Source organism: Scyliorhinus torazame, chromosome 24, assembly GCF_047496885.1.
Source record: "Scyliorhinus torazame isolate Kashiwa2021f chromosome 24, sScyTor2.1, whole genome shotgun sequence".
Lineage (NCBI taxonomy): Eukaryota > Metazoa > Chordata > Chondrichthyes > Carcharhiniformes > Scyliorhinidae > Scyliorhinus > Scyliorhinus torazame.
The window spans coordinates 42,390,617-42,462,705 of record NC_092730.1 but is presented as its reverse complement, the minus strand read 5'-3'; the positions used below and the strand labels follow the sequence as shown (position 1 = coordinate 42,462,705).

The following is a 72,089-nucleotide window of genomic DNA, read 5'->3' as shown; positions in this document are numbered from 1 at the left end:
ATTGTACATCACAGAGAGACTGTGAGGTTAATACACACTCACTCACACTCTCTCTCTCACACACACACACATTCTCCCTCTCTCACACACACACACCAGTCACTGAGCAGTAATCAATTAAATATGCAATATATACCACAGAGATACAGTGAGGGTAAAACATGCACTCACTCTCTCACGCATACTCTCTCACTCATACTCTCTCACTCAGTCACACAGCAGTAACTGAGCAGTAAGCTGTAAAATATGTGAGTGTGTGTGCTTTACCCTCACTGTCTCTCTATGATGTATAACACATATTTTACAACTTACTGCTCAGTTACTGCTGTGTGACTGAGTGAGTGTGAGTGAGAGAGTGAGTGCATGTTTTACCCTCGCTGTATCTCTGTGGTATATATTGCATATTTAATTGATTACTGCTCAGTGACTGGAGTGTGTGTGTGTGAGAGGGAGAGAGTGTGTGTGTGCTGTCAGCAGTAAAATATTTGTTATAAATCAGAGAGAATCAGTGAGAGTCTTTTTTTTAATCATTGAATTTACAGTGCAGAAGGAGGCCATTCAGCCCATCGAGCCTGTACCAGCTCTTGGAAAGAGCATCCTACTTAATCCCACACCTCCACCCTATCCCCATAACCCAGTAACCCCACCCAACACTAAGGGAAATTTTGGACACTAAGGGCAATTTATCATGGCCAATCCACCTAAGCTGCACATCTTTGGATTTTGGGAGGAAACCTGAGCACCCGGAGAAAACCCACGCACATACGGGGAGGATGTGCAGACTCCGCACAGACAGTGATCCAAGCCGGAATCGAACCTGGGACTCTGGAGCTGTGAAGCAATTGTGCTATCCACAATGCTACCGTGCTGCCCTTTTTAAGAAACAGATAGATTTAGCACTCGGGACAAAGTGTATCAAAGGGGATGGGGTGGGGGGGGGGGGGTAAAACACTCTCTCTCATAGAAACCCTACAGTGCAGAAGGAGGCCATTCAACCCATCGAGTCTGCATTGACCTTTTGAATGAGCATGCTACCCGAAGACCAATCTCCCACCATCTCCTTGTAACCCTACCAAGGGACAGTTTAGCATATTGAATCCACCTAACCTGCACATCTTTGGACTGTGGGAGGAAACTGGAGCACCCGGAGGAAACCCAAACTCCGCACAGACAGGCGCCTGAGATCAGAATCAAACCCAGCCTCTGGTGCTGTGAGGCAGCAGTGCTAACCACTGTGCCACCCTGCTGCCCATCAGCAGCACATCCACTTTTCACCCTGTTGCTCTCACACACATTCACCATCCCTCACACATGCTCACAGACTCACCCTCTCACACACACTCTCTCACACCAGGAATTGAGCCATAAGCAGTAAAGTATGTGTAATACATCACAGAGAGGCAGTGAGGATAAAACTTACACTCAATCTCTCTCACACACACACTGGCACTCACACACACCATTAACTGAGCAGTACGCTGTAAAATATGTGTCTATTTCATAGAGAGACAGTGAGGATAAAAATCTCACCCACACTCCCTCCCTCTCACACACACTATCTCACTCATGCTCTCCCACACACACATTAATTGAGCAGTAAGCTGTAAAATATTTGTTATATATCACAGAAAAACACACACTCGCACACTGTCTCACACACACGCTATCTCTCACACACAGATGCTCCCTCTCTCATACACACGCACAGACTCTCTTTCACACACACTCAGTCACTCTCACTCACACACATACCAGTCAGGAAGCAGTTAAATATGTCTAACGCATTAACACAACAATGACTGAGCAGTAAGATATGTTTTATTTCATAGAAACACTGAGCATAAAACTCACACTTTCACTCACACACTCACTCACCAGCAACAGTGGTACAATAATCATTAAATATCAACTCTGTCTCTCTCTCCTCTCTCTCTCCTCTCTCTCTCTCTCACACACCCATTCACTCTCACACACCAGTAACTGAGCAGTAAGTATTAAAATATGTGATATATATCATGGAGAGACATTAAGGATAAAACTCGCACACACTCTCACTCACCAGTAACAGTGGTACAATAATCATTAAATATCAACTCTGTCTCTCTCTCCTCTCTCTCACTCTCTCTCACACACACCCATTCACTCTCACACACCAGTAACTGAGCAGTAAGTATTAAAATATGTGATATGTATCATGGAGAGACATTAAGGATAAAACTCGCACACACTCTCTCTCACACGCCGGTAACTGAACAGTAAGAATAAACACACACACAGTCACTAATATACTCACACACTCTCGCTCACACACCCACACACCAGTAACTGAACAGTAAGCAGTAAAATATTCATTATATATCGCAGAGAGACATTGAGGTTAATATGACTCTATCTTCTAATAATCTTTATTGTCACAAGTAGGCTTCCATTAACACGGCAATGAAGTTCCTGTGAAAATTCCCTAGTCACCACATTCTGGCACCTGTTTGGGTACAGGGGATTGGAGAGTGGCGAATGTCGTGCCCCTGTTCAAAAAAGGAACTAGGGATAACCCTGGGAATTACAGGCCAGTTAGTCTTACTTCGGTGGTAGGCAAAGTAATGGAAAGGGTACTGAAGGATAGGATTTCTGAGCATCTGGAAAGACACTGCTTGATTAGGGATAGTCAGCACGGATTTGTGGGGGGTAGGTCTTGCCTTACAAATCTTATTGAATTCTTTGAGGAGGTGACCAAGCATGTGGATGAAGGTAAAGCAGTGGATGTAGTGTACATGAATTTTAGTAAGGCATTTGATAAAGTTCCCCATGGTAGGCTTATGCAGAAAGTAAGGAGGCATGGGATAGTGGGAAATTTGGCCAGTTGGATAACGAACTGGCTAACTGATAGAAGTCAGAGAGTGGTGGTGGATGGCAAATATTCAGCCTGGATCCCAGTTACCAGTGGCGTACCGCAGGGATCAGTTCTGGGTCCTCTGCTGTTTGTGATTTTCATTAATGACTTGGATGAGGGAGTTGAAGGGTGGGTCAGTAAATTTGCAGACGATACGAAGATTGGTGGAGTTGTGGATAGTAAGGAGGGCTGTTGTCGGCTGCAAAGAGACATAGGATGCAGAGCTGGGCTGAGAAGTGGCAGATGGAGTTTAACCCTGAAAAGTGTGAGGTTGTCCATTTTGGAAGGACAAATATGAATGCGGAATATAGGGTTAACGGTAGAGTTCTTGGCAATGTGGAGGAGCAGAGAGATCTTGGGGTCTATGTTCATACATCTTTGAAAGTTGCCACTCAAGTGGATAGAGCTGTGAAGAAGGCCTATGGTGTGCTCGCGTTCATCAACAGAGGGATTGAATTTAAGAGCCGTGAGGTGATGATGCAGCTGTACAAAACTTTGGTAAGGCCACATTTGGAGTACTGTGTACAGTTCTGGTCGGCTCATTTTAGGAAGGATGTGGAAGCTCTGGAAAAGGTGCAAAGAAGATTTACCAGGATGTTGCCTGGAATGGAGAATAGGTCTTACGAGGAAAGGTTGAGGGTGCTAGGCCTTTTCTCATTAGAGCGGCGAAGGATGAGGGGCGACTTGATAGAGGTTTATAAGATGATCAGGGGAATAGATAGAGTAGACAGTCAGAGACTTTTTCCCCGGGTGGAACAAACCATTACAAGGGGACATAAATTTAAGGTGAAAGGTGGAAGATATAGGAGGGATATCAGAGGTAGGTTCTTTACCCAGAGAGTAGTGGGGGCATGGAATGCACTGCCTGTGGAAGTAGTTGAGTCGGAAACATTAGGGACCTTCAAGCAGCTATTGGATAGGTACATGGATGACGGTAAAATGATATAGTGTAGATTTATTTGTTCTTAAGGGCAGCACGGTAGCATTGTGGATAGCGCAATTGCTTCACAGCTCCATGGTCCCAGGTTCGATTCCGGCTTGGGTCATTGTCTGTGCGGAGTCTGCACGTCCTCCCCGTGTCTGCGTGGGTTTCCTCCGGGTGCTCCGGTTTCCTCCCACAGTCCAAAGATGTGCGGGTTAGGTGAATTGGCCAATGATAAATTGCCCTTAATGTCCAAATTGCCCTTGGTGTTGGGTGGAGGTGTTGAGTTTGGGTATGGTGCTCTTTCCAAGAGCCGGTGCAGACTCAAAGGGCCGGATGGCCTCCTTCTGTACTGTAAATTCAATGATAATCTATGATTAATCTAGGACAAAGGTTCGGCACAACATCGTGGGCCGAAGGGCCTGTTCTGTGCTGTATTTTCTATGTTCTATGTTCTATGTACACGGAGGGAGAATTCAGAATGTCCAAATTACCTAATAGCACGTCTTTTGGGACTATCTATCCATGAGTGTGTGTAGTAACCTCACTGTCTGTGATATATAATGAATATTCTTATGCTTCCTGCTCAGTTACAGGTCTGTGTGTGTGAGAGAGAGTGTGTGCGAGAGATAGTGAGTGTTGAGAGTGAGTGTGTCTTTACCCTCACTGTCTCTTTATGCTATATAACTCATATTTACTTCTCTCACACACATTCTCTCTCTCACACACTCGTACACTATCTCATTCACACACTCACACCAGTAACTGAGCGGAAAAATATGCATTATATATCACAGAGAGACAGTGAGGGTAAAACACACACTCTCACTCTATTTGTCTGGCAAACACTAACTCTCCCACACACTCACGCTCTCTCTCTCACTCTTGCTCCTTCTCTCACAGACTCTCTCTCACATACACACTAGTCACTGAGCAGTAAGCAGTTAAATATGCGTTTTATATCGCAGAGGGTCAGTGGGGGTAAAACACACATTCACACACCAGTAACTGAGCAGTAAAATATGTGTTTTTTATCACCGAGACAATGAAGGTAAAACACACACACTCACACAGACTATTTCTCCCACTCAGACACTCCCAAACACACACTGACACATTCTCTCACACACACTCTCATATTCACATACTCTCATATTCACACACTCTCACAACAGTAACTGAGCAGTGAGCAGTAAAATATGCATCACATATCACAGAGACAGTGATGGTCAAATACATTCTCGCTCTCTCTCTCACACACTCACCACACACCCCAGTAACTGAGCAGCAAAATATGTGTTATATATCAAAGAGAGACAATGAGGGTTAAATACACATAGACTCACAGGCTCGCACACCCACTCTCTCAAGCACACCCATTCTCTCTCAAGCACACCCGCTCTCTCTCACGCACAACCGCTCTCTCTCACGCACAACCGCTCTCTCTCACGCACACCCGCTCTCTCTCAAGCACACCCGCTCTCACACACACCCACTCTCCTCATGCACACCCGCTCTCTCTCTCGCACACCCGCTCTCTCTCACGCACACCCACTCTGAAACATATCAGTGACTGAGCAGCAGACACTAATATATGCATTATATATCACAGAGACAGTGAGGAGAAAACTGACACCCACACACACACTTCTGCTCACACTCTCTCTCTCACACACACACACACCGTTAACTGAATATTACAATGTGTTAGACATCACTGAGAGATCTCACACACTCTCTCACTCACACACACTCTCACACACGCCAGTAAGCATCATATATCACGGAGAAACAATGAGGGCAAATCACACCTTCACACTCTCATACAGGCACTATCTCTCACACACACTCATGCTCTCTCACACACACCAGACACTGAGCAGTAAGCAGTTAAATATGCATTGTATGTCTCAGGGGGACAGTGAGGGTAAAACACACTCTCGCCACTCTCACATACTCACACACTCCAGCAACTGAGCAGGGAGCAGCAAAATATGTTGTATATGATAGACCGACAGTGAGGATAAAACACACACTCGCACACTCTCCAACACCTGTTACTGAGCAGTAAAATGTGTTATATATCACAGAGATGATGTGGAGATGCCACCGTTGGACTAGGGTGAGCACAGTAAGAAGTCTTACAACACCAGGTTAAAGTCCAAAAGGTTTGTTTCGAAGCACCACCTGTGGGACTTGAACCTGGTGTTGTTAGAACATAGAACAGTACAGCACAGAACAGGCCCTTCGGCCCTCGATGTTGTGCCGGGCTTTGTCCGAAACCAAGAGCAAACTATCCCACTCCCTGTCATTCTGGTGTGCTCCATGTGCCTATCCAATAACCGCTTGAAAGTTCCTAAATGTCCGACTCCACTATCACAGCACGCAGTCCATTCCACACTCTAACCACTCTCTGAGTAAAGAAACTACCTCGGACATCCCTCCTATATCTCCCACCCCAAACCTTATAGTTATGCCCCCTTGTAACAGCTACATCCTCCCGAGGAAATAGTCTCAGAACGTCCGCTCTATCTATCCCCCTCATCATCTTATAAACCTCCATTAAGTCGCCTCTCATCCTCCTTCGCTCCTATGAGAAAAGCTCTAGATCCATCAACCTTTCCTCATAAACCTACCCTCCAATCCAGGCAGTATCCTGGGAAATCTCCTCTGCACCCTTTCCAATACTTCCACATCCTTCCAAAAATGAGGTGACCAGAACTGCACACAATATTTCAAATGTGGTCTCATCAGGGTCGTGTAAATTGCAGCATAACCCCACGGCTCTTAAACTCAAGACCCTGTTAATAAACACAAACACACTATAGGTCTTCTTCACGGCTCTGTCCACTTGAGTGGCAACCTTCAGAGATCTGTGGACATGAACCCCAAGATCTCTCTGTTCCTCCACATTCCTCTGAACCCTGCCGTTGACCCTGTAATCCGCATTCAAATTTGTCCGACCAAAATGAATCACCTCGCAACTCCATCTGCCATTTTTCGGCCCAGCTCTGCATCATATCAATGTCTCTTTGCAGCCTACAACAGCCTCCACCTCATCCACTCCTCCACCAATCTTGGTGTCATCAGCAAATTTACTGACCCACCCTTCAGCCCCCTCCTCCAAGTCATTGATAAAAATCACAAATAGCATAGCCCCTCTCTTCGGTGAATACTGAAGAAAAGTATTCATTCAACGCTTCTCCTATCTCTTCTGATGCCACACAGAAGTTCCCACTACTGTCCTTGACCGGCCCTAACCTGACCCTGGTCATTCTTTTATTTCTCACAGAAGAGTAAAAAGACTTTTGCTTTTCCTTGATCCGACCCGCCAAGGACTTCTCATGCCCCCTCCTAGCTCTCCTAAGTCCTTTTTTAAGCTCATTCCTTGCTACCTTCTAACCCTCAAGCGACCCTACTGAACCTTGTTTTCTCATCCTTACATACGCTTCCTTTTTCCTCTTGACAAGACATTCAACCTCTTTTGTGAACCATGGTCCCCTCTCATGGCCATTTGCTCCCTGCCAGACAGGGACATACCTATCAAGGACACGCAGTATTTGTTCCTTGACCAAGCTCCACTTTTCATTTGTACTTTTCCCTGACAGTTTCTGTTCCCATCTTATGCTTCCTAATTCTTGCCTAATCACATCATCATTAACCCTCCCACAATTATTTTATTTTACTTTTAAAAATTTTTATTAAAGGTTTTCATAAAATATCAACAACAAAATGAAAAAGAAACCCACCAGGGTTAAGTACAAAACACAGTCCAGAAAAACAACCCTCCATATCCCCCTCCCCCTGTACATAAATAATAAATTAACATTAACACCCCGACTTAATACAACAAGTATATACAACCCCTCAGACCCTCCAGTGTAAATAACAAAAACAAAAAAATAAAGTGCCCCCCGCGAGTTGCTGCTGCCATTGACCAATGTCTCCCGCTCTGCCAGCAAGTCTAAGAACGGTTGCCGCCACCTAAAGAACCCTTGTACCGACACTCTCAAGGCGAATTTCACCCTCTCCAACTTAATAAACCCCGCCATATCGTCGATCCAGGATTCCACGCTTGGCAGCCTCGCATCCTTCCACTGAAGAAGAATCCTCCGCCGGGCTACCAGGGACGCAAAGGCCAGAATTCCGGCCTCTTTCTCCTCCTGCATTCCCAGCTCCTCTGCCACCCCAAATATTGTGAGCCCCAGCCCGGCTTGACCCTGGATCCTACCACCCTCGACACCGTCCTTGCTACACCCTTCCAAAATTCCTCCAGCACTGGGCATGCCCAGAACATATGGGTGTGGTTTGCTGGGCTCCCTGAGCACCTAACACACCTGTCCTCACCCCAAAAAAACCGACTCATCCTTGTCCCGGTGTGTGTGCCCTGTGCAGCACCTTAAACTGTATGAGGCTGAGCCTCGCGCAAGATGAGGAACAGTTCACCCTCCCCAGGGCGTCTGCCCATGTCCCTTCCTCACTTTCCTCTCCAAACTCCTCCCACTTACCTTTTACCTCCACCACCGAGGCCTCCTCCTCCTCCTGCATCACCTGGTAAGTTTCCGAGATCTTCCCCACTCCCATCCACCCCCCCGAGAGCACCCTGTCCTGTATTGTGTGTGGCCGTAGCCGTGGGAATTCCGTCACCTGCCGTCTGGCAAACACCCTTACTTGTAAGTACCTGAAGGTGTTCCCCGGGGTGAGCCCGTACCTCTCCTCCTGCTCACCCAGGCTCGCGAACTTCCCGCCCACAAACAGGTACCCCAACGTTCGTATCCCTGCCCTGTGCCATCCCGCAAACCCTCCACCTGTTCTTCTTGGGGCAAACCGGTGGTTCCCCCGTAATGGGGTCCCCGCCGAGGCCCCCACTTCCCCCCTATGCCGCCTCCACTGCCCCCACATTTTGAGTGCAGCCACCACCACCGGGCTCTTGGTAGACCTCCTTGGAGGGAGCGGCAGCGGCGCCGTTGCCATCGCCCCCAGACTCGTACCCACACAAGATGCCGTCTCCAGCCTCTTCCATGCGGCCCCCTCCCCCTCCATCACCCACTTGCGCACCATCGTCGCATTGGCGGCCCAGTAGTATCCACAGAGGTTGGGCAGCGCCAGTCCTCCCCTATCTCTACTCCGCTCCAGGAACACCCTTCTCACCCTCGGAGTACGTCGCGCCCACACAAACCCCATTATACTCCTGTTAACCCGCCTGAAAAAAGCCTTCGGGATAAACATGGGAGGCACTGGAACAGGAACAAAAACCTTGGGAGCACCGTCATTTTGATTGACTGCACCCTACCCGCCAAGGACAGCGGCAACGCGTCCCACCTCTTGAACTCCTCCATTTGCTCCACCAGCCTTGTAAAGTTAAGCCTATGCAGGGCCCCCCAGCTCCTGGCCACCTGCACTCCCGGATACCTGAAGCTCCTCTCCGCCTTTTTTAGTGGGAGCTCGCCAATCCCCCTCTCCTGGTCCCCTGGATGAATTACGAACAGCTCGCTCTTCCCCATGTTGAGGTTGTACCCTGAAAAGTCCCTGAATTCCCTGAGAATCCTCATTATCTCCGGCATTCCTCCCATGGGGTGCGCCACATACAGCAGCAGGTCGTCCGCATAAAGTGACACCCTATGCTCCTCCCCACTACGCACCAACCCCCTCCAGTTCCTTGACTCCCTCAGTGCCAAAGCCAGGTGTTCAATCGCCAGTGCGAAGAGCAGGGGGGATAGGGGACACCCCGGTCTCGTCCCTCGGTGCAACCGAAAGTACTCGGACCTCTTCCTGTTTGTGGCCACACTCGCCATCGGGACCTCATACAACAGCCTAACCCACCTGACAAACCCCTCCCCAAACCCAAAGCTCTTCAGCACCTCCCACAGATACCCCCACTCTACCCTATCGAAGGCTTTCTCAAAGTCCATTGCTACCACTATCTCCGCCTCCCCCTCCCTCGCCAGCATCATGATAATGTTCAAAAGCCTCCGCACATTTGCGTTCAACTGCCTCCCCTTCACAAACCCTGTCTGGTCTTCATGGATGATCTGCGGCACACAATCCTCAATCCTCATGGCTAAGACCTTGGCCAGCACCTTGGCATCTACATTTAGCAAGGAAATTGGTCTGTAAGACACACACTGCAGGGGATCCTTGTACCGCTTCCGGATCAAGGAGATCAGTGCCCGGGAGAAAGCACCCCCCCCCCTTGCCTCATTGAAGGTCCTAACTAACAGCGGGCCAAACAGGTCCATATATTTTTTGCAGAATTCGACCGGCCCTGGTTCCTTCCCCGTCTGCATGCTTCCTATCCCTTTGATCAGCTCCTCCAGCCCAATCGGGGCCCCCAATCCCGCCACCAGTCCCTCTTCCACCGTTGGAAACCTCAATTGGTCCAGGAAGCGGCCCATCCCTCCCTCCTCCCGTGGGGGCTCGGATCTGTACAATTCCTCGTAGAAGACCCTGAAGACCCCATTGATGCCAGCTCCACTCCGCCCCCCCCCCCCCCCCCCCGGACCTTATCTCCCCCGATCTCCCTAGCTGCGTCCTGCTTCTGAAGCTGATGTGCCAGCATCCGGCTTGCCTTTTCCCCATACTCGTAAATCGCCCCCTGGGACTTCCTCCACTGCACCTCCGCCTTCCTGGTGGTCACCAGGTCGAATTCGGCCTGGAGGCTACGACTCTTCCTCAACAATCCTTCCTCGGGCTCCTCCGCATACCTCCTGTCTACCCTCACCATCTCCCCCACCAGCCTCTCCCCTCCGCTCCCTCCGCCCTTGTGGGCACTAATGGAGATCAGCTCTCCCCTCACCACCATCTTCAGTGCCTCCCATACCACCCCCACTCAGACCTCCCCGTTGGCGTTGGTCTCCAGGTACCTCTCTATACTTCCTCGGATCCACTCGCTCACCTCCTCGTCCGCCAACAGCCCCACCTCCAAGCACCACAGCGGGCGCTGGTCCCTCTCCTCCCCCATCTCCAAGTCCACCCAATGCGGGGCGTGGTCCGAAATGTCTATTGCCGAATACTCAGTATCCTCTACTCTCGCTATCAACGCCCTTCTCAAGATGAAAAAGTCGATTCGGGAATAAGCCTTATGGACATGTGAGAAGAATGAAAATTCCCTAGCCCACGGCCTTGCAAATCCCAAGGCTCCACCCCTCCCATCTGGTCCATAAACCCCCCTCAGCACTCTAGCCACCTCCGGCTTCCTACCCGTCCTAGACCTGGAGCGATCCAGTGCCGGGTCCAGCACCGTGTTAAAGTCTCCCCGCATTATCAGGCCCCCCACTTCCAAGTCTGGGATCCGACCCAACATACGCCGCATAAAACCCGCATTGTCCCAATTTGGGGCATACACATTGACCAGCACCACCCTCTCTCCCTGCAACTTACCACTTACCATTATGTACCTGCCGCCATTATCTGCCACAATGCTCGACGCCTCAAACAACACCTTCTTTCCCACCAAGATCGCACCCCTCAATTTTTGGCATCCAGCCCCAAGTGAATCACCTGACCTACCCACCCTTTCCTCAATCTTACTTGGTCTGCCACCTTCAGGTGTGTCTCCTGAAGCATAACCACATCCGCCTTGAGCCTCTTCAGGTGTGCGAACATGCGGGCCCGCTTAACCGGCCCATTCAGTCCCCTTACATTCCAGGTTTCAGCCGGATCAGGGGGCTACCCGCCCTCCTCCCCCGCTGACTAGCCATGGCCCCTCCTTGGCCAGCCACGTGCCCACACCCCACACCCGGCCCGTTCCCCACAGCGGCATACCCCCGTCCCCCCCCCCCCCCCCCACTCGCTCCAGCTGCTCCTTGACCATAGCAGCAGCAATTCGATTTCCCCCCCCCACCCAACACCCCACGCCACGGCTCCCCCAGCTAGGACCCAGCCTAGCTGATTTACTCCCCCCATACACTTCCGCAAGTCAGCTGTCTCCTGCTGACCCCGGCCACTCCCGCCTCTTCTTCGACTCCTCCCATTGTGTGGCACACCCTCCTCTCCCGTCCCCATCCATAGGCTCTCCCCCTCCCCCTCCTGTTCTAAGCGCGGGAAACAACCCTCGCTTCCCAGCCCCGGCCCCGCCCCCTCCAGTCTTCACTGCGGGAAAAAGACCGCGCTTTCCACTTACCAGGCCCCGCCACCTCTGACGCAGCTCCTTTTACAGGCCCTGTCCCCTCACCCCTGACTCGGGCCTCCCCCTCCCCCGCGGGGCCCCATCTCACTTTCAAGAGCCCCCCCCGAGCAACCCAAACAAAACAGTGCCCAACCCGCCCCAGCCACCTTCACCGACCCAAAAGAGAAAAAACACAAAGAAAAAGAAACCCGGAGCAATACAAAAGTCCCCCCCTCGAAACAAAAATAAACATAGCATATCAACCATAGTCCCCAATCGCCCATCCCGGCACTCAATCTGTGTCCAACTTCTCGGCCTGAACAAAGGCCCACACCTCCTCCGGAGACTCAAAATAGTGGTGCCGGTCCTTGCAGGTAACCCACAGTCGCTCCGGCTGTAACATGCCAAACTTCACCCCCTTCCTGTGCAGCACCGCCTTCGCTCGATTGTACCCGGCCCTCCTCTTCGCCACCTCCGCACTCCAGCCCTGATATATCTGAACCTCCGCGTTCTCCCACCTGCTGCTCCTCTCCTTCTTGGCCCACCTGAACACACACTCCCGATCGACGAACCGATGGAACCTCACCAGCACCGCCCGCGGAGGCTCGTTAGCCTTGGGCCTCCTCGCCAGCACTCGATGGGCCCCTTCCAGCTCCAGGGGCTCCTGGAAGGTCCCCGCTCCCATCAGCGGGTTCAACATGGTGACCACATAGGCCCCCACGTCCGGCCCCTCCAGCCCCTCCGAGAGGCCCAGAATCCGCAGATTCTTCCGTCTCGACCGATTCTCCATCTCCTCGAACCACTCCTGCCATTTCTTGTGGAGCGCCTCGTGCGCCTCCACCTTTCCCGCCAGGCCTAAGATCTCGTCCTCATTGTCAGAGATCTTTTGTCGAGCCTCGCGGATCGCCACTCCCTGGGCCATCTGTGTCTCCAGCAGCTTATCAATAGACGCCTTCATCGGCTCTAGCAGGTCCGTTTTAATCTCTCTGAAGAAGCGCTGGATACCCTCCTGCTGCTCTTCCGCCCACTGCATCCACGCTGCCTGGTCTCCGCCCGCCGCCATTTTGTCCTTCTTCCCTCACACCTTCTTCGGGTCCACCACCGCCTTTTTTGTCGCCCCACTCCTAGTTGAAGCCATATACTGATGGGGAGCTGTTGTAGACTCCTTCCCACACCGGGAAACGTCGAAAAAGTGCCGTTGGGGGCCCTGAAAAGAGCCAAAAAGTCCGTTTTTGCGGGAGCCGCCGAATGTGCGACTTAGCTCCGCATAGCCGCAACCGGAAGTTCCCCCCCTCCCCCAATTATAAACCTTGCCCTGCCGTATGGCCCTATCCCTCTCCAGCAAGACTGCTTGCTGATTTCACAGAGGGACAGTGAGGGTACAACACATGCTCACACGCGCTCTCCCTACACACACACTCTCTCTCACACACACACCAGTTACTGAGCAGTAAGCAGTGAAATATGTTATTTCTGATAGACAGACAGTGAGGATAAAACACTCCCACACCTGTTACTGAGCAGTAAAATATGTTATATATCACAGAGAGACAATGAAGGTAAAACACACACTCTCTCCCCCCACACACTCACACTCCTGCAGACTATTTCTCACACTCCCTCACACAGACTGACACACTCACTTGCACACGCTCCCTCGCACACTCGCACTCTTTCATATTCACACACTTTCTGATACTCACACTCTCTGACACAACAGTTACTGAGTAAAAAGCAGTAAAATATGCATCATCTATCATAGAGACAATGATGGTAAAACACACGCGCTCGCTCTCTCACACGCGCTCGCTCTCTCACACACGCGCTCGCTCTCACGCACGCGCTCTCTCCTACGCACGCACTCGCTCTCATGCCCTCTCTCTCACACACATGCTGTCACACACACTCTCCAGTACCTTCGCAGTAAGCAGTAAAATATGTGTTCTGTATCAAAGAGAGACAGTGTGGGTAATACACATTTCACACACATTAATACGGTCACTCACACACACGAACACACACTCACTCATCAATAACTGATCAGTAAGCAGTAAAATATGTGTTATATATCATAGAGTGATATTGAAAATGGATGGGAGGCAGGTTCGTGTGATGGACTGGGCTGTGTTCACGACTCTCTGAAGTGTCTTGCGGGTTTGGGCCGAGCGGTTGCCATACCAGGCCGTGATGCAGCAGCTAGGATGCTTTCTATGGTGCATCTGTAAAATTTGGTAAGAGTTAATGTGGACATGCCGAATTTCCTTAGTTTGCTGAGGAAGTAAAGGCCCTGTTGAGATTTCTTGGTGGTAGCATCGATGTGGGTGGACCAGGACAGATTTTTGGAGATGTGAACCATGAGGAATTTGAAACTGCTAACAATCTCCACCTCGGCCTCATAGATGCTGACAGTGGTGTGTCCAGTTCTTAGCTTTCTGAAGTCAATGACCGGCTCTTTAGATTTGCTGGCATTGAGGGAGAGGTTGTTGTCGCTACACCACTCCACTAGGTTCTCGATCTCCCTCCTGTATTCTGACTCATCATTTTTCGCGATCCAGCCCACTATGATCGTATCGTCAGCAAACCTGTAGATGGGGTAGGAACCAAATTTTGCCACGCAGTCATGTGTGTACAAGGAGGATAGTAAGGGGCTAAGTCGGCTGCCTTGCGGGGCCCAGATATTAGAACTATACTGAAGCCAAATGGGTAGAACTTAAAAACCAAAAAGGAGCAATCACATTGCTGGAGTGTTCCATTTGCCCCCTAACCATCCGAGAGAAATAGAAGAGTGAATATGGAGGCAAATTTCAGAGAAGTGGAAAAGTAATAGGGGTGTGATAGTGGGAACAGTGGGGGATCTCAACTTCCTCAATATGAACTGGGGTAGTCATAGTGTGAATGGTTTAGAGGGAGCGTAATTCTTAAAATGCACCCATGAGAACATTTTAAGCCAGTACGTAGAAGGACAGACAAGAGAGGAGCGGTCTTGGACTTCAGTTTCAGTAACGAAGCTGGACATGTGGTTGAAGTATCGCTGGGGGAGCATTTTGCAGACAGTGATCATAACTTCATTAGATTCAAGATAGTTCTGGAAAAGGAGATGGATGGACCTGAGATCAAAGTTCACAAGTGGAGGAAGGCTGATTTTAATAAGATCAGATATGATCTGGCCAGGGTTGATAGGGAGCAGACACCTTTAGGTAAATCTGTGGGACACATCCAACAAGGAAATAGGGAGAGGCCAACATGTACCAATCAAGAAAAGGGTGGGACCAACAAATCCAGTCAACCATGTATATTGAGGGATATACAGTGCTGGATAAGTAGAAAAGGGGAGGTTTGTGGCAGATATCAAGGGCTCAAAACAGCAGAAGTGCTAGAGGTGTACAGAATGTGCAAGAGGGGACTTAAAACGGAAATGAGGAGAGCAAAAAGGAGACATGAAGAAGAACATTACAGCGCAGTACAAGCCCTTCGGCCCTCGATGTTGTGCCGACCTGTGAAAGCACTCTAAATCCCATCTACACTATTCCCTTATCGTCCATAAGTCTATCCAATGACCATTTGAATGCCCTTAGTGTTGGCGAGTCCACTACTGTTGCAGGCAGGGCATTCCACACCCTTACTACTCTCTGAGTAAAGAACCTACCTCTGATATCTGTCCTATATCTATCTCCGCTCAATTTAAATCTAAGTCCCCTCGTGCTAGACATCACCATCCAAGGAAAAAGGCTCTCACTGTCCATCCTCTGATCATCTTGTATGCCTCAATTTTTTTTTTTTTAGTGTACCTTATTCATTTTTTCCAATTAAGGGGAAATTTGGTGGGGCCAATCCACCTAACCTGCACATCTTTGGGTTGTGGGGGCAAAACCCACGCAAACATGGGGAGAATGTGTAAACTCCACACGGACAATGACCCAGAGCCAGGATCGAACCTGGGACCTCAGCGCCGTGAGGCAGAAGGGCTAACCCACTGCGCCACCATGCTGCCCTATTGTATGCCTCAATTAAGTCACCTCTTAACCTTCTCTCTAACGAAAACAGCCTCAAGTCCCTCAGCCTTTCCTCAAAAGATCTTCCCTCCATACCAGGCAACATTCTGGTGAATCTCCTCTGCACCCTTTCCAATGCTTCCACATTCTTCCTATAATGCGGCAACCAGAATTGCACGCAATACTCCAAATGCGGTTGCACCAGATACTGAAAGGATACTGGCAGGTAAAATAAAGTTGTTAAGTTGTTCTACAAGTACATTAAGGGTAAAATAATAACTTGGGGCAGAGTAAGGCCCATGACGGATCACAGTGGTAACTTGTGTGTGGAGCCGGAGGATGTAGGTGGGGTTCGAAATGGGTACTTTGTGTCAGTGTTCACCAGTGAGAAGGACAGTGTGGGTATAGAAATCAGGGAGAAGGACTGTAATAAAACTAAAGAGATTAATATAGACAGAGAGGAGGTTTTGAGTGGGAGGCTGCAAAGTAGACAAAGCTCCAGGGCCAGATGAAATGTGTCCCAGGCTGATGGGTGAGACAAGTGAGGAAATAGCAGGGACACTGGCAATAATTTTCAATTCCTCTCTGGCCACAGGAGAGGAGCTGGCGGACTGCAGGATCGCCAATGTGGTACCATTATTGACGAAGGGAGGAAAGGATAAAACAGGAAACTACAGGCCAGTCAGTCTAACCTGTGTGGTGGGGAAACTATTGGAAGCAAATCTGAGACACAGAATTAATCTGCATTTGTAGAGGCAGAGATTAAAAGGTCAGCGTGGTTTGGTTAAGGGGAGGACATGTCTGACCAACTTGATTGAATTTTTCAAAGAGATGAACAGGTGTGTAGATGAGTGAAATGCATTTGACGTAATCTACTTGGACTTCAGCAAGGCTTTTCATCAGGTCCCACATGGGAGACTGATGTGAAGACACATGCCCCAGGGACCGAAGGAAATTTGGCAAATTGGATCCAAAATTGCTGAGTGGCAGGAAGCAGAGGCTGTTGGTGGAGGAGTGTCTTTCTAATAATAATAATAGTTGCTTATTTCACAAGTAGGCTTCAATGAAGTTACTGTGAAAAGCACCAAGTCGCCACATTCCGGCACCAGTTCGGGGAGGCCGGTACGGGAATTGAACCCGCGCTGCTGGCATTGTTCTGCTGTTTAGTCCACTGTGCTAAACCAGCCCCTAGCCTCTGATTGGAAGATCATATCCAGTGGTTTCCCACAGTGTTGAGGCCCTTGCTGTTTGTGGTTGATACAAATGCTTTAGATATGAATATAGGAGGGTTGATCAGTAAGTTTGCTGCTAATATGAAATTTGGTGTGGTGGTAAATATTGAGGAGGATAGCCTCCGAATACAGGAGGACACAGATGGACAGATCAGTGGCAAACGGAATTCAATCTGGAAGAGATGCACTTGGGCAGGACAATCAAGACAAGAGAATACATGATAAATGGCAGGACGCTGGGAGGCACGAAGGACCGGAGGGATCTTGGTGTGCATGTACACCAGTACCTTCAGGTGGCAGAGCAGCTGGATACAATGGTTAAGAAAGCCTTTGGCAGTGTGGATCAAACTTTTTAACCAGGGTCCCATTTTTACCAACCGGCCATCCTTCGGGACCCTCGCTGGGCGGCCTTTGCGACCATCTCCGGCTGATCTTCGCGACCCACCATTTTCACTTGACTTTAATGTGACAGGTGGGCCTGCTTGGTCCCCACGATCTCACTTGCTTTGTTATTCAATGTTACATTTCTGATAATGACTTCAGCTGATGATTGAAGATCTCACTTCATCCGTTGAAAAAAAATACAGAGGTTTGTCCTCGAACTCGCCATACTTTGTCTTTGACAATTTGAGGTTTAAACTTTAATTTGCCAGTAATTCCCTGCATGTAACACCCATGAAATTTGACTCCTGATTGCAGTGGCACAATTTATAAACCCACCCCTCAAATACTCATCATTGTGCTGCTTTGTTCCTGTTTTCAGCTTCTTCATGGGTTGTTCACCAGAGGCCCTGGAGTTCACTCCAGCACTGCTGGCAGCTGCAAAATGGAGGAATCTCTCTCGGGCCCAGAACACGTGATGTCAGTGTATGGGGCATGTGACCTGCTCTCTGGCGCCGCCTCCGGTGGGAGGACTCCAGAATTTGCTGAAAATAACTGGCCTGGGATTGTGCACTGACATCAGGAGGAGCCGGTCCACCTTGCGCACTACTTGATAAGGCGGGCATGCGCGGGATGGCCGTTAATCTTAAAACGGCCATCACGTCCGGCACTTTTAAAAGCTGGTCATGACCATTGGCCATTCCCCCCCGCAATCTTGATTACCGCCACCCTCCTGGAACCTTCCCGAGATCCACCCACAGGACACGACACTGAGCTTAAAAATGCCAGGCCGATGGTACACTTGTCTCTATTAGCCAAGGCACAGAGTTAAGAACAAGCAGGTTCTGCTGGAACTGTAAAACGTTTGTTAGGCCACAGCTAGAGTAATACAATCACACTCACACTGTATCAGAGAGTGAGTAAATCCCACACTCACACACTGTATCAGAGAGTGAGTAAATCCCAGTCACACACTGTATCAGAGAGTGAGTAAATCCCACACTCACACACTGTATCAGAGAGTGAGTAAATCCCACACTGGCACACTGTATCAGAGAGTGAGTAAATCCCACACTCTCACACTGTATCAGAGAGTGAGTAAATCCCACACACTCACACTGTATCAGAGAGTGAGTAAATCCCACACTCACACACTGTATCAGAGAGTGAGGAAATCCCACGCTCACACACTGTATCAGGGAGTGAGTAAATCCCACACACACACACTGTATCAGAGAGTGAGTAAATCCCACACTCTCACACTGTATCAGAGAGTGAGTAAATCCCACACTCACACACTGTATCAGAGAGTGAGTAAATCTCACACTCACTCACTGTGACAGACAGTGAGTAAATCCCACACTCTCACAGTATCAGGGAGTGAGTAAATCCCACACTCACACACTATCAGAGAGTGAATAAATACCACACTCTCACACTGTATCAGAGAGTGAGTAAGTCCCACACTCACACACTGTATCAGAGAGTGAGTAAATCCCCCACACACACTGTATCAGAGAGTGAGTAATTCCCACAGTCACACAATGTATCAGAGAGTGAGTAAATCCCACATTCACACACTGTATCAGAGAGTGAGTAAATCCCACACTCACACACTGTATCAGAGTGAGTAAATCACACACTCACACACTGTATCAGGGAGTGAGTAAATCCCCCACTTACACACTGTATCAGAGAGTGAGTAAATCCCCCACACTCACTGTATCAGAGAGTGAGTAAATCCCACACTCTCACACACACACTGTATCAGAGAGTGAGTAAATCACACTCTCACACACTGTATCAGAGAGTGAGTAAATTCCACATTCACACACTGTATCAGGGAGTGAGTAAATCACACACTCACACACTGTATCAGGGAGTGAGTAAATCCCCCACTAACACACTGTATCAGAGAGTGAGTAAATCCCCCACACTCACTGTATCAGAGAGTGAGTAAATCCCACACTCACACACTGTATCAGAGAGTGAATAAATCGCACTCTCTCACACTGTATCAGAGAGAGTGTAAATTCCACGCACACACTAGATCGGAGAGTAAGTGCATTCCACACACCATCAGAGAGTGAAAATATCACACTCTCACACTGTATCAGAGATTGAGTAAATCCCACACACACACACTGTATGAGAGAGTGAGTAAATACCACACTCACACACAATCAGAGAGTGAGTAAATCCCACACACACACTGTATCAGAGAGTGAGTAAATCCCAAACTCACACTCTGTATCAGAGAGTGAGTAAATCCCACACTCACACACTGTATCAGAGAATGAGTAAATCCCACTCACACAATGTATCAATGAGTAAATTCCACATACACACACTGTATCAGAGAGGGAGTAAATCCCATATACACACTGTATCAGAGAATGAGTAAATCCCACACACACACATTGTATCAGAGAGTGAGTAAATCCCACACTCACAGTATCAGAGAGTGAGTAAATCCCACACTTTCACACTGTATCAGAGAGTGAGTAAATCCCACACTCACAGTATCAGAGAGTGAGTAAATCCCACACTCTCAAACTGTATCAGAGAGTGAGTAAATCCCTCAATCACACACTGTATCAGAGAGTGAGTAAATCCTACACTCTCACACTGTATCAGAGAGTGATTAAATCCCACTCACACACACTGTATCAGAGAATGAGTAAATCCCACACTCACACACTGTATCAGAGAGTGAATAAATCCCACACTCACACACTGTATCAGAGAGTGAGTAAATCCCTCAATCACACACTGTATGAGAGAGTGAGTAAATCCCACACTCTCACACAGTATCAGAGAGTGAATAAATCCCACTCACACACAAAGTAGCAGAGAGTGAGTAAATCCCACACTCTGACACAGTATCAGAAAGTGAGTAAATCCCACACACACACTGTATCAGAGAGTGAGTAAATCCCACACTCTCAAACTGTATCAGAGAGTGAGTAAATCCCACTCACACACTGTATCAGAGAGTGAGTAAATCCCACACTCTCACACTGTATCAGAGAGTGATTAAATCCCACTCACACACACTGTGTCAGAGAATGAGTAAATCCCACACTCTCACACTGATTCATAGAGTGAGTAAATCCCACACTCTCACACAGTATCAGAGAGTGAGTAAATCCCACACTCACTCACTGTATCAGAGAGTGAGTAAATCCCACACTCACAGTATCAGAGAGTGAGTAAATCCCACACTTTCACACTGTATCAGAGAGTGAGTAAATCCCACACTCACAGTATCAGAGAGTGAGTAAATCCCACACTCTCAAACTGTATCAGAGAGTGAGTAAATCCCTCAATCACACACTGTATCAGAGAGTGAGTAAATCCCACACTCTCACACAGTATCAGAGAGTGAATAAATCCCACTCACACACACAGTAGCGGAGAGTGAGTAAATCCCACACTCACACACTGTATCAGAGAGTGAGTAAATCCCACACACACACTGTATCAGAGAGTGAGTAAATCCCACACTCACACACTGTATCAGAGAGTGAGTAAATCCCACACTCACACACTGTATCAGAGTGAGTAAATCCCACACACACACACTGTATCAGAGAGTGAGTAAATCCCACACTCTCACACTGTATCAGAGAGTGAGTAAATCCCACACTCACACTGTATCACAGAGTGAGTAAATCCCACACTCACACACTGTATCAGAGAGTGAGTAAATCCCACACTCTCACACTGTATCAGAGAGTGAGTAAATCCCACACTCACACACTGTATCAGAGAGTGAGTAAATCCCACACACTCACACTGTATCAGAGAGTGAGTAAATGCCACACTCTCAAACTGTATCAGAGAGTGAGTAAATCCCACACTCACACACTGTATCACAGAGAGTAAATCCCACACTCACACACTGTATCAGAGAGTGAGTAAATCCCACACACACACACAGTAGCGGAGAGTGAGTAAATCCCACACTCTGACACAGTATCAGAGAGTGAGTAAATCCCACTCACACACACAGTATCAGAGAGTGAGTAAATCCCACACACAGACACTGTATTAGAGAGTGAGTGAATCCCACTCACACACTGTATCAGAGAGTGAGTAAATCCCACACACACACTGTATCAGAGAGTGAGTAAATCCCACTCACACACACTGTATCAGAGAGTGAGTAAATCCCACACTCTCACATTTTACAAGACACTCACAGTTCCTGAAGGAATCCCACAACCCTGCACAGTCCCTCTGTGATGATGTGGAGATGCCGGCGTTGGACTGGGGTGAGCACAGTACGAAGTCTTACAACACCAGGTTAAAGTCCAACAGGTTTGTTTCGATGTCACTAGCTTTCGGAGCGCTGCACCTTCCTCAGGTGATTGAAGAGGTATGTTCCAGAAACATATAGAGACAGATTCAAAGATGCCAGACAATCATTACAGATCCAGAGATGGGGTAACCCCAGGTTAAAGGGGTTTGAATTGTGTCACAATTCACTTCACACAATTCACACCTCTTTAACCTGGGGTTACCCCATCTCTCGATCTGTAAAGATTTAATGAAATGAAAATCGCTTATTGTCGCAAGAAGGCTTCAATGAAGTTACTGTGAAAAACCCCTAGTCGCCACATTCCGGCGCCTGTTCGGGGAGGCTGGTATGGGATCATCTGCTAATGCTCACATTCCAAGCATTGTCTGGCATCTTTGAATTTGTCTATATATATGTTTCTGGAACATACCTCTACATTCACCTGAGGAAGGTGCAGCGCTCCGAAAGCTAGTGACATCGAAACAAACCTGTTGGACTTTAACCTGGTGTTGTAAATCCCTCTGTGGTGAAGGGTCCCTCTCACCGACAGCCAGGTCACTTTTCCCGGTGAATCTTTACACACTGACAAACTGGGACTGGAGACATTCTTTCGGAAATGGATTTCCTGTTTGTAGTAAGCTGGTTTCTGATTGGTGGAAAATCCTAAACCGATTGGTCTGTTGTTATATCCAATCAAATAAACAGAACATAACTGGCTGTCCTCATTCTCACAATGTCCAATCACAATCATTCCTTTCCCCATTCCTCATTAGCATAGATGTGAGGCTCTGTCTATTTAATCAGCGCTCGGAAGAGGTTTGCTTTATTTCTGGGTGAAATTGACGATGGCTGACGAGAAGAAACCAACATCGAAACCAGCTTCCAAGAAGGGAGCCAAGAAAGTCATTAAGAAACCTGCTGTAAAGGGCGGCAAGAAGCGGCGAAGGTCGAGGAAGGAGAGTTACTCCATCTACATCTACAAAGTGATGAAGCAGGTTCACCCCGACACTGGCATCTCCTCCAAGACCATGAGCATCATGAATTCGTTCGTCAGCGATATTTTCGAGCGCATCGCGGGTGAGGCTTCCCGCCTGGCCCATTACAACAAGCGCAGCACCATCAGCTCCCGGGAGATCCAGACCGCCGTGCGCCTGCTGCTGCCCGGGGAACTGGCCAAGCACGCCGTGTCGGAAGGGACAAAGGCGGTGACCAAGTACACCAGCTCCAAGTAAAACTCCACAAGGACTGAAAACCACCCCAAACACAACGGCTCTTTTAAGAGCCACCCACAATCTCTGTGAAAAAGCTGCACCATCTTTTCCCGCATTGACTTGATGAGAAATCTCTTTGTGGAGGATAGAGATTTGTCCCGGTCCAGAATGTTGTGAATGTGGCTTCTTACCCGCCCGTCACAGACACTTTCACACAGAAGAGAATCAAACAGAATTGAGAGCGGATTTTAAACCCAGTCTGGCATTTGTGACGGACAATGGGGAGAAACACAATTTCAGGAGGGAATTATTTAAATTTAATGGTCACTATATTCAGAGTTTAACAACTGGTGAGTTAAACTCATAAGGAAATTATTATTTTTTCTCTCGGGTTATGTGTTTCCCGCTCCCGGGACACAGTAAAGGCGGGAATGAAGAGGTTATTTTCGGGCTGATCTGTTTGTTCCGCAGTTTTCCCAGGGGACGGAACCAGCGAGATTTGAGCACACACAGGACCTGAGTCCATTGCAGCGCTTTAAGATCTGCCTCTCCCCGGCCCTCCCTATTCTCCGGACACAAAGCTGCCTGTTCCACCGGCTGGATAGAGTCGGGGATTCTCTCCACACTTCCCAGTGTAACATTCCCGGCCGCTTTCAGGAGAGAGGCTCAGAAATCAGCCCTTTCTCTCTGTCCCTGTGAAGCCTGTGTGAAGGAGTTGGTTGGTAATCTCGATGTTTGTGCTTTTGCAGTGAGCTGAGATTTGCTCCGTTTTAAATTGCTGAACGGGGTCTTATTACCGCCGGTTAAGATAAGAGATTGACAAATTCAATCTGTTACTAAAATAGCGCCCGGATTCTGGGATGGAAAAATCAATAAACGGATCACGAAGTGTGAGATTCAAATAGTTTCCTGAACATTGAGCCGGTCCGTTATTTGGGATTTTCCTGCACTGGAATTGGCGGGAGTTTGGAACTTGAAAATGTCAGCCAATCAAAACCTGTAGCTCCTTCTCTCCAGCTCTCCGATTGGTTCAGGCAGAATTCACTCCGCCGCCTTGGCTTTGTGCTGAAAGCTGTTATTATTCTGTTATTTTCACAGCCCCCAAATCACCTCATTAGCAGCTGTTTTTAGCGGGAACGGAGCCTTCTCCCAATTCCTGAAATGTTCATTGATCCATCATTTTATTCCCAGTAATTCTCCGCAGGGTAACAGTCCGGAGTGGGATGATTCCAGAGCGGAATAAGGAGAGTCTGAGGACTCAATCCCACTCCCTGTTTTCAGTGAAGGACACTCGGTCCTGACTGAAGACTAAACGGAGCGTTTTCCTTCCGGGAATGCTGTGAACAGGGATTGATTCCCGCCCGGGACAGTTAGAAAGCGAGAGGAGAATGAATCACATTTAAACTAAATGTTAAACCCGCGCCTGTGATTGGTGACGGGAAGCGCTGAATTAAACCAAATAAATAGAAGGGATTTGAAATCTCTGACTGAGGACGACATTTATTTGAATTCGCTCCTTTGCCACAATGAAATTGGCGGCTTTTTGAAATGGACAAATTCTCAGCTTCTGCCGGTTGTTGTGGGTAAATCCCGCCCTCTTCTGTTTCCAGTGAGCTGATTGGTGCAGAATATAGGCAAATGAGGTGAACTGAGCAGCGACCAATCAGAGGAGCCGTCAGTTTGTAAATCCGGAAATGCTGCAGAAATTGTTCATTGTGTGAAAGTGATTGTGAGATTGTGACAATGTCTGGAAGAGGAAAGACCGGCGGTAAAGCTCGGGCCAAGGCCAAGTCTCGCTCCTCCCGGGCTGGACTGCAGTTCCCGGTGGGCCGTGTTCACAGGCTCCTGAGAAAGGGCAACTATGCCCAGCGTGTGGGGGCCGGAGCCCCGGTCTATCTGGCTGCTTTGCTCGAGTATCTGACCGCTGAAATCCTCGAGCTGGCCGGCAACGCGGCCCGGGACAACAAGAAGACCCGCATCATCCCCACCTGCAGCTGGCCGTCCGCAACGACGAGGAGCTCAACAAGTTGATGGGAGGGGTGATCATCGCTCAGGGCGGGGTGCTGCCTAATATCCAGGCCGTGCTGCTGCCCAAGAAAACCAGCGCTGGCGCCGGCAAGAAGTGAAGCGACCATTCTTTAATCTAATAACCCAAAGGCTCTTTTCAGAGCCACTCACTTTATTTGAAAAAGGGCCAACTATTGTCTGTCCCTCAGATTCTGCTCTGCTACTTAATGTGCAAACGTTTCACGCTTTATGACATCAATCCGCAGCGCATTCTGTGCAGATTATTGACATGTTCAGTATTTATGATACATGTGAATTGACGGTGTTTATTGGGGATAAAAGTCTGTGAACTGAATTGATCTTAGTTTCAATAAGATTGCTCAAAGAAGGAAGTCTAACTGGTAATCTATCCGCAAGTGATTCCGCTCTTTTAATGTGTAGATGTTTCTGTAAGTGGGTTACTGTATGTCTCGCTTCATACTCGGAGCCTCAGATTAACATCAACCCCTGGCTCACACCTCATTCTGGAACCGCTGCAAGTCCATATGGTGTATGTACACACACAGTGCTGTTAGGGAGGGGTTCCAGGTTTGGATGGTGCCTCGCGGAGTAAAGTTGTGGGATTCGAGCCCTGACCTGCAGAGGAGACTGCGACCTGAATTCGGCCATCCTGACGTATTCGAAAGGTTAGGTGCGATTGGGGCGAAGTCGGGTGGTCTTTTCGTGGGTCAGTACCGACTCGATGGGCCGAATGGCCTCCTTCCGCACTGGAGCCATTCTACGATTACTGAAATAGGGTGAAAACGGCAGCAGCAGGACACAAGGACAAGTTACGGTCTCAGGCCAGAGTAAGTGTCCAAAGTAATGACACACACAACATTCGAAATCAATGAGATAAATACATTTATTGTGGACTGGTGCCATCTCCTGGCAGAACGGGAGCCGTGCGACACGGACACTCTCATTCAGGAGCATTTTAAATTGGAGCGAAATAACTTACGCTCAGTATGAATGTGTTCCAAAACAGTTTATCAAGCTAATCTAAAGTACCAATTGGAATCTGAGTCTTTCAGTGAGCGATGGTGGTATAGTGGTGAGCATAGCTGTCTTCCAAGCAGTTGACCCGGGTTCGATTCCCGGCCATCGCAATTAAAAGCTGGTTGTATATTTTTGCGCCACTTCGTGAGTTTCAAACCGAGAAAGAGAAGCAGTTCCGAACTCAGAATTTGGGCGCAATTGGGGAGTGAAATAAGTAACTTTCTCATCATTTTTTAATGTGGTTTCAATATGGACAGTGTTCCACTATTCACCCACAAGCCGTCAAACAACAGCTAAAAGCCGCAGCTTTTTCACTTCACCCTCATGAAGTGGACCAAACAGAGACACAACAGACACGTTACAGACGAGGATGGGATTTGAAGCCACGTGTACAGAGCACAATGGATTATTGTGCATCACCTTAACCACGTGGTACAGCTGCTTTACTTCAGGGCCCTTTAGTATCCCTCAATCTGACTTCTCTGCGTTTCTTTCGCACGGTTGCTGATGTACAGAACACAGTCAAAGTGTAAATAAATAAAAATAATCTCTGAGTTAATTTGCGCTTGTGGCGCAACGGGAGCGCGCCTGACTCCAGATCAGAAGGTTGCGTTGGAATCATGTCAGGCGCACGGAGCTTTTCTGCAGCTGGTTCCAGGAATTTCTCTCTGTAGAAATGCTCTCGAAATGACTCCATTCCACGATGCAAATAATATATTTCATATTTACCCGCTTGAGCAAATTTGTCAAATAGCAGCAGATTCATCTCGTCCTGTTAATGCAGAATGACAGTGAGTTCAGTAAGAAATGTTTACAAACAACAGCAATTTCTTTCTGCTCAATGTACACAGTTATAGTGATCTGTATTAAACAGCAGGAGCGGGAACCGCAGTCCGCAGTCTTCACCTTAATGGTGAGTCTGAATTTCAGTTTGGGGGTTTCCGAGAGAGCGGATGTTATTGTGGAAACTGAGGTCACTTTTCCTGTGAATGGAGCCGGATAAAGAGCCCTGGCCGGCCTGAGAGTCCCCGAGCCTCCATGAATCTTCACAGCTCACAGAGTGAAGGGCTTTTCCACTTTGAAAATGACCATGTCCGGCAGCTGGAGCTTTCCCTTGTATTTTCTGGGATCTGGGAAACAGCGGATCATCAAAAAACAGAAATGAAACACATATAATTGCAGTATTTATTTAAATGGGCTAAACATCAGTGCGCATGGCCTAATGGATAAGGAGTCTGACTTTGGGGAAATCTAGTGATGATATCAGAAGATTGCAGGTTCGAGGCCTGCCGCGGTCGTTTTATACAGAAATCCGGTATAACTTGCTGACAATCCAGTTTTCCTTCCTCAGCTCAGTTTATTCAATTCTCTCTCATCTTAGTATTTCGTTTACCCCCTAATTAATCCACAAGATCTGTTTGATTTGGATAAAGAAATGAGTGTGTATCAAGCCGTTCAATACAATTCTGTGGAGGGAATTCTAATGTCCTCAGGAAGATGGTTAGAGTCATAGAGTCATAGGTGTTGACAGCATGGAAACAGGCCCTTCCGCCCAGCTTGACCATGCCGCCCAGTTTCTATCACTAAGCTAGTACCACTTGCCCGCATTTCGCCCATATCCCATTCGCCCATATCCCATATCCCACCCAGCACATATAACTGTCCAACTGGTTTTCAAAAGATAAAATCGTGCCCGCTTCCTCACCACTGCCACTGCCTCACGAAGCCCGTTCCAGGTGCCCACCACCCTCTGTGTGAGGAAATTTCCCTTCTGCTCTCTTTTGTATCTCTCCATTCTCACCTTAAACCTATGCCCTCTCATTCTAGACTTCTCTACCTTTGGGAAAAGATGCCGACTACCTTAGCTATGCTCTTCATTATTGTCTCGACTTCTGTAAGTTCACCCCCAAGACTCATACGGTCCAGGGGGGAAAGTCCCAGCCTAACTAGCCTCTCCTTATAAATCACCATCAAGTCCTGGGAACACCCTCGTATATCTCTTCTGCACTCTTTCTAGTTTAACAATATGCTTCCTATAATAGGGTGAGCATAACTGAACACAGCATAACATGTGTGGTCTTGCCAATGTATTGTACAACTCGGTAGCATTGTGGATAGCACAATTGCTTCACGGGTCCCAGGTTCGATTCCAGCTTGGGTCACTGTCTGTGCGGAGTCTGCACATCCACCCCGTGTGTGCGTGGGTTTTCTCCGGTTTCCTCCCACAGTCCAAAGATGTGCAGGTTCGGTGGATTGGCCATGATACAATTGCCCTTAGTGTCTAAAATTGCCCTTAGTGTTGGGTGGGGTTACTGGGTTATGGGGATAGGGTGGAGGTGTTGACCTTGGGTAGGGTGCTCTTTCCAAGAGCCGGTGCAGACTCAGTGGGCCGAATGGCCTCCTTCTGCACTGTAAATTCTATGATCTATGAACTCCAGCAAGACGTCCCAACTCCTGTATTCAATATTCTGTCCAATAAAAACTAGCATACTGAATGGCTTCTTCACCGCCCTGTCCACTTGCGACTCCAGCTTCAAGGAGCTGTGAACCTGTACTCCTAAATCTCTTTGTTCTGTAACTCTCCGCAACTCCCTACCATTAACTGAGTAGGTCCTGCCCTGATTTGATCGACCCAAATGCATCACATCACACTTATCCAAATTAAACTCTATTTGCCATTCATCGGCCCACTGGCCCAAGATGTTTAATAATGAGCTGGATCAACTGTTTTTTTGTTCAGAGGGATGTAAGATTGTGTTACTGGATTGGGAATCCAGAGGCCCGAACGAATCTTTGGGACACGGAATAAATCCCACCATTCAAATTCACTGATTTAATAGATTTTCAGGGGCGGTGCTTGACAGGATAGATGCTGAGAAGCTGGTTCACCATGTGGGAGAGTCTTGGACCAGAAGGAATAATCTCAGAGTAAGTGGCCGCCCATTTAAACCAGAAATGATGAGTAGTTTCTTCTCTCGGAGTATAGTGTATCTGTAGAAATGTTTGCATGAACCGAATAGGGGCTGTAAAGGGTGGGTCAGTTAATATGTTGATATTATGATTTTGAACATCTCCATCATATCTCCTCTCTGCCTTATCCTCTCCAAGGAGAACGTTCCCAACATCTCCAATCTCGCCTCCTAAATGGAATCAATCCTGTAAACCTCTTCTGCACGCTGCCCAATACGTCCACAGCCTTCCAATATTGTGGCTCCCAGAGCTGTGCAAAATATTCCATCTGATGTCTAACTGGCGCCTTGTACAGATTCAGCATAACCTCCTTCCTCTTGTTCTGTTTTCCACTCGTTATAAAGCCCAGAATAAGATTTGCTTTATTACCTGCTCTCTCCACCTGTCCACCTTCAATGATCTATCCACATATACACCCAGCTCTGTCTGCTCCTACATCCCATAAATAGTTGAGGGGCAGCACGGTAACATAGTGGTTAGCACTATGGCTTCACAGCGCCGGGTCTCAGTGTCGATTCCCGCTTGGATCACTGTCTGTGTTCTCCGTGGGTTTCGTCCGGGTGCTCCGGTTTCCTCCCACACTCCAAAGATGTGCAGTTTAGGTGGATTGGCCAGGCTAAATTGCCCTTAGGTTAGATGGGGTTGCTGGGGTGCGGGGATAGGGTGGAGGTGTTGGCTTCAGGGGGGTGCTCTTTGAAGAGTCAGTGCAGATTCCATGGTCCGAATGGCCACCTTCTGCACTGTAAATTCTATGATTCTATACTTCCCTACCAAAATGCATAATCTCACACGTCTCCAGACTGAAAATCATCTTTTGTCGTTTGAAGTTCTAGACTGTCCATGGCACAGTTTCCAAAATTTCCAAGTTTGTACCATCCCCAAACTTTGAAACTGTTCTTTGTACACCATGATCTAGCACATTGTTCTATATCAGGGAAAGCAAATGTTCCAGTAGGGAGCCATGTGAAACACTACAAACCTTCTTCCAGTCCGAAAAGTCTCTATTGACCATTATACTCTGTTTCTGATTATTGAACCACATTTATATCCATATTGCTACTGTCCCTTTTATTCCAGGAGCTACACATTTCGCTAATTCTGCGCAGTTTTAGTTTCCTTATTTAGGGAACGATGTAAATACGTTGGAGACAGTTCAGAGAAGGTTTCCTCGATTGGTGCCAGGAATGAGCCTTTCGTCAGTGGTAGGGAAATTACTGGAGAGAATCCTTCGAGACAGAATCTACTCCCATTTGGAAGCAAATGGACATATTAGTGAGAGGCAGCATGGTTTTGTGTCTCACTAACTTGATAGAGTTTTTCGAAGAGGCCACAAAGATGATTGATGCAGGTAGGGCAGTGGATGTTGTCTATATGGACCTCAGTCAGGCCTTTGACAAGGTCCCTCATGGTAGACTAGTATAAAAGGTGAAGTCACACGGGATCAGGGGTGAGCTTGCATGATGGATACAGAACTGGCTAGATCATAGAAGGCAGAGAGTAGCAATGGAAGGGTGCTTGTCTAATTGGAGGGCTGGGACTAGTGGTGTTCCACAGTGATCAGTGCTGGGAGCTTTGCAGTTCGTAGTGTGTATAAATGATTTGGAGGAAAATGTAACTGGTCTGATTAGTAAGTTTGCAGATGACACACAGGTTGGTGGAATTGCGGATAGCGATGAGGTTTGTCAGAGGATACAGCAGGATTTAGATCTTTTGCAGATTTGGGCGGAGAGATGGCAGATGGAGTTTAATCCGGACAAATGTGAGGTAATGCATTTTGGGAGGTCTAATGCAGGTAGGGAATATACAGTAAATGGTAGAACCCTCAAGAGTATCGAAAGTCAGAGAGATCTATGTGTACAGGTCCACAGGTCACTGAAAGGGGCAACACAGGTGGAGAAGGTGGCCAAGACGGCTACGGCATGCTTGCCTTCATTGGCCAGGGAATTGAGTACAAGATTGGCAAGTCATGTTGCAGCTGTCTAGAACCTTAGTTAGGCCACACTTGGAGTATCGTGTTCAATTCTGGTCGCCACACTACCAGAAGGATGTGGATGCTTTAGAGAGGGTGCAGAAGAGATTTACCAGAATGTTGCCTGTTATGGAGGGCATTAGCTATGAGGATCGGTTGAATAAACTCGGTTTGTTCTCACTGGAATGACAGACGTTGAGGGGCGACTTGATAGAGGTCTACAAAATTATGAGGGGCATAGACAGAGTGGATAGACAGAGGCTTTTCCCCAGGGTAGAGGGGTCAATTACTAGTCAATTACATAGGTTTAAGGTGCGAGGGGCAAGGTTTAGAGGAGATGTACAAGGCAAGTTTTTTTACAGAGAGGGTAGTGGGTGCCTGGAACTCGCTGCTGGAGAACGTGATGGAAGCAACGACGATAGTGACATTTAAGCGGCATCTTGACAAATACATGAATAGGATGGGAATCGAGGGATACGGACCCAGGAAGTGTAAAACATATTAGATTCGTCATTGGTCAGGCAGCATGGTCGGCACGGGCTTGACGGGCCGAAGGGCCTGTTCCAGTGCTGTACTTGTCTCTGTTCTTTGTTGTTCTTTGAGCGGGTTTGCTATTGAGGAAAGGTTAGAGAGACTGCACTTGTTTCCAGTGGAGATGTGAAGACTGACAGTTGATTTGATTGAAGTACATCAGATTTTGAATGGTCTTGACAAGGTGGACGTGGAAAGGATGTCACTGCTTGTGGGAGTGAAAAAAACGGATGTCACCCTTTTCGGACGTAGATGGGGAAATTTCTCCCTCGTAGAGAGTTGTGCGACTTTGGAACTCTACCTCAGAAGGCGGCGGAAGCGGGACATCGATTATTTTTAAGGCAGAGATTGAAAGATTCTTGTTCAGCAAATAAATCAAAGATTTATCGGGGTTACATACAACCATTGCATTCAGCCAACTACCTGGATGCACAAGCGTTCGTTTGTTTTACATGTTTCAGGATACATTCAGAGTCCTACACCATGGTGAAACGGTCTTTAAATGATGTGTTCGTTTCTTCACGTGTTCAGCACTGATATATTCTCTGGGGCGCAAACCTGCTCCCGACTTCATTCAATCATCGTCGTGATTTAAAAAAAAACAACAACAGGGCTCGTCCGGGATTTGAACCCGGGACCTCTCGCATTTTATCACAAATGGTAGCCCCTAAGCGAGAATCATACCCCTAGACCAACGAGCCAAATCACATTTGCGACTCACTCAAACCAGCTTATCATTGCCTCCCGAAGCTTATTGTCTCAGCTCAATTGTGCTGGTGCATCTCGAAAACAAGGACTCCTACATCAGACTCCTATTGATTGACTACAGCTCCGCCTTCAACACCATAATCCCAGCCAAGCTCATATCAAAGCTCCAAAACCTAGGACTTGGCTCCCCACTCTGCAACTGGATTCTCGATTTTCTGACCAACAGACCACAATCAGTAAGAATGAACAACAACACCTCCTCCACAATAGTCCTCAACACCGGGCCTCCGCAAAGCTGCATACTTAGGCCCCTACTCTACACCCTGTACACACACGACTGTGTGGCAAAACTTGGTTCCAACTCCATCTACAAGTTTGCTGACGATACGACCATAGTGGGCCGGACCTCGAATAACGACGAGTCAGAATGCAGGCGGGAGATAGAGAACTGAGTGGAGTGGTGTGGCAACAACAATTTCTCCCTCAATGCCAGCAAAACTAAAGAGCTGGTCATTGACTTCAGGAAGGAAAGTACTGTACACACCCCTGTCAGCATCAACAGGGCCGAGGTGGAGATGGTAAGCAGTTTCAAATTCCTAGGGGTGCACATCTCCAAAAATCTGTCCTGGTCCACCAACTTCGATGCTACTACTAAGAACGCTCAACAGCGTCTATACTTGCTCAGGAAACTAAGGAAATTCGGCATGTCCACATTAACCCTTACCAACTTTTACAGATGCACCAAAGAAAGCATCCTAGCTGACTGCATCACAACCTGGTATGGCAGCTGCTCGACCCAGGACCGCAAGAAACTTCAGAGAGTCGTGAGCACCGCCCAGTCCATCACACGAACATGCCTCCTATCCATTGACTCCATCTACACCTCCTGCTGCCTGGGGAAAGCAGGCAGCATAATCAAAGATCCCTCCGACCAGCTTTCTCACTCTTCCAACTTCTTCCATCGGGCAGGAGATACAGAAGTCTGAGAACACGCATGAATAGACTCAAAAACAGCTTCTTCCCCACTGTCACCAGACTCCTAAATGACCCTCTTATGGACTGACCTCATTAACACTACACCCTGTATGCTTCATCCGATGCCAGTGCTTTTGTAGTTACATTGTACATGTTGTGTTGCCCTATTATGTATTTTCTTTTATTCCCTTTTCTTCTCATGTACTTAATGATCTGTTGAGCTGCTCGCAGAAAAATACTTTTCACTGTACCTCGGTACACGTGACAATAAAAAAATCCAATCCAATCCAGTCAGTGGTGTCGTGTGGAAAGTAGGATTCAGTCTGTGGAACTCCGTGTCCCATACTCTATATGTTCAGAGTGACCATTGCACAGTCCTTGTGGAGACAAGGCCCCATCTTCACATTGAGGATTCGCTCCATCGGGTTATTTGACACTACCACCCTGCTAAATGCGATCAATTTTGAAATATAATTCATGTATATTTCAGTCTCTGACACTGTATGACAGAGTCAGATTCATTCCATATTTATAATATTCCGGTAATTCCTAGGATTGTTGCACATCTACTGTAACAATCTGTCTTTGGGATTCAGTTAAATCGCTTTGAGAGAACCTCTGGGACTGTATGAGAGTCTGTCATTCATTCAGTATCTTTCATTCTCTGAAATTCTGTGTGAAGGTGGAACTAAATCTGTAATGATCAATCTCTGATATTGTTATTGAGTGGATAAAATCATTCTGTTGTTTGCCAGTTTCCGTTAAAACGTCTGCATATCAGAATCATGACAACACTTTCAGTGGCATTGCGCTTGTGTGTCCGTTGGGGGGGGGGGGCATATAGGCATTTGGGTGGTGAATGAATCTTTATCTCTCAGTCTCTGATGTGCACAGTAAGAAGTCTGACAACACCAGGTTAAAGTCCAACAGGTGTGTTTCAAACACTAGCTTTCGGAGCACTGCTCCTTCCTCAGGTGTATGAAGAGGTATGTTCCGGAAACATATATATTTACAAAGTCAAAGATGCAAGAAAATGTTTTGAATGAGAGCATTTGCAGGTAATTAAATCTTTACAGATCCAGAGATAGGGGTAACCCCTGGTTAAAGAGGTGGGAATTGTCTCAAGCCGGGACAGTTGGTAGGATTCCGCAATCCCAGGCCAGATGGTGCGGGGCGAATGTAATGCGACATGAATCCAAGGTCGCGGTTGAGGCCGTACTCATGTGTGCGGAACTTGGCTACAAGTTTCTGCTCGGCGATTCTGTTGTCACGCTTACCCGGAGATCAGAGGCTGAATGCCCTTGACTGCTGAAGTGTTCTCCGATGTGTTCTCTGGTGTGACATGTGAATATTCGAGTCATTCTCTATCTGCAGTCTCTGCTGCTGTGTGTGGCTCAGGTCTCCCCAGACCAACGAGCCAGCCGCTGATTTGATCTCAGTTAAAATAACTTTTAATTGCGTCCCAAAGCCCATCAGTTTCCCCACAATTATAAATCAGAAATGTGAATGAACAATGTGACATTTATCTCTCTGTTCTGGTGATGATCAGAAGCAGTGATGTCAGATTTCACCACTCGCCAAGTCGGCCTGTGGATGCGCCTCGCCAATCACGTGGGTAATGTAATTCTGCCAGTCAGTGGGTTCAGTTGGCATTTTAGGAGAAATTCGAAGCCATCATGACTTCCCCAGTGGTCTCATGGTTAAGGTGTGAGTGATGTCAATCATGATGTGATCAAATGAGTGTCTGTTTCAGTCTTTCCGCGGGGAGTTTTCATGCTGAGGAGAAACATGTTGGACATGGTCTGGGAATGTTTCACTCCGGTCCATTCCCAACATATCCTGATCTGATGGGATGGGCTTTTCCTTCCAATCGTTGCAGGAAACATTATTAATATTGATTAATATTGGTTAATTATCATTTATAAAGTATTGTTTTATACGTTTAGTGTAGTTTATTTAAAAATGCTGATACCAGACGCGATAAATTTTTGCTTTCATTCCTTAAACAGCCAAATTGGGTGAAAACCATCAATGAGAGGCAATGGGAGCCCCGGTCTTTTGTGTGGTCAGTGGTTTGTTTATGGAGCTGAGTAAATATTCCGGAGCAGAGCCGCTGCGAGCGGGTTTAGAACCTCCGCGGGGATACAATAATGTGGGTTTGCCGTTTCTGTCCACACATCTGGATAGGAATGGAGCTGCTGTTGCACGGGCAGCTGGACAAGCAAGAGGCACAGATATTGACCAACTGCACCCGCTCCAAATAGATTCCCCAAATTACCGAACAAAACAAAAACAAGCGCAACTGATCTTCTAAGGTATTATGACATTCTCTCTGAAATCAATATACCAACACCTCTTGAAGTTTCGATTTGCTGTAAAAATTCACTCTGAACTGTCTCAATGTCAACCGTAATTCCTTCCGAGCTCTCAGACAGGCGCTGACTGGTTAAAAGTTTGCTTCACTTTTCAATGTCCGGCTCAATAAAATCAATCACAGGCCCATGATCTGCTTTCCTCCTGTTCTCAGACACATCCACTTTCTACAAGGGCGCACTAACTGGTTTTCAGAGTAAGAGTCAGACTGCAGTCACCTCGTTCTCTCTCGATCCCTTTATCTCAGAGCCACCTCACAACCAGGAATGGAACTTCTCACAGAGCCAAGAATGGAATAGTTTGTCGATTCTTCCACTGATTCAGGACCGTCCATCACCAGGACGTATTCGTCCAAAAGAGTTGGGGTGAGATGGGGCTGAGTTTCACTGTGAATCCAATCAGTCCCCGGAGAAGCACAAAAACAGTGAGTGAGGGAGAGAGAAAGAAACAAAGAAACAGATAGAGAGATAAAATATGTTCCATTTCTACCACGATCTTTTTACCCAGAAATACATTCAGCTTAATGAAAGCAAATCACGTTTCCATCTTTATATTTTGTTCAGTTTCCCAAAAAATTGTTACATATCGGACTGAACTCGAAGAACGTTCCAACCGTTTATTTACAGCCAATCTGAATTCCGATTCATTCCGGAGTCAGCGGTTTGTGGGAGTAGTTGAACAAACATTCCGAATCAAAGTCGCTGCGAGCAGGGCTCGAACCTGCGCGGGAAAACCACACTGGAGTTTAAGCCCAACGCCTTAACCACTCGGCCATCGCAGGTGCGTCCAATGTGTCATTCATTAGTAATTTGGTCGATAGAATACATGATGATCTGATGACGCAACTAACATGATCACGTGTCGGGATTCCGGCAGTTCTCCCCGGATCGCGGTCAGAGCACAAGCCAGGAGCAGCTGCACAACTATTAAGTCAGTTATTTTTATTCCAAATCCTTGGTCGCCAGTCATTGAGAGAGCAGCATTTCTACATGGTGTCAGGAGTGGGCAGTATGGCAGAAGGACTCCACCGCATCAACATCCTTGGATCATAGAATCGTAGAATATCCAGCTCAGAAGGAGGCCATTCGGCCCAACGAGTCAAGACTAACCCTCCGAATGAGCACCGCAGCGACTCTCGACAGGAAGAAGTTTAATAGTTAGTACAGCATCAGCCCGGCTAGCTCAGTCGGTAGAGCATGGGACTCTTAATCCCAGGGTCGTGGGGTCGAGCCCCACGTTGGGCGGTCTACATTATTATCTGAAAATATTGATGCTGAACGAACTGTTTTGACAACAGGAACTCAAGGTTATGTCGCTGGACTGGGAATCCAGAGGTCTGAACGAACCCTTGGTGGCAAGACTAAAAAATCTGTAATTGAAATTTCGTCTCAGTAATGGCGCAGAAAGGTTCTGCTTCAGAGAGGACATATTTCCACAACAGGGAATGATTTGACACAACCACAGTGAAGATCTGTCACAGGCAGAGTCACGGTTCCACGACAGAGAGAACAGTTACACAGCAGAGAGCTCAGTTACACAGCAGGGTGCACAGTTACACAGCAGAGAGCTCAGTTAGACAGCAGCGAGCTCAGTTACACAGCAGCGAGCACGGTTACACAGCAGAGAGCTCATTTACACAGCAGAGAGCACGGTTACACAGCAGGATATACATTTACAAACAGGGCCTATATGTGTGCAGCAGGAAACACATTTTCGTAAATAACCAGTTTTTCCATCTCAGTATCTTGCTGGTTTGCTCGGCACCTTTTCTGTGTGTCATTGTGTGTGTGTCCTGATAGTCTCTTCCTGCTTTACTGTGTGTCTTTCTCTGTCTGTCACAGCCGTGCTGATGTTACGTATTAATCTCACTTTTCCCAAACAGACATTGTGATTGATAGATACAGAAAGATTTCCACACTGACATTCAGTACCAATGTTTGATAGAAACTGAATCCCACCCTCACATACAGTACTAGATATTGACTCATATTGAAGGAACCCTGCTCTCACAAACTGTTCCACAGACTGAGTTGCAGAGTGTTCCCTCCACTCGCGAACACTACCTGTGATTTCCAGATCCAGACCAAATCTCAGTCAGGTGAGTAGCAGAGTTTGATGGGTACGACATGGATTCCACAATCACCTTCTCTCCGCCACAAAACCAGACGCAGTCGGCACTCGGAGTCTGTGGTCCAGATAAGAACATAAGAACTAGGAGCAGGAGTAGGCCATCTGGCCCCTCGAGCCTGCTCCACCATTCAATGAGATCATGGCTGATCTTTTGTGGACTCAGCTCCACTTTCCGGCCCTAACACCATAACCCTTAATCCCTTTATTCTTCAAAAAACTATCTATCTTTATCTTAAAAACATTTAATGAAGGGGCCTCTACTGCTTCACTGGGCAAGGAATTCCATAGATACACAACCCTTTGGGTGAAGAAGTTCCTCCTAAACTCAGTCCTAAATCTACTTCCCCTTATTTTGAGGCTATGCCCCCTAGTTCTGCTTTCACCTGCCAGTGGAAACAACCTGCCCGCATCTATCCTATCTATTCCCTTCATAATCTTTATATGTTTCAATAAGATCCTCCCTCATCCTTCTAAATTCCAACGAGTACAGCCCCAGTCTACTCAACCTCTCCTCGTAATCCAAACCCTTCAGCTCTGGGATTAACCTAGTGAATCTCCTCTGCACACCCTCCAGTGCCAGTATGTCCTTTCTCAAGTAAGGAGACCAAAACTGAACACACTACTCCATGTGTGGCCTCACTAACACCTTATACAATTGCAGCATAACCTCCCTAGTCTTAAACTCCATCCCTCTAGCAATGAAGGACAAAATTCCATTTGCCTTCTTAATCACCTGTTGCACCTGTAAACCAACTTTTTGTGACTCATGCACTAGCACACCCAGTTCTCTCTGCACAGCAGCATGTTTAAATATTTTATCATTTAAATAATAATGCCTTTTGCTGTTATTCCTACCAAAATGGATAACCTCACATTTGTCAATATTGTATTCCATCTGCCAGACCCTAGCCCATTCACTTAGCCTATCCAAATCGCTCTGCAGACTTACAGTATCCTCTGCACTTTTTGCTTTTCAACTCATCTTAATGTCGTCTGTACACTTGGACACATTGCCCTTGGTCCCCAACTCCAAATCACCTCTGTAAATTGTGAACAATTGTGGGCCCAACACTTATCCCTGAGGGACACCACTAGCTACTGATTGCCAACCAGAGAAACATCCATTACTCCACACTCTTTGCTTTCTATTAACTAACCAATCCTCTATCCATGCTAATACTTTCCCCTTAATGCCATGCATGTTTATCTTATGCAGCAACCATTTGTGTGGCACCTTGTCAAAGGCTTTCTGGAAACCCAGATATACCACATCCATTGGCTCCCCGTTATCTACCGCACTGGTAATGTCCTCAAAAAATTCCACTAAATTAGTTAGGCACGACCTGCCCTTTATGAACCCATACTGCGTCTGCCCAATGGGACAATTTTCATCCAGATGCCTCGCTATTTTTTCCTTGACGATAGATTCCAGCATCTTCCCTACTACCTAAGGTAAGCTCACTGGCCTATAATTACCCGCTTTCTGCTTCCCTCCTTTTTTAAACAGTGGTGTCACGTTTGCTAATTTCCAATCCGCCGGGACCACCCCAGAATCTAGTGAATTTTGGTAAATTATCACTAGTGCATTTGCAATTTCCCTACCCATCTCTTTTAGCACTCTGGGATGCATTCCATCAGGGCCAGGAGACTTGTCTACCTTTAGCCCCATTAGCTTGCCCATCACTACTACCTTATTGATAACAATCCTCTCAAGGTCCTCACCTGTCATAGCCTCATTTACATCAGTCACTGGCATGTTATTTGTGTCTTCCACTGTGAAGACCGACCCAAAAAACCTGTTCAGTTACTCAGCCATTTCCTCATCTCACATTATTAAATCTCCCTTCTCATCCTCTAAAGGACCAATGTTTACCTTAGTCACTATTTATTTTAAAATATATTTGTAGAAAATTTTACTCTCTGTTTTTATATTCTGAGCAAGTTTACTCTCATAATCTATTTTACTCTTCTTTATAGCTTTTTTAGTAGCTTTCTGTTGCCCGCTAAAGATTTCCCAGTCCTCTAGTCTCCCACTAATCTTTGCTACTTTGTATGCTTTTTCCTTCAATTTGATACTCTCCCTTATTTCCTTAGATATCCACGGTCGATTTTCCCTCTTTCTACCGTCCTTCCTTTTTGTTGGTATATACCTTTGCTGAGCACTGTGAAAAATCGCTTGTAGGGTTGTCCACTGTTCCTCAACTGTTTCACCATAAAGTCTTTGCTCCCAGTCTACCTTAGCTAGTTCTTCTCTCATCCCACTGTAAACTCCTTTCTATCAGCACAAAACACTCGTGTTTGATTTTACTTTCTCAGTCTCCATCTGTATTTTAAATTCCACCGTATTGTGATCGCTCCTTCCGAGAGGATCCCTAACTATGAGATCCTGAATCAATCCTGTCTCATTACACTGGACCAGATCTACGACCGCTTGTTCACTCGTAGGTTCCATTACATACTGTTCTAGGAAACTGTCGTGGATACATTCTATGAACTCCTCGTCAAGGCTGCCTTGACCGACCTGGTTAAACCAATCGACATGTAGATTAAAAAACCCCATGTTAACTGCTGTACAATTTCTACATGCATCAGTTATTTCTTTGTTTATTGCCTGCCCCACCATAATGTTACTATTTGTTGGCCTACAGATGACTCCTATCAGTTACTTTTTTGCCTTACTATTCCTGATTTCCACCCAAATGGATTCAACCTTATCCTCCATAGCACCGATGTCATCCTTTACTATTGCCCAGATGTCATCCTTAAATAACAGAGCTACACCACCTCACTTACCAACCACTCTGCCCTTCCGTATAGTTTGATTTACTCGGATATTTAACTCCCAGTCGACACCATCCTTTAACCATGTTTCAGTAATGGCCACTAAATCATAGTCATTCACGATGATTTGCACCACCATCTCATTTACCTTATTCTGATTATTACGAGCATTCAGGTAAAGTACACTTATGTTGGCTTTTTTACCTCTGTTCTGAATCTTACCACCTCGATCAGTAACCTCTCCTAAGTTATATTTCCTCTTAACCTTTCTCCTGATTTTCCTTGTGGTTGAACCCATAAAGTCATGTAACAACCTACCGCGTCGCTTACCATTCATGTTTTTACTTCCCGTTTTATTCCTTTTAGTATTCCTGGTCCTATTCACGGAGCTCCCCTCAGTCACTGTACCTTGTACTGTCGCCCTTTTTGATTTTTGACTCTGGCTTCTCTGCCTTACACTTTCCCCCTTACTGCCTTTTGTTTCTGTCCCTGTTTTACTACCTTCCAAATTCCTGCGTCGGTTCCCAAGCCCCTGCCACATTAGTTTAAACTCTCCCCAACAGCTCTAGCGAACACTCTCCCTAGGACATCAATTCCAGCCCTGCCCAGGTGCAGACCGTCCGGTTTGTACTGGTCCCACCACCCCCAGAACCGGTTCCAATGCCCCAGGAGTTTGAATCCCTCCCTCTTGCACCATCTCTCGAGCCACGCATTCATCCTATCTATCCTCACATTCCTACTCTGACTAGCTCGTGGCACTGGTAGCAATCCTGAGATTACTACCTTTGAGGCCCTACTTTTAAGTTTAACTCCTAACTCCCTGAATTCAGCTTGTAGGCCCTCACCCCGTTTTTTTAACCTATATCATCAGTGCTTATGTGCACCACGACAGCTGGCTGTTCACCCCCCCCCCCCCCCCTCCAGAATGTCCTGCAGGCACTCCGAGACATCCTTTGCCCTTGCACCAGGGAGGCAACATACCATCCTGGAGTCTCGATTGTGTCCGCAGAACCGCCTGTCTATTCCCCTTACGATTGAGTCACCTATCACTATAGCCGTGCCAATCTTCTTCCTGCCCGGCTGCGCAGCTGAGTCAGCCACGGTGCCAAGAACCTGGCTGCTTTTGCCTTCCCCTGGTGAGCCATCTCCCTCAACGGTATCCAAAGCGGTGTATCTGTTTTGCAGGGAGATGACCGCAGGGGACACCTGCACTGCTTTCCTACTCTTGCTCTGTCTTTTGGTCACCCATTTTCTATCTCCTTCAGTACCTTTCACCTGCGGTGTGACCAACTCGCTAAACATTGTTTTAACAAGGTTTTAGAGACAAATAGCAGAATATTGCACAATGTCAGGGTATAAGATATAGAAGCATAAGTAAACCATTCAGCCCATCGAATATGCTCCGTATTGCAATGAGATCATGCTTGATCTGATATATGACGTGTTATGACCTCATACGGTGGCACGTTGTCACAGTGGTTACCTCACAGAGCCAGCAATCCGGGTTTAATTCCAGCCTTTGGTCACTGACTGTGTGGAGTTTGCACTTTCTCTCCGTGTCTGTGTGGGTTTCCTCCGGGTGCTGCGATTTCCTCGCACAGTCCAAATGTGTGCGGGTTAGGTGGAGTGTCCATGCTAAGTTGCTCCTTGGTGTTCAGAAAGTTGGGTGGTGTTACAGGGATGCTGGGAATTCGTTTTACTGACAAAATCTGCATTTCTATCATTGACCACCGGGCTGAAATGAAATGAAATGAGATGAAAATCGCTTATTGTCACAAGGAGGCTTCAAATGAAGTTACTGTGAAAAGCCCGAGTCACCACATTCCGGCGTCTGTTCGGGGAGGCTGGAACGGGAATTGTGAGAAAGCGGGATTTTCATGATTCAGTTCTAGTATAACCGTGTGATCTGAATCTAATTTATCTGGTGTTCTCTTAGACAATCTTGTCTCACAGTGAGGCAAACCTCACTGACTGGATAGACGAGTGATCGTTCTTCAGTCTTGTCATGGACGGACCCGCTGAATATGGAGGCACATCCTGTGTGGCAGGATTTAGCTCCAACTCAATCTATAAGTTTGTGGATGATACCACTGCGGTAGGTCGTATTGCAAACAATGACGAATCAGATACAGGAGGTAGATAAATCACTTGGTTGCATAGTGTACCTAAAACAGCCTGTCTCTAAATGTCGGAAAGATCAAGGAACTGATCATCGACGCCATGAAGCGTTGCACAACACACACACCCGTCTGCATCAATGGCTGCGAAGTGGAGATGGTGGATAGCTTTACATTTCTGGGTGTCACCCTCACCAACAGTCTGTCCTGGTCCACTCATGTTGCTGCAACAGTCTAGAAACCCAACATCGTCTCTACCTCCTATGGAAGGAGAGGAAATTCGTCATGTCTGCATCGACTCTCACAAACGTCTGCAGATGTACCACAGAGAGCATCCTATCGGGCTGCATCACAGCTTGGGATCGCAACTGCTCGGCCCAAGGTCGCAAGAAACTGCAGTGTGGTGACATCAGCCCAACGTATCACACAAGCTTGCCACCCGCACAGTGATTCTGCTACAACTCCCGCTGCCGCAGGACAGCAGACAACATTATCAGAGACCCTCCCACCCAGGTTTTGCCTTTTTACTGATTATTCCATCAGGCAGAAGGCACTGAAGTCTGAAGACACGCACATCCAGACATAGGAACAGCTTCTTCCCCACAGCTACTAGACTCCTCAACAACTCTCCCTCGGACTGATCTGTTCCCTGTAAGAACACTATTCAGGACGCCCTATGCTGCTCTTGCTCATGGGTTTGCTTTGTTTGGCCCCTTGTTCCGCACTGTAACCAATCACTGTTTGTCCATGTACCATTTGGCAATGTACTCTGTCGATTATACTTTTTCTGTCTACTATCTATGTAATGTGTATGTTCCCTTGGTAGCAGAAAAATAATTTTCATGGGACAATAAATCAAATCAAAGTGGTTCCTCTCTCACTATCCGATCAATTCAGAATAAGACTGAATTTTGAATTCTCGCTTTTCCAACACAATTCGCTGCAATCTGGCCTGACAACTTGGACTGGATTGTCACATCAGTTACTGCAGACCCATCTTGGAAAAATGAGTCCCACTTCCGAGCAACTAGCGGATGAAAAATCGACGAGGATGGGATTCGAACGCACAGAGAATTAGCAGTCCAACGCCTTAACCACTCGGCCACCTCAACCCACAAATGCATGCGTCAAAAAGTCTTAATTCGTGTTGCATCCATGAATTGATGGAAAATATGCGCCACTTTGTCTTCACGGTTTGGTTTAGCACAGGGCTAAATCACTGGCTTGGAAAGCAGACCAAGGCAGGCCAGCAGCATGGTTCAATTCCCGTACCAGCCTCCCCGAACAGGCGCCGGACTGTGGCGACTAGGGGCTTTCCACAGTAACTTCATTTGAAGCCTCCTTGTGACAATAAGCGATTTTCATCTCATTTCATTTCATTTCAGCCCGGTGGTCAATGATAGAAATGCAGATTTTGTCAGTAAAACGAATTCCCAGCATATTCAGGGACTTTTGAGAATGGACTGATGGGAAACACTTCAATACCATGTCCAAGATATTTCCACACAGTGTGAAAGGCCCCCGCTGAAAGACTGGAATCAACCATCATTTGACAGCAAAAACAAACGCTCCCGGCTTCACCGAGGAATCCGTCGATCATCGGAACACACATTTCACGATGGACATAGTCTGATCATTGAGTTACAGGTATCTCCAGGAAATAGAGTATATTCTTTCAGCGAGTCATGAAAGTATAATTGGAGCAGATTAATGATAAATTATTGTGTTGGGATGAGACTATTCCTGGTAGAAAGGTAAATTTTTCAGAAAGTGCCTCAATATTCAGCGGGTCCGTCCATGACAAGACTGAAGAACGATCACTCGTCTATCCAATCGGTGAGGTTTGCCTTACCATGAGACAATATTAACAGAGACAACACCAGGTTAATTAGATTCTGATCACACGGTAAATATAGAACGGAATCATGAAAACCCAGCCTTCACAAACTTGCCCCTCGCCTGGGGTATGGTGATAATGAATGGCTTAGATAGGGTGGACGTAGGGGAGTTGTTTCCATTAGCAGGGGAGACTAGGACCCGGGGGCACAGCCTTAGAATAAAAGGGAGTCACTTTAGAACAGAGATGAGGAGAAATTTCTTCAGCCAGAGAGTGGTGGGTCTGTGGAATTCATTGCCACAGAGGGCGGTGGAGGCCGGGACGTTGAATGTCTTTAAGACAGAAGTTGATAAATTCTTGATTTCTCGAGGAATTAAGGGCTATGGAGAGAGAGCGGGTAAATGGAGTTGCAATCAGCCATGATTGATTGGTGGAGTGGACTCGATGGGCCGAATGGCCTTACTTCCGCTCCTATGTCTTATGGTCTTATGATCCTCAGGTTAAATCACCACCAGTCAGATCTCACCGTCAACGGGGAAAGCAGCCTATGGTCATCAGGGACTAGAGCGACTTAATTTACTTTAGAACTGGATCAATGTATGACATTTCCAGGACGTGACTTCCTCAGACTGACCAAATGATAGACAGTCGGGAAATTAACGACCATTGAGGAGTTATTGGTACCTGAGGCTTGGTTGGAATGTTGGTTTTAAAGGTTCATCATGAAATCTAGATATAAAAACCCGGGAAAGTGGACATGAGGATTATCATGAAATCATTAAAATGTAAAAGGAGGCCATTCTGCCCATCGACTCTGCACCGACCCTGTGGCAGCGTCCCTATCTCTGCACCACATCCCTGTAACACCACCCACCTTTCTGAACACTATGGGGCAATTTAGCATGGACAGTCCACCTAACCCGCACACATTTGGACTGTGCGAGGAAATCGCAGCACCCGGAGGAAACCCACACAGACACGGAGAGAAAGTGCAAACTCCACACAGTCAGTGACCAAAGGCTGGAATTGAACCGGGTCGCTGGCGCTGTGAGGTAGCCACTGTGACAACGTGCCACCGTATGAGGTCATAACACGTCATATATCAGATCAATCATAATCTCATTAAAATACGGAGCACATTCGATGGGCTGAATGGCTTACTTCTGCTCCTACGTCTTATACCCTGGTATTGTGTAAATGTGTTCCGGTTCTTCTGTAAAACTCTTGTTAAAACAACACAGGCACCTCGTGTCGACTGCATCTGATTATCTGGCGCAGAGAAGGTGATTGTGGAATACATGCCGTACCCATCAAACTCTGCTACTCACCTGACTGAGATTTGTTCTGTATCTGTAAATCACAGGTAGTGTTCGCGAGTGGAGGGAACACTCTGTAACAGGTTGTGAGAGCAGAATTCCTTCATTATGAGTCAATGTCTGGGACTGTATGTGAGGGTGGGTTTCAGTCTCTATTAGACATTGGTACTGAATGTCAGTGTGGAAATCTGTCTGTATCTATCAATCATAATTATTGTTTGGGAAAAGTGAGATTAATACGTAACATCAGCACGGCTGTAACAGACAGAGAAAGACACACAGAAAAGCAGGAAGAGACTATCAGGACACACACAATGACACAGAAAAGGTGCTGAGGTGGAGAAGGCCCTGTTTGTAAATGTATATCCTGCTGTGTAACTGAGCTCTCTGAAATGCAACTGTTCTCTCTCCATCGTGGAACCGTGAGTCTGCCGGTGACAGATCTTCACTGTGGTTCAGTCAAATCAATCCCTGTTGTGGAAATATGATCCGTCTGAAGCAGAACATGAGACGAAATTTCAATTCCAGATTTATTAAATCTTGTCACCAAGGGTTAGTTCAGACCCCTGGATTCCCAGTCCAGCGACATAACCTTGTGTTCCTGTTATGAAGACAGTTCATTCGGCATCAATATTTCCCGATAATAATATATACGCGCCCAACGTGGGGCTCGATTAAGAGTCCCATGCTCTCCCGACTGAGCTAGCCGGGCTGCTGGTGCAGTATCTATTAAACCTCTTCTTGAAGAGAGTTGCTGCGGTGCTCATTCGGAGGGTCAGTGCTGACTCGTTGGGCCGAATGGCCTCCTTCTGCGCTGGAGATTCTACGATTCTATGATCCAAGGAGGTTGATGCGGTGGAGTCCTTCTGCCATACTGCCCACTCCTGACACCATGTAGAAATGCTGGTCTCTCAATGACTGGCGACCAAGGAGCTGTAATAAAAAATAACTGATTTAATAATTGAGCAGCTTCTCCTGGCTTGTGCTCTGACCGCGATCCGGGGAGAACTGCCGGAATCCAGACACGTGATCATTTTAATTGCGTCATCAGGTCATCATGTGACCATTCGGTCTGCACAGGTCTCCCTCTGTAATTTCTAGATTTCATCATTATAATTTTCTTCCAGACTGGGAAGTGTAGTGCTGCTGCATTTGAAAAGAAACATGAATTTCTAATATATTTCCAATTTAACTGATGTTGTTACACAAAATATTTATTCAGTGGAATTGTGCGTTTAGGGAGCTGAGATTTCCGAGTCTCTCCAAATCGAATGGTCATTTTCAACGAAAATTCAATCCCTCCTCACATAAACCCCGGGGCCCCGTTGATCGTTTGAATGCAACAACTTCCTGGAGTGATTCCAGGCTGGTTTTAGAATTTTTCTATCGACCAAATTGATGTTGAATGACGCAGCTGCGATGGGCGAGTGGTTGGACTTCAAATGAAATAGGGTTTTCCCGCGCAGATTCGAATCCTGCTCGCAGCGACTGTGATTCGAAATGTTTGTTTAACTCCCCCGGGAAGCTGCCGGCTCGACAATTAATCGGAATTTCGGTTGGTTGTCTGTTAACGGTGTGAACATTTATCGAATACAGTTTTTTCGAAATACGTTCTTTTTAAAAACTAAACGGGGCTGGTTTAGCACAGGGCTAAATCGCTGGCATTGAAAGCAGACCAAGGCAGGCCAGCAGCACGGTTCAATTCTCGTACCAGCCTCCCCGAACAGGCGCCGGAATGTGGCGACTAGGGTCTTTTCACAGTAACTTCATTTGAAGCCTACTTGTGACAATAAGCGATTTTCATTTCATTCTTCAATATAAAGATAAATAAGGAACTCACTCTCAAAGCAACAATAAATAAATAATAACGTTTCCTGCAGCGTTTGGAAGGAGAAGCAGGAATGGCAGCGAATGGAAACGTGGTTTGATTTCATTCAACTGAATGTATTTCAGGGGAACATGATCGAGGCAGAAATGGAACATACTTGAAATTTTTTTTCTTGTTTTCTTTCCTTTGTCTCTCTATCTATTTCTTTGTTTTCTTTTCTCTCCTCACTCCTTGTTTTTGTGCTTCTCCGGGGGCTGATTGGATACACAGTGAAACTCAGCCCCATCTCATCCCAACTCTTTTGGACGAATACGTCCTGGCGATGGACGGGCCTGAATCAGTGGAAGAATCGACAAACTATTCCATTCTTGGCTCTGTGAGAAGTTCCATTCCTGGTTGTGAGGTGTCTCTGGGATAAAGGGATCGAGAGAGAACGAGGTGACTGCAGTCTGACTCTTACTCTGAAAACCAGTTAGTGCGCCCTTGTAGAAAGTAGATGTGTCTGAGAACAGGAGGAAAGCAGATCATGGGCCTGTGACTGATTTTATTGAGCCGGACCTTGAAAAGTGAAGCAAACTTCGAACCAGTCTTCGAAGAGCGAGAAGGGATCCAGGAGTTTACAGAGAGTGCAGCTGACTGGGAGCAGAGTCGGAGGGCGAGGTCCAGTTGGTCCACAGGGCAGCTATATTCTGTAAGGTAAGAGGGGATGGAGGCTAGGCCAGTTGCATGCTCCTCCTGTAGGATGTGGGTGGTGAGGGATACCACAGGTGTCCCCAAAGACTATACCTGCGGGAAGTGCACCCAACTCCAGCTCCTCGGAGACCGTGTTAGGGAACTGGAGCTGGAGCTGGATGAACTTCAGATCATCTGGGAGGCAGAAGGGGTTATAGAGACGAGTTAACGGGAGGTAACCTCACCCAAGGTACAGGACAAGAGTAGCTGGGTTACAGTCAGGGGAAAGAAAACAAACAGGCAGACAGTGCAGGGATCCCTCGTGGCCGTTCCCCTTCAAAACAAGTATACAATTTTGGATGCTGTTGGGGGGGATGAACTATCGGGGGAAGGTCCTAGCGGCCAGGTCTCTGGCACTGAGTCTGGCTCTGGGGCTCAGAAGGGAAGGGGGAGAATAGAAAAGCAATAGTAATAGGAGATTCAATGGTTAGGGGAATAGATAGGAGATTCTGTGGTCGCGAGCGAGACTCCCGGAAGGTATGTTGCCTCCCGGGTGCCAGGGACAGGGATGTCTCAGATTTTGTCTTCAGGAGCCTTAAGGGGGAGAGTGAGCAGCCAGAAGTCGTGGTGCACATTGGTACCAACGACATTGGTCGTAAAAGGGGTGTGGAGGTAATAAACGAGTTTAGGGAGTTAGGCTGGAAGTTAAGAGCCAGGACAGACAGAGTTGTCATCTCTGGTTTGTTGCCGGTGCCACATGATAGCGAAGCTAGGAATAGGGAGAGAGTGCAGTTCAACACGTGGCTGCAGGAATGGCGCAGGAGGGTGGGCTTCAGGTATTTGGATAATTGGAGTGCATTTTGGGGAAGGTGGGACCTGTACAAGCAGGATGGGTTGCATTTGAACCAGAGGGGCACCCATATCCTGTGAGGGAGATTTTCTAGTACTCTTCGGGAGGGTTTAAACTAATTTGGCAGGGGAATGGGAACCGGATTGGTAGTCCAGCAACTAAGGTAGCCGATATTCAGGACTCCAAAGCGTGCAGTGAGGCAGTGGGGAAGGGAACACTGACAAAGGAGAGTACTTGCAGACACGGAGATGGGTTGAAGTGTATATACTTCAACGCAAGAAGCATCAGGAATAAGGTGGGTGAATGCATGGATCGGTACTTGGGACTACGATGTGGTGGCCATCACGGAAACTTGGATAGAAGAGGGGCAGAAATGGTTGTTGGAGGTCCCTGGTTGTAGATGTTTCAATAAGATTAGGGAGGGTAGTAAAAGAGGTGGGGGGGGGGCGTTTTTAATTAGAGATTGTATAACAGATGCAGAAAGGAAGTTCGAGGAGTATCTGCTTACTGAGGTAGTATGGGTTGAAGTCAGAAGTAGGAAAGGAGCTGTCTTCTTGTTGGGAGTTTTCTATAGGCCACCCAATGGTAGCAGAGATGTGGAGGAACAGATTAGGGAACAGATTTTGGAAAGGTGCAGAAGTCACAGGATAGTAGACATGGGTGACATCAACTTCCCAAACATTGAGTGGAAACTCTTTCGATCAAATAGTTTGGATGGGGTGGTGTTTGTGCAGTGTGTCCAGGAAGATTTTCTAACACAGTATGCAGATTGTCCGACCAGATGGGAGGCCATATTGGATTTGGGACTTGGCAATGAACCAGGGCAAGTGATAGATTTGTTAGTGGGGGAGCATTTTGGAGATAGTGACCACAATTCTGTGACTTTCACTTTAGTAAAGGAGAGGGATAGGTGCGTGCAATCGGGCAAGGTTTACAATTGGGAGAAGGGTAAATACGATGTTGTCAGACAAGAATTCAAGTGCATAAGTTGGAAACATTGGCTGTCAGGGAAGGACACAAGTGAAATGTGGAACTTGTTCAAGGAACAGGTACTACGTGTCCTTGATATGTATGTCCCTGTCAGGCAGGGAAGAGATGGTCGAGTGAGGGAACTATGGTTGACAAGAGAGGTTGAATGTCTTGTTAAGAGGAAGAAGGAGACTTATGTAAGGCTGAGGAAACAAGGTTCAGACAGGGCGCTGGAGGGATACAAGATAGCCAGGAGGGAACTGAAGAAAGGGATTAGGAGAGCTAAGAGAGGGCATGAAAAATCTTTGGCGGGTAGGATCAAGGAAAACTTGTGAGACATATGTGAAAGACTAGAGTGAGGGTAGGACCGATCAAGGACAGTAGCGGGAGATTGTGTATTGAGTCTGAAGAGACATGAGAGGTCTTGAACGAGTACTTTTCTTCAGTATTTACAAATGAGAGGGGCCATATTGTTGGAGAGGACAGTGTGAAACAGACTGGTAAGCTCGAGGAAATACTTGTTAGGAAGGAAGATGTGTTGGTCATTTTGAAAAACTTTAGGATAGACAAGTCCCTCGGGCCTGACGGGATATATCCAAGGATTCTATGCGAAGCATGGGATGAAATTGCAGAGCCGTTGGCAATCATCTTTTCATCCTCACTGTCAACAGGGGTGGTACCAGGGGATTGGAGAGTGGCGAATGTCGTACCCGTGTTCAAAAAAGGGAATAGGGATAACCATGGGAATTACAGGCAAGTTAGTCTTACTTCGGTGGTAGGCAAAGTAATGGAAAGGGTACTGAGGGATAGGATTTCTGAACATCTGGAAAGACACTGCTTGATTAGGGATAGTCAGCACGGATTTGTGAGGGGTAGGTGTTGCCTTACAAGTCTTATTGAATTATTTGAGGAGGTGACCAAGCATGTGGATGAAGGTAAAGCAGTGGATGTACTGTACATGGATTTTAGTAAGGCATTTGATAAGTTTCCTCATGGTAGGCTTATGCAGAAAGTAAGGAGGCATGGGATAGTGGGAAATTTAGCCAGTTGGATAACGAACTGGCTAACTGACAGAAGTCAGAGAGTGGTGGTGGATGGCAAATATTTCGCCTGGATCCCAGTTATCAGTGGCGTACCGCAGGGATCAGTTCTGGGTCCTCTGCTGTTTGTGATTTTCATTAATGACTTGGATGAGGGAGTTGAAGGGTGCGTCAGTAAATTTGCAGACGATACGAAGATTGGTGGAGTTGTGGATAGTGAGGAGGGCTGTTGTCGGCTGCAAAGAGACATAGATAGGATGCAGAGCTGGGCTGAGAAGTAGCAGATGGAGTTTAAACCTGAAAAGTGTGAGTTTGTCCATTTTGGAAGGAGAAATATGAATGCGGAATACAGAGTTAACGGTAGGGTTCTTGGCAATGTGGAGGAGCAGAGGGATCTTGGGGTCTATGTTCATACATCTTTGAAAGTTGCCACTCAAGTGGTTAGAGCTGTGAAGAAGGCCTATGGTGTGCTAGCATTCATTAGCAGAGGGATTGAATTTAAGAGCCGTGAGGTGATGATGCAGCTGTACAAAACTTTGGTAAGGCCACATTTGGAGTACTGTGTACAGTTCTGGTTGCCTCATTTTAGGAAGGATGTGGAAGCTTTGGAAAAGGTGCAAAGGAGATTTGCCAGGATGTTGCATGGAATGGAGAGTAGGTCTTACGAGGAAAGATTGAGGATGCTCGGCCTTTTCTCATTAGAACAGAGAAGGGTGAGGGGCGACTTGATAGATGATCAGGGGAATAGATAGAGTAGACAGTCAGAGACGTTTCCCCTGGGTGGACCAAACCATTACAAGGGGACATAAATTTAAGGTGAATGGTGGAAGATATAGGGGGGATGTCAGAGGTAGGTTCTTTACCCAGAGTGTAGTGGGGTCATGGAATGCACTGCCTGTGGAAGTAGTTGAGTCGGAAACATTAGGGACTTTCAAGCAGCTATTGGATAGGTACATGTATTACGGTAGAATGATATAGTGTAGATTAATTTCTTCTTAAGGGCAGCACGGTAGCATTGTGGATAGCACAATTGCTTCACAGCTCCAAGGTCCCAGGTTCGATTCCGGCTTGGATCACTGTCTGTGCGGAGTCTGCACATCCTCCCCGTGTATGCATGGGTTTCCTCCGGGTGCTCCGTTTTCCTCCCACAGTCCAAGGGTGGGGTGCTCTTTCCGGGGGCTGGTGCAGATCGATTGGCCGAATGGCCTCCTTCGGCACTGTAAATTCTATGATTAATCTAGGACAATGGGTCGGCACATCATCGTGGGCCAAAGGGCCTGTTCTGTGCTGTAATGTTCTATCACTCACACCTTAACCATGAGGCCACTGATGAAGTCATGATGACTTCGAATTTCTCCTAAAATGCCAACTGAACACACTGACTGGCAGAATTACATTACCCAGGTGATTGGCGAGACGCATCCACAGGCTGACTTGGCGAGTGGTGAAAACTGACATCACTGCTTCTGATCATCACCATAACAGAGAGATAAATGTCACATTGTTCATTCACATTTCTGATTTATAATTGTGGGGAAACTGATGGGCTTTGGGACGCAATTAAAAGTTATTTTAACTGAGATCAAATCAGCGGCTGGCTAGTTGGCCTGGGGAGACCTGTGCCACACACAGGAACAGAGACTGCAGATAGAGAATGAATCGAATATTCACATGTCACACCGGAGAACACATCGGAGAACACTTCAGCAGTCAAGGGCATTCAGCCTCTGATCTCCGGGTAAGCGTTCTCCAAGGCGGCCTTCAGGCCGCGCGACATCGCAGAGCTGCCGAACAGAAACATGTAGCCAAGTTCCGCACACATGAGTACGGCCTCAACCGGGACCTTGGATTCATGTCGCATGACATTCACCCCCCACCATCTGGCCTGGGCTTGCGAAATACTCAGCAAGAGCAATGACTGGGCCCGTATGTCTTTTATTCTGTTCAGTATGAAGTCTGACAACACCAGGTTAAAGTCCAACAGGTTTGTTTCAAACACTAGCTTTCGGAGCACTGCTCCTTCCTCAGGTCCTGGTTTGTTCTGTTTGCAGTGGAGGCCAACAAACCCAAAATACCCCAATTTACCCAATGATCCCAGTACAAAAAGCAAGAGACAAAAATTGTTTCTTTTGATTTTATTTTAACAACGAAACCAAATTGAACAGGAATAAAGAAGCGCATTGAGTTGATACAATAAGCTTCGGCAGGCAATGAGAAGCTGGTTTGAGTGAATCTTGATCATCGGTTAGCTCGTTGGTCTAGGGGTATGATTATTTCTGAGAAAGCTTCCATTTGCGATAAAATGCGAGAGGTCACGTGTTCAAATCCCAGACGAGTCTTGTATTTTTTTAATAAGGACAATCGATATGGTGTCATTGACTGAAATCGGGAGCAGGTTTGAGCTCCAGAGAATATATCAGTGCTGAACATGTGAAGACACGAACACGACATTTAAAGACCGTTTCACCATGGTGTCGGACTCTGAATTTATCCTCAAATATCAAGTAAAATAAACGAACGCTTGTGCATCCAGGTCGTTGGCTGAATGTAATGATTGTATGTAACCCCGATAAACCTTTGGTTTATATGCTGAACAAGAATCTTTCAATCTCCGCCTCAGAAATAATCAATGTCCCGCTTCCGTCGCCTTCTGAGGCAGAGTTCCAAAGTCGCACAACTCTCTGGGAGTGAGAAATTTCCTCATCTCCGTCCGAAAAGGGCGAAATCCTTGTTTTTAACTGCCCAGTAGTTCTGCTCTCACCCACAAGCAGTGACATCCTTTCCACGTCCACCTTGTCAAGACCATTCAAAATCTGATGTACTTCAATCAAATTAACTGTCAGTCTTCACATCTCCACTGGAAACAAGTGCAGTCTGTCTAACCTTTCCTCAATAGAAACCCCGCTCATTCCTGGCACCAATCGAGGAAACCTTCTGTGAACCGTCTCCAGCGTATTTACATCTTTCCCTAAATAAGGAAACCCAAACTGCACAGAATTAGCGAAATGTGTAGCTCCTGGAATAAAAGGGACAGTAGCAATATGGATATAAATGTGGTTGAATAATCAGAAACAGAATACAATGGTCAATCGAAACTTTTCGGACTGGAAGAAGGTTTGTAGTGTTCCAGCTGGGTTCCTGCTGGCATATTTGCTTTCCCTGATATATAACAATGTGCTAGATCATGGTGCACAGGGAACAGTTTCAAAGTTTGATGATGGTACAAACTTGGAAATTTTGTAAACTGAGACGTGGACAATCTAGATAGAACTTGAAAAAACAAAAGAAGATTTTCAATCTGGAGACGTGGGAGATGATGCATTTTGGTAGGGAATATAGAATCATAGAATTTACAGTGCAGAAGGTGGCCATTCGGACGATGGAATCTGCACCGGCTCTTCAAAGAGCACCCCCATGAAGCCAACATTTCCACCCTATCCCCGCATCCCAGCAACCCCATCTAACCTAAGGGCAATTTAGCATGGCCAATCCACCTAACCTGCACATCTTTGGAGGGTGGGAGGAAACCGGAGGACCCGGAGGAAACCCACGCAGACACAGGGAGAACACAGACACTGATCCAAGCGTGATCCGAACCTGAGACCCAGCGCTTTGTGAAGCCATAGTGCTAACCACTATGCTACGGTGCTGCCATTCAAATATTTATGGGATGAAGGAGCAGAGAGATGTGGGTGTATGTGTGGATAGATCATTGAAGGTAGCAGGACAGGTGGAGAGAACAGACAACAAAGCAGATCTTATTCTGGGTTTATTCCGAATGGAAAAGAGAACAAGAGCAAGGAGGTTATGCTGAATCTGTACAAGGCGCCAGTTAGACATCAGATGGAATATTTTGCACAGCTCTGGGAGCCACAATATTGGAAGGCTGTGGCCGTATTGGGCAGCGTGCAGAAGAGGTTTACAGGATTGGTTCCATTTATGAGGATAGATTAGAGATGTTCGGAATGTTCTCCTTCGACAGGATAAGGCTGAGGGTAGATTTGATCGAGATGTTCAAAATCATGAGCGGGCGAGGCGGAGTAAATAGAGCGAAACAGTTCCCCCGAGTTAAAAGAGCAAAAACGAGAGGGCACAGACTTCAGTTGATTTGCAAAGGAAGCAGATGTTTGAAAAATAGGCACTTTTGCACAACGAGTGCTTCGGGTCTGGAATGCACTGACTGGAAATGTGGTGCAGGCAGGTTCAACTGAAGCGTTCAAGAGGGCATCAGGTGATTACTTGAATAGAAAACAATTGTAGAAGTTCGGGGACAGGGCCGGGGAATGGCACGAAGTCGTAATGCTTGTTTGGAGACACGGTGCAAACACGATTATCCAAATGACCTCTTTCTGCGCTGTAACCATTCTCTGATTCTGTGATGTGGTTGCACCAATTCACTGTGTCACTCAAGAATAACTCCCTTACTTTTATGTTCAACTCCTCTCGTAATAAGGATAGAATTCTACTCACCTTCTTAATTACTTGTTGCACTGATTCACTCAGTTTTCGTGATTCATGCATCAGCAAACCGAGATCCCTCGTTATTCTGCAGCCGTTGGACATCGAAGTAAAGCTCTATTTATTTTTACTCTACCTGCCAAAGCGAAACCCTGCGCTTTTTAAACATTGCTTTGGAGCTGCCAGGTTTCTGTCACTCACTCAACCTCTCTGTATCCGTCTGTAATCTGCTTCTGTCCTCGTCACAACATACTTCACTCCCTATCTTTGTGTGATTTTCAAAACTTCCCCACACAATGGGCTTTGTCCAGATATAAAATCCTGGAACAAGCAGAAAAACTCTGTGAGCCTGACGTGATTGAACACGCAGCCTTCGGATCGGCATTCAGAAGCGCTATCGGGCGCCACAAGACCTCCTGTCGAAGATTAAATTTCAATGCTGACAGATTTCCTCATTTACACCTTGATTATATTCTGTAAAGTGACGATCAGAAGAGAATCATGTAAGGAAACAGAATATTCGCTCCCTCGCTCCTTTCCCTCTTCCTGTTGATTTACATCGAATGGAAGAGTAACAGGAAAAACAAATAACCAGAGAGCAGAAACACAACATTACCCTGTGGGGTCAATTTATTCTGAAATGTGTCAATATATTGAGTGAGTGAGAAATACTTTAGCCTTTAGAGTTCAAAATGAATCTGAATCTGATTGAATCCACGAATGATAGAGTTTTATGTCCTTTTGTTTCTAATCGGTGAGATGCTGCAAATTGTGGACCAGCAGTGAGCCAAGTACAAGGGAGCAGTTCCATCCTTTCTTTTCTTCCTTCCTACATTGTTCTCTCCGTTTCTCCTTTCTCTCCCAGATGCTAAAATGTTGGGAATTCCAATTTAATTTCCTTTTCAGGCGGTGTTTTGTCAATTCCAAACGGTATTGAACATTCCAATCAAATGGATTTGTTATTTCCCATTGTTGCTTCCTGTGTTTATTGTGTTGTATTCTCTCACTGTCTGTTCATGATCAATGTTCCGTCTCACTGTCTGTTCCTGTGAAGATCAGCGGCACCTCCCGCCTAGCAGCCTTTAAGTTGCTCTGCGCCAATCATAGAAACATAGACAATTGGAGCAGAAGGAGGCCCTTCGGCCCTTCGTGCCTTCTCTGCCATTCATTGTGATCATGGCTGATCATCCAACCCAATTGGCTGATCCCTCCTTCCCCCGCCTCCCCTCCCGTATTGTTGATTGCCTTCTCCCCATGTGCTTCATCAAACTGTTTCTTGAAAATATAGTGGTTTTGCCTCAGCAAATTGCTGTGGGAGCAAATTCCAATCTGACCAAACTCTGCGTAAAGACATTTATACTCTTCTCCGTCCAACACGGTCTACCCCATATCCTCAGACGTGACCCCTGGTTCTGAACATCCCACCATCAGGAGCATTCTTCCTGCATCAACTCTGTCCAGTCCTTTTGGAATTCGATAGCTTTCTATGAGATCCCCTCATTCTTCTGAACGCCAGCGAATACAATCGCAACCGCCCAGTCTCTCCTCATACGTCAGACCTTTAATCCCAGGAATCAGTGTGCTGTACCTCCGCTGCGCTCCCTCTACAGCAAGAACACCCTTTCTCAGAGAAGGAGACCAAATGTGCACACGATATTCCAGACGTGGCCTCACCAGGGCCCTGGATAATTGCACCAAGAATATTCCTGCTCCTGCACTGAAATCCTCTCGCGATGAAGGCCAACATACTATTGACCTCCTTTCGCGCCTGCTGCACCTGCAAGCTCACCCTCAGCAACAGGTGTACGAGGACCGCCAGGTCTCGTCCACATTCCCCTCTCCTATTAATGGACATTCAGATGACAATCTGCCTTCCTGTTTGTGCTCCCAAAGTGTATAACCTCACATTTATACATATTATACATTCATCTGCCATTCATTTTCCCACTCACTCAACTCATGTGGAGTTAGAGCAATTCATCCTGTCAGTTCGCATTTCATAATAGTTGGATTCCAGCTTGCGTGACTATCTGTGTGGAGTTTACACTTTATCCCCGTGTCTGCATGGGTTTTTTCAGTGTGTTCCTGTTTCGTCCCACAGTGTAGGTTGGGTGGATTCGTCATGAGCAAGTGCGGGGTTATGAGGAGAAGCGGAAGAGGGGGTCCAGGTCGAGTGCGCTTTCCGAAGTTCGGTGCAGACTCAAGAGACCGAATGTCCTGCCGGGTTTCTCTGGATAACAAATTAGAATCGTCAGAACTCCGACATTGACGGGATGTTTGAGGCGTCCGAGTGATGTCCATCATGATGCGATCAATTGTTTGTATCTTTCAGTCTTTCCGCGGTGTTTTATTTACAATGTGTAGAAACATGTTGGACATGGTGTTGAAGTGTTTCCCATCAGTCCAATCAGAACAATCCCTGAGCTGACATGATGGAAATGTAATTTGCTGACAGGAACAACATTTCCAACACTTCACATCTGGCTGCACATCTGGACCAATGCACAAAGACAACCTTCTTCCGTTAGTTATTGGGGATGTTAAAAGTCCATGAGGTGGTTTGGTGAAGTCAGGTTACATGGCGAGTTGGCCGAGAGGTGAAGGTGATGCGCTGCTAATCCATTGTGCTTTGCATCTGCGGGTTTGAATCCATTCTCGTCGACACGGAACTAGGATGAAGGTTAGATTCGGAGTTCAACAGGCCTGAGGAGTGAATCTTCTTGCACCAATCTCTATACCGATATTCCTAATCCTCTGTCTGATAATCGATTTAAATCACGACACCAGTTTTGGGCAGGAGTTTGGCACCATGAAAACATGCGCATTCAGAAGCTCCAAAACAGACGCCAGCTTCATCTGGGGCACTGCTGGCAGATTTTGTCTTTCCAGAACCGGCCGCCCAGCCGTGAAAACAAGTTCATCAGATGATCTCATTACACTGTAAGACGTGGGAGCAGAAGTAGGTCATTCGGCCAATCGTGTCTGCTCCACCATTCAGATAGGTTTTAACTGATCTGATATAATCCTCAAACCCACTTTCCCACATCATCCCCATAATCCTTGATTTCCTTACTGATTAAAAATCTGTCTGTATCAGCCTTGAACATATTAACTGACCCAGCTTGACAGCCCTATTCGGTTACAAAAATGGTTCCACAGATACACTATAGTCTGAGAGAAGAAATTACTCATCATCCCTGGTTTGAATGGGCGGCCCCTTACTCTGAGATCATTCCCTTTGGTCCGAGACTCTCCCACATGAAGAAACAACCTCTCAGCATCCACCCTGTTAATCCCCTTGTAAATCGATTAAATCGGTGAATTTGAATGGTGGGATTTCTTACGTGTCCCAAAGTTTAGTTCAGGCCTCTGGATTCCCAATCCAGTGACATAATCTTTCATCCCTCTGGACATAAAACAGTTGATTCAGCTCATTGTTAACATCTTGGGCCAGTGGGCCCATAAATGGCAAATGGTGTTTAATTTGGATAAATGTGGGGAGATACATTTTGGTTGATCCAAACAGAGCTGGACTCGCTCAATTAATAGTAAGGAGTTGGGTACAGTTATAGAACAAAAAGATCAAGGAGTGTACAGGTCCATAGCTCCTTGAAGATAGAGTCGTAGTCGGACAAAATGGTGAAGAAGGCATTCAGAATGCTAGGTTTTATTGATCAGAATATTGAATACAGGAGTTGAGACGTCTTGTTGAAGTTGTACAAGACATTGGTAAGACCACACACGGTATGCTGTGTTCGTTTTATGGTCACCCTATTATAGGAAGGATATTGTTAAGCTAGAAAGAGTGCAGAAGCAATTTACGAGGATGCTACCAGGACTTGATAGTCTGCGTTATAAGGAGAGGCTGGATAGGATGGGACTTTTCCCCCTGTAGCTTGAGAGGCTTACGGGTGATCTTACAGCGATCTATAAAATAATGAGGAGCATAGATAAGGTAGGTAGTCGACACATTTCCCCAAAGGTAGATGTGTCTCGAACTAGAGGGCATTTGTATAAGGTGAGAGGGGAGAGATACTAAATAGACCAGGCAGGACATTTCTTCACGCTGAGGGTGGTGAGTATCTGGGACGGGCTGCCAGAGGCAGGGGCGTGTACAATTTAATCTTTAAAAAATCAGTTGGACAGTTACATGGGCAGGGTGGATAAGAGAGGGCCAAACACGGGCAAGTGGGACTAGCTTAGTGATAGAGACTGGGCGGCATGATCAAGCTGGGCCGAACGGCCTGTTGTCATGCTGTAAACATCTATGACTCTATCCATCTTCCTGAGGACATTCGAATTTCCTTCACAGAATTGTATTGAACCGATTGATGCATAATAATTTATTCAACACTTTATCTAAATTAGACAGATATTGTGGATTCATTAGGGACTAAACAAAATATGAGAGACAATTGAATGAACAAAGTTACAAGAAATTACATTCCAAAAAATCCCAACAGTGTTTGGATGGACAGGTGGAAGTTTGAGCTGAGGAGGGAAAACTCGGCTGTCAGCAAGTTGCACCGGATTTCTGTAAAAAATGACCGCGGCAGGACTCGAACCTGCAATCTTCTGATATCATCATTGAAATTCACCGAAGTCAGACGCCTTTTCCATTAGGCCACGCGGCCACTGGCTGTGATACGTGAGCTGATGTTTATCTCTTGTGAATAAATACTGCGATTCCATGTTTTTCATTTCTATTGTTTGGTGATCCGCTGTTTCCCAGATCCCAGAAAATACAAGGGCAAGCTCCAGCTGCCGGACATGGTCATTTTCAAAGTGGAAAAGCCCTTCACTCTGTGAGCTGTGAAGATTCATGGAGGCTCGGGGACTCTCAGGCCGGCCAGGGCTCTTTATCCGGCTCCATTCACAGGAAAAGTGACTTCAGTTTCCGCAATAACATCCGCTCTCTCTGAAACCCCCAAACTGAAAATCAGTCTCACCGTGAAGGTGAAGACTGCGGACTGCGGTTCCCGCCCCTGCTGTTTAATTCAGATCACGAAAACTGTGTACATTGAGCAGAAAGAAATTGCAGTTGTTTGTAAACATTTCTTCCTGAACTCACTGTCATTCTGCATTAACAGGACGAGTTTGAGTCTCGTGATATTTGATCCGATATTAAACCTTGCAAAAATATAAACTGAGCAGGTAAATCAGAAATATCCGGAAAAGATTATTTGAATTGCGCTTTTGATCGGAGTCATTTCAAAAACATTCCAACACAGAGAGAAATTCCTGGAACCAGCTGCAGAAAATCTCCGGGAGCCTGACGTGATTTGGACGCAACCTTCTGATGTGGAGTCAGACGCGCTACCTTAGCGCCAGAAGCCCAAGTTCTAATAACTGAACCTTTCTCCTCAGAGATTTATTTTTTATTTACACTTTGACGGCACACTGTAAATCAGCACCTGTGCGAAAGAAACTCAAAGAAGTCTGATTGAGGGATACTAAAGGGCCCTGAAGTAAAGCAGCTGTATCACGTGGTTAAGGTGATGCACAATAATCCATTGTGCTCTGTACACGTGGCTTCAAATCCCATCCTCGTCTGTAACGTGTCTGTTGTGTCTCTGGTTAACTTGATGTGGGTGAAGTGAAAATGCTGTGATTTTTAGCTTTTGTTTGAGGCCTTGGGTGGTGAATAGTCAAACACTGTCCATACTGAAAGCACATTCATCATGGCCGGAGACTTCCCCAAGGCCAACCTCAAGAGTGTACTGCCAAAATTCCACCAGCACATCTCCTGTCCCACCAGGGGAGACAACACGATTGATCACTGCTCCTCAAAAATCAAGGGCACCTACCGTTCCATCCCGTGGCTGCACTTTGGAAAATCAGACCATAGGACGGTGCTCCTTCTCCCGGCATACAAGCAGAAACTTAAGTGGGAGAATCCAGCTAAGAAGGTCGTGCAGTGCTGGTCCGAGGAAGCAGAAGAGCTGTGACGTGACTGTTGGAGACAGTGGACTGGTCCATATTTAAGAACTCAGCGACTAACTGAAATGAGTATGTCACCACTGTCACAGACTTCATCAGCAAATGTGTGGACGACTGCGTGCCAAAGAAAGCAGTACGTACGTTTCCCAACCAGAAACTGTCGTGTTGGGTGTTGCGATACACAAATGAACCAACACGGGTGTAGATGGTACAACTCTGTTTTATTATCCTGTGCAATAATAACTATTAACTTCTGGCTGTGGTTCGTACTTCACCAGCTAACCTGTGGACCCAGCCCTAGCACTATCTTAGTGAGGCACTCAGCACATGGTGTATGTCTGAGTGGCTCGCTGTCAGCTCTGTGCTCTGAGCTATCTCCTGGTAGAATGAGCGGGAACTGTGGTGTACCCAGTTTTATAGTGCGTGTGCCCTCACTGCTGATTCGCTGCGATGTTGTGTGTGTGTTGGTTGGTCCAACTACCTGTCCATCAGTGTGTGTGTGTGATTGCACCATAACACCATAAGACAGAGGAGTGGAAGTAAGGCCATTCGGCCCATCGAGTCCTCCACCATTCAATCATGTCTGATTTCAACTCAATTTACCCGCTCTCGCTCCATAGCCCTTAATTCCTCGAGAAATCAAGAATTTATCAACTTCTGTCTTAAAGACACTCAACGTCCCGGCCTTCACTGCCCTCTGTGGCAATGAATGCCACAGACCCACCACTCTCTGGCTGAAGAAATTTCTCCTCATCTCTGTTCTAAAGTGACTCCCATTTATTGTAAGGCTGTGCCCCCGGGTCCTAGTCTCCCCTGCTAATGGAAACAACTTCCCTACGTCCACCCTATCTAAGCCATTCATTATCTTGTAAGTTTCTATTAGATCTCCGCTCAACCTCCTAAACTCCAATGAATATAATCCCAGGATCCTCAGATGTTCATCGTATGTTAGGCCTCCCATTCCTGGGATCATCCGTGTGAATCTCCACTGGACCCGCTCCACTGCCAGTATGTCCTTCCTGAGGTGTGGGGCCCAAAATTGCTCACAGAAGACTAAATGGGGAATAACTAGTGCTTTATAAAGCTTCAGAAGTACATCCCTGCTTTTATATTCCAAGCCTCTTGAGATAAATGACAACATTGCATTTGCTTTCTTAATTACGAACTCAACCTGCAAATTTACCTTCAGAGAATATGTTATGATATGTTAATGTGGATATCATGACATCCCCCTTTTCACAAGGAAATGTGCCTACATGGTAATAAATATTGGTGTGTACTGAGTGCATATGAATATGTGTGCAATATTTACAACATGTACATGAGGCTAAACTATATACATCGGAAGGTGTCAGGTGCAACAGAGCAACGAGGTTGTACCACAAACAAAACAAGTGCAATCAGCAAATATCGAAACAGAACATCTGGAACAACAAGAAAGAAACACGTTAACAGTATTGTAAAACAATTCAGTGAGTGCAATGTGCAAACAGGCTCATAAGCCCAGTCTATTAGGTGGGCGACGGATTTGGGTTGGCCGTTAGGATGGCACACCATTCATCACCCGGATTAATGCTGTGCGCTGGCATCGGCTGGTGGGTCCGACTTGGGGACATCCAGTTCTTGTTTATTACCGCAACACAAAAGGGTTCCCGGTCGTCGGTATCACCGGTCTGCACGTCGTCAGGGTATGATTCGGTGTATGGGGGCTAAATGGCCCGCACGTCCCTGCGAGGCTGGCAGAATTGCAGAGAGTTGGCACGTTGAGCTGCTCGACAGCAGGCAGCGTAGTGGCCCATCCTGCTGCAGCAGAGGCATTGTCGCGCTTTGGCTGGACATTGCCGCTTTAAGTGTGCAAATCCACAGTTGCCGCACGTTGTGACATCATGGCGTTCGTCGCGCCACCGTGCATGCATGGTGCGGTCCTGCATAGAGCATGCCTGCGCATCCCGTCTCTCTGTGTCGATGTCCCCTCTTTTGGCGTGTACAAGCGCGGGAGGCCTCGGAAAGCGCGCAAAATGGCCGCCCTCGTCCGGGCCGGGGGCCGGGAGGAACTCAATCGACTGGACCTGCTCGGCTCATAGGAACCCTGCCGTGCCGATTCGGCTGCCTGCAATTTGGAGTACCGGCTGGTTGCGTCTTCGTGGAGGACACAGGTATCGATGGCGGTGGCTAGGGTGAGGCGCTTTATGTTGAGGAGCTGCTGGCGTAGGGTGTCCGAGGTGACCCCAAAAACTATCTGATCCCGAATCATGGAGTCGGAGGTGGCCTCATAGCCACAGGACTGCGCGAGGATATGGAGATATGTCAAATAAGACTGAAAAGGCTCATCCATACCCTGCAGGCGGTGCTGGAAGAGCTACTTCTTGAACCTCTCATTTACTTCCACGCTGAAGTGTTGCTCAAATTTTAGAAGGACCGTCTTGTACTTCGTCTTGTCCTCGCCTTCCGTGAATGCCAGGGAGTTGTAGATGTGGATGTCGTGTTGCTCTGCCGTGGAGAGGAGGAGGGCGATCTTCCTGGTGTCCGATGCATTCTCCCTGCCTGTGGCTTCTAGGAAGAGTTGGAAGCTCTGTTTAAACAGCTTCCAGTTGACGCCAAGATTTCCAGCGATCCGGAATATGAAGGTTTCCAGCGATCCGATGTGGCGGGATGATGGTTTCAATGGCGCAGGATGGCGGGTTTCTGAAGAGGTGCCGGTAGGTCTCACAGTTGCTGGCGAGTATCCAGACCTGGTATCATGTCGTGTTGGGTGTTCCGATAAACAAACAAACCAACACGGTTGTAGATGGTACAACTCTGTTTTATTATTCTGTACAATAATAACTATTAACTTCTGGCTGTGGTTCGTACTTCACCAGCAAACCTGTGGACCCAGCCCAACACTATCTTAGTGAGACACTCAGCACATGGTGTATGTCTGAGTGGCACGCTGTGAGATCTGTGCTCTGAGCTCTCTCCTGGTAGAATGAGCGGGAACTGTGGTGTTCCCTGTTTTATAGTGCGTGTGCTCTCACTGCTGATTGGCTGCGATGTTGTGTGTGTGTTGGTTGGTCCATCTACCTGCTTATCAGTGTTTGTGTGTTATTGCACCAAGATATGTTAATGAGGATATCATGACAGAAACCATGTCTTAATCGGGAGATTGACTCCCTACAGAAGGGCAGGTCTGAGGTGTTCAAGTCAGGCGGCCCTGACCTATACAATAAATCCAGGTACAACCTCGGTAAAGCCATCCGGTATGCCAAGAGAGAATATCAGACCAAGCTAGAGTCACAGCCTAGTGTTACAGACTCTCGTCGGTTGTGGCAAGGTTTAAACAACATAACGGGCTACAACGCGACGCCGAGCAGCATCTCCAGCAGCAGAGCACCCCTCTCCGATGAACTCAATGAATTCTATGCTTGGTTCAAGCAGGAAACCATTGATCCGCTGTTGAGTGCCCCAGCAGCCCAAAAAACACTCATACCCACTGATACTGAATTAATCCCACTTTTCCCAAACAGTAATTGTGATTGGTAGATACAGAAAGATTTCCACACTGATATTCGGCACAAATATCTGACAGAGACTGGATTCCACCCTCACGTGCAGTACCAGTCATTGACTGATAATGAATAAATCTATGAGGAGACAGGTTCAGTGACCAGCACTTGAGTGTGTCGCGCAACGGTAGCGCGTCTGACTCCAGATCAGAAGGTTGCTTGATACGAAAGAGAAAATGATGGAAAATCACAGCAGGTCTGGCAGCATCTGTAGGGAGAGTAAAATCTAATGTTTTGAGTCTAATGACTCTTTGCCACATCAGGAGGTTGCTTGTTCAAATCACGTCAGGCTGACTGAGTTTATCTACAGCTGATTCCACAATTTTACATTTGGACAAAATTCATTGTGTGGAAATGAAATGACTCCGTTTAGAAGCATAATGTAAATAATCTTTTCAGGATATTTCAGATATACCCGTTCAGTTTATATCTTTGCACAGTTTTATATCGATTCAAATATCAGGAGACACAACCTCGTCCTGTTAAAGCAGAATGACAGTCATGTCAGTAAGAAATGTTTACAAACAACAGCAATTTCTTTCTGCTCACTGTACACAGTTATAGTGATCTGTATTAAACAGCAGGAGAGGGAACCGCAGTCCGCAGTCTTCACCTTAACGGTGAGTCTGAATTTCAGTTTGGGGGTTTCAGAGACAGCGGATGTTATTGTGGAAACGTTTCCTGTGAATGGAGCCGGTTAAAGAGCCCTGGCCTGGATGAGAGTCCCCGGGGTCAGTGGGAGCCCGGAGACAAGGGAGAGCCCAGAGAAAGAGAAAGACATTAGAGAGAGGGAGTGGGGTAGGAAGAGACAGGGAGGGGGAAAGGGAGGGAAATCGAAGGATGGCACAATGTGTGGGAGTGAAGAAGGAACAGAGGGAGAGAGCTGGAGGAAGAAAGGCAGCTGGAGGCAGGACTCCGGGTAAATCTCCTCTTCTCTGGTTGTAAATAGTCTGGTTGGATTGTTCACACCTGTCCGAGAGGGGAAACTGGTGTCTCGAGTTTTATTGTGGTTTATATCTGGATATTGTTAAATACCCTTATTGTCCCTCTGTGGTGTATTACTGGATGTTGTTAAATATCCTTATTGTCCCTCTGTGGGGTATTACCGGATATTGTGAAATATCCTTATTGCCTCTATGTGGGGTATTACTAGATATTGTTAAACATTCTTATTGCCTCTCTGTGGGGTATTACTAGATATTGTTAAACATCCTTATTGCCCCTCTGTGGGGTATTACTGGATATTGTTAAATATCAGGTTCGAGCCCTGCTCGCAGCGACTGTGATTCGAAATGTTTGCTGAACTCCCCGCACAAGCCGCTGACTCGAGAATGAATCGGAATGTTTGTAAATGAACGGTTTGAACCTATATCGAGTTCAGTCAGATATTCAACATTTGTTTTTGAAACTGAACGAAATATAAAGAAGCTCCCACTCAAAACAACAATCAATAAATAATAACGTTTCCTGCAACGTTTGGAAGGAGAAGCAGCAACGGCAGCGAATGGAAACGTGGTTCGGTTTCATTCAGCTGAATGTATTTCTGGGTAAAAAGATCGTGGCAGAAATGGAACATATTTTATCTCTCTATCTGTTTCTTTATTTCTTTCTCTCTCCCTCACTCACTGTTTTTGTGCTTCTCCGGGGACTGATTGGATACGGTGAAACTCAGGCCCATCTCACCCCAACTCTTTTGGACGAATACATCCTGGTGATGGACGGTCCTGAATCAGTGGAAGAATCGACAAACTATTCCATTCTTGGCTCTGTGAGAAGTTCCATTCCTGGTTGTGAGGTGGCTCTGAGATAAAGGGATCGAGAGAGAACGAGGTGACTGCAGTCTGACTCTTACTCTGAAAACCAGTTAGTGCGCCCTTGTACAAAGTGGATGTGTCTGAGAACAGGAGGAAAGCAGATCATGGGCCTGTGATTGATTTTATTGAGCCAGACCTTGAAAAGTGAAGCAAACTTCTAACTAGTCGGTGCCTGTCTGAGAACTGGTAAGGAATTACGGCTGATATTGAAACGGTTCATCTTGAATTAGTTACAGCAAGTCGATTCTTTCAGAGGTGTTGGTGTATTGTTTTCAGAGTCACTGCCATAGTTTCTTAAAATATGATTTGTGCTTGTTTTTCTTTTGTTCAGTAATTTGGGGAATCTATTTGGAGCGGGTGCAGTTGGTCAGTATCTGTGCCTCTTGCTTGGCAGCTCCCCGGGAAGCAGCAGCTCCATTCCTATCGAGATCTGTGGACACAATCAGGAGACCCAAACTATTGCGCACTGCTGCCATCTCCTGGCTGAAAGCAAGTTGTGCAACAAGGTAACGATGTATTCGTGACACGTTTCAATTGGAGCAAAATAACATTAACATGGTTAAATATTATCATTGTAGTATCACATTTAAATCCCCAGATATCTGATTTCTGCCTGAGCGACCCAGCTCATCCCGATCTATCGGAAAATGAAGGATTCCCATTACAGCCATATTGGTTACAAGAATATCCAATCTCTGATTTAATACATTCCCCCGCTTCATTGTTTGTGTATTCGTTCTATAAATACAGAGGGGGTGACATTGCCCGGGGGGCAGGTGGTGGTATAGTGGTGACTGTCCCAGCATTTGACCCAGCTTCAGTTCCTGGCCATCACAGTGGTGAATTATTTAATTAAATAAGTGGTTGTGGTGTAATGGTGATGTTCCTGGGCTAGTAATCCAGAGGCCCAGGCTAATTCTCGAGGGACACAGGTTCAAAATCCCTCCATGGCAACTGGTGGAATTTATTTGGAGGCGGCACGGTGGCACAGTGGTCTGCACTGCTGCCTCACAGCGCCAGTTCCCAGGTTCGATTCCGGCCTCGGGTGACTGTCTGTGTGGACTTTGCACGTTCTCCTCGTGTCTGCGTGGGTTTCCTCCGGGTGCTCCGGTTTCCTCCCACGGTCCAAGGATGTGGTTAGGTGAATTGGGTGACTTTGTGGGGGAAATTGCCCCAAAAAGATTAGGTGGGGTTACGGGGCTAGGAGTGAGAATTGGATCTATCTTACAGATAGGTTCTGGATTAATAAGGGGATCAGGGGTTATGGGGAGAAGGCAGGAGAATGGGGATGAGAAACATATCAGCCATGATTGAATGGCGGAGCAGACTCGATGGGTCGAGTGGCCTAATTCTAGGGCAGCATGGTAGCACAAGTGATTAGCACTGTGGCTTCACAGTGTCAGGGTCCCAGGTTTGATTCCCCACTGGGTCACTGTCTGTGTGGAGTCTGCACGTTCTCCCCGCGTCAGCGTGGGTTTCCTCTGGGTGCTCCGGTTTCCTCCCACAGTCCAAAGACGTGCAGGTTAGGTGGATTGGCCATGATAAATTGCCCTTAGTGACCATAAAGGTTAGGAGGGGTTATTGGGTTACGGGGATAGGGTGGAAGCGAGGGCTTAAGAGGGTCGGTGCAGACTCGATGGGCCGAATGGCCTCCTTCTGCCTTGAGGAGGTGGTGGAAGCAGGGACGATAGTGACATTTAAGGGGCATCTTGACAAATACATGAATAGGATGGGAATAGAGGGATACGGACCCAGGAAGTGTAGAAGATTGTAGTTTAGTCGGGCAGCATGGTCGGCAGGGGCTTGGAGGGCCGAAGGGCCTGTTCCTGTGCTGTACATTTCTTTGTTCTTTGTTCTTTGTAAATATCGCAGGTCAGGACAGAAAAGGAAGGGACACTCCTCAAATAAAATTCACCAATTGTTCTCATCAGCCATGGGTTTCTTATCTAATAACCAGCATCAATTTGGTTTGAGTGGAAACATAGTTTAAATAAACAACAATCTTCAACATTAATAACTAAGTTCTCAGTCTGGAACAATAGTAAATAGGTGGGTTAAACGGGCCAGAAATACGAGCCACGCAAAGTTCCGTTTACAGAATGAGCTTAAAACACTCCTAGTGGCTGAATAAATTAATCACTAAGTAAGTTACATAATTAATACCAGTAAAAAGTTATTACCGAAACAGGATGATAAGGGCAGCATCAGGACACAAGGACAAGGTAAGGTCTCAGATCAGAGTAAGAGTCCTATGTAATGACACACAGAACATCAGAAATAAATTGCATAACTACATTTATTGTGGACTGGTGCAATCTCCTGGCTGAACGGGAGCCGTGTGACACCGACACTTTCATTCAGGGGCGTTTGAAATTGGAGTGAAATTTACACAAAGAACACGAATTTCTTTCTGCTCACTGTGCCCAGTTATAGTGATCTGTATTAAACAGCAGGAGCGGGACCCGCAGTCTTCACCTTGTTTTAAAAGAATTTAGAGTACCCAATTCATTTTTCCTAATTAAGGGGCAATTTAGCGTGGCCAATCCACCTAGCTTGCACATCTTTGGATTCTGGGGGCGAAACCCACGCAAACACGGGAGAATGTGCAAACGTCACACGGACAATGACCCAGAGCCGGGATCGAATCTGGGACCTCGGCGCCGTCAGGCAGCAGTGCTAACCACTGTGCCGCCATGCTGCCCTCGCAGTCTACACCTTCACGGTGAGTCTGAATTTCAGTTTGGGGGTTTCAGAGAGAGCGGATGATATTGTGGAAACTGAAGTCACTTTTCCTGTGAATTGTGCCGGTTAAAGAGCCCTGGCCGGCCTGAGAGTCCCCGAACCCGGGGTCAGTGGGAGCCTGGAGACAAGGCAGATCCCAGAGAAAGGGAAATGGATTAGAGATAGAGGGCGGCTAGGAAAAGCGAGGAAGGGTGAGAGGGGGGAAAAGAGGTGAGTGACACAATGGGTGATATTGTGAGAGGAACAGATGGAGGGAACTGGAGGTAGGGAGGCAGCTGGAGGCAGGATTCCCCTTTATTTATCCTGATCATTACCACAATCGAACAGATTGTCATGCATTATGTGCCCTTCTTGAAGCCATGCTGAATCTGTTTCATTATGTTATATATTGCTAAATGTTCTGCTATTATATCCTTTAGAATGGACTCTAACAGTTTCCACATGACAGATATTATGCTAACTAGCATTTAGTTATCTGTTCCTGTCTCCCTCCCTTTTCGAATAAGGGTGTTATGTTGGCAGTTTTCCATAAAGAACAGTACAGCACAGGAACAGGCTCTCCGGCACTACCAGCCTGCGCTCATTATGATGCCTGTCTGAAGTAAACACGCTGCGATTTTCCAGAATTTAAGGATTCATGGAAGATTTTCACCAGTGCATCCTTTTCATCGATGAGAAGTTGGTAAGAAGGTCGTGAATCTGCAGCCTGGTTTGCAATATTGGAAATACATCTTCCGGAAGCACACCCTTCACCACTGATACCACTCCAGTCAATCTCCACTGCACAATCTCCTCGGTCTTGGCGGTTTTCCAAAGGATTTATTTGAACCCTCGCAAGGATCTAACAATCCACAGGAATGCCATATGACTCCAATTCTTTGAATCCCATCTATCAGAGCAATTTTGATAAAAGGAGGTAATCACACATTATAGACAATGACATGCTTCCTTCAATGTTAATCTCCTTAATGACATCAAATACAATTGGCCTGAAATCTCTATTGAATAAATGAACAGCAAATTCTGCAGTCAGCCCAGGAACAACCCGTGCCTTCATTCCACTTATTGTTACTTTCATTTCCCTAATCCCACTTCTTTATCACAAAGGTTTCTTTAAACTCCCTTCAATAAAAGTGCTCACTTTCCTCATCGACCATTCGTAATTGTTTTCTTTTGTATAAAACTTATGTCAAAGAGGAATGAGAAAGACTGGCTGTAGGTAATGGTGACATGTCATGTGGACCAGATGAGATGCAGCTGAGGATGCTGAGTGATGTAATAGTGGACATTGTGAAGTTACTGGCCAGAAACTTCCGAATTCTATTTGCGTTTTTAATGGACAGCTACAATCCACTTGCTTATTCCAGGACACAACAATGAATAAAATGAATCAGTGCTGAACAGTTTCTATCATCCCAATCCTCCAGCTTGTTCTTATTGACAAACCGGTCCTGGATTGAAGTTTTTTGCTTTAAGAATGAGACCACCACCTCCTGGGAATACAGCAGCGATTCCTCGAGGACCTGAGCTGTAAACGTGAAATTCAGTGAAAGGATTTCACCCTCCGCACGGAATCTGATCACCATCTCAACCCCAACATTCAACTTGGATGGGCAGGCAAGACAATTTCCTTCCCCCAGCCCCCCACAAAGACTGGGTAATCTCCCAAACTCGTATCCTGCTATTGTCACAATGCTCCACAACATCGCTCTCTTCCCAAATCTCCAGGAATCTCACCCCAAATCCTCAAACCTTTTGTTCTGTATTCAAACAACATTTTGTCCCCTGACTAAGTTCATCCTGGGAAGAGAGGTTTGGTATTCCGAGTTCCTCTGCAGATATCCGGTTTTTGTTTAATGACCAAAAGAGGCCTAAAACCTGAAAGAAAGCCTCTCTCACAGCCCTGTGAGCATGTCTCAAATAGACGGTGCAGTCAATACCCGCAGAGTAGATAACAATGGAGAGAACTGTGAGGAATTTCAGCGTCAACATTCAGTGGAAATAAAGGATTCAAAAGAAAACATTATTTTAACGACTGAACAGATTCTCTGGGAGCAGGACTGAAGTCAAAGGGAAAAATCCAGTTGATTTCTAGTCGAAAGCATTAACCATTGGACTGAATTCAGTCCTTCTGTTAAAATGTCTGTAAATTATCCACTGGAAAGTGAAGGGCAAGTTAAACCTGCAATTCTGGAACAAAGACTGATTTTGCGCTGTTGTATTCTTTGGGGGGAATTACAGAACAAAGAGATCTAGGGGTACAAGTTCGGAGCTCCTTGTAAGTAGAGTCGCAGGTGGACAGGGTGGTGAAGAAGCCATTCAGCATGCTCGGTTTTATTGGTCAGGATATTGAATATCGGAGTCGGGACGTCTTATTGAAGTTGTACAATACATTGGTAAGAGCACACATGAAATACTATGTTCAGTTCTAGTCACCCTAT

The 72,089-nt window shown here is 46.7% G+C and overlaps 1 protein-coding gene and 5 non-coding genes across 6 annotated transcripts; 3 read left to right on the top strand and 3 right to left on the bottom strand.

Annotated features, from left to right (window-relative positions):
- Positions 1–22,598: 22,598 nt before the first annotated feature.
- On the top strand, positions 22,599–23,296 carry LOC140400124 (histone H2B-like). Its single transcript, XM_072489599.1, has one exon. It carries the CDS (start codon positions 22,673–22,675, stop codon positions 23,057–23,059), a length of 387 nt encoding a protein of 128 aa, XP_072345700.1. The 5' UTR covers positions 22,599–22,672; the 3' UTR covers positions 23,060–23,296.
- Positions 23,297–26,121: 2,825 nt separating this feature from the next.
- On the top strand, positions 26,122–26,193 carry trnag-ucc (transfer RNA glycine (anticodon UCC)). Its single transcript has one exon. It is a non-coding gene; the product is annotated as a tRNA-Gly (tRNA).
- Positions 26,194–32,163: 5,970 nt separating this feature from the next.
- On the bottom strand, positions 32,164–32,254 carry trnap-agg (transfer RNA proline (anticodon AGG)). Its single transcript is given in 2 exon segments — positions 32,164–32,199; positions 32,219–32,254. It is a non-coding gene; the product is annotated as a tRNA-Pro (tRNA).
- Positions 32,255–36,308: 4,054 nt separating this feature from the next.
- Positions 36,309–36,390, bottom strand: trnal-uaa (transfer RNA leucine (anticodon UAA)). The gene has a single exon. It is a non-coding gene; the product is annotated as a tRNA-Leu (tRNA).
- A 390-nt stretch (positions 36,391–36,780) lies between these two features.
- trnak-cuu (transfer RNA lysine (anticodon CUU)) lies at positions 36,781–36,853 on the top strand. The gene has a single exon. It is a non-coding gene; the product is annotated as a tRNA-Lys (tRNA).
- Positions 36,854–60,151: 23,298 nt separating this feature from the next.
- On the bottom strand, positions 60,152–60,241 carry trnar-ucg (transfer RNA arginine (anticodon UCG)). The gene is given in 2 exon segments: positions 60,152–60,187; positions 60,205–60,241. It is a non-coding gene; the product is annotated as a tRNA-Arg (tRNA).
- Between the last annotated feature and the right edge of the window lie 11,848 nt (positions 60,242–72,089).

Excerpts from the sequence above, each read along its gene's own strand:
- LOC140400124 (XM_072489599.1), top strand. The coding sequence starts at position 22,673 with ATGGCTGACGAGAAGAAACCAACATCGAAACCAGCTTCCAAGAAGGGA.